The sequence below is a fragment of the Poecilia reticulata genome, chromosome 1 (genome assembly GCF_904066995.2).
Source record: "Poecilia reticulata chromosome 1, P_reticulata-male-v2, whole genome shotgun sequence".
Classification (NCBI taxonomy): Eukaryota; Metazoa; Chordata; class Actinopteri; order Cyprinodontiformes; family Poeciliidae; genus Poecilia; species Poecilia reticulata.
Window position 1 is genome coordinate 3,558,868 of NC_088830.1, and position 69,396 is coordinate 3,628,263.

General features: G+C 39.9%; 2 protein-coding genes and 1 long non-coding RNA gene across 3 annotated transcripts; 2 read left to right on the forward strand and 1 right to left on the reverse strand.

The window, feature by feature from the left end:
• The first annotated feature begins 388 nt into the window (after positions 1-388).
• Positions 389-7,560, forward strand: tlr3 (toll-like receptor 3). The gene is made up of 5 exons (XM_008404081.3): positions 389-817; positions 1,979-2,449; positions 3,513-3,707; positions 3,861-5,716; positions 6,775-7,560. Exons 2-5 carry the CDS (start codon positions 1,991-1,993, stop codon positions 7,004-7,006), a joined length of 2,742 nt encoding a protein of 913 aa, XP_008402303.2. The 5' UTR covers positions 389-817; positions 1,979-1,990; the 3' UTR covers positions 7,007-7,560.
• A 7,919-nt stretch (positions 7,561-15,479) lies between these two features.
• Positions 15,480-27,202, forward strand: cyp4v2a (cytochrome P450, family 4, subfamily V, member 2a). The gene is made up of 11 exons (XM_008404072.3): positions 15,480-19,576; positions 19,657-19,769; positions 20,989-21,074; positions 21,365-21,555; positions 22,790-22,859; positions 22,954-23,080; positions 23,153-23,326; positions 23,403-23,505; positions 24,369-24,503; positions 25,611-25,790; positions 25,891-27,202. The coding sequence occupies exons 1-11, from the start codon at positions 19,384-19,386 to the stop codon at positions 26,061-26,063; spliced, it is 1,545 nt and encodes a 514-aa protein (XP_008402294.1). The 5' UTR covers positions 15,480-19,383; the 3' UTR covers positions 26,064-27,202.
• Positions 27,203-49,555: 22,353 nt separating this feature from the next.
• On the reverse strand, positions 49,556-54,171 carry LOC145553615 (uncharacterized). Its single transcript, XR_014089673.1, has 2 exons — positions 53,576-54,171; positions 49,556-50,162 (listed from the first exon to the last, which is right to left on the reverse strand). It is a non-coding gene; the product is annotated as an uncharacterized LOC145553615 (long non-coding RNA).
• Positions 54,172-69,396: the final 15,225 nt, after the last annotated feature.

Below are 69,396 nucleotides of genomic sequence, written 5' to 3' on the forward strand. Positions count from 1 at the left end.
GACCTAGAAATCTTATTTGTAGTGATCTACAAATAAGATTTAAAAAATAAAATAAAATTAATTTATGAGCTACAGTACTTGTGCTTCTAAGCAGAGATCCCAAAAACTGTAATGAAGTGAGAATATTATGACTACAACATATTTTTGCTCAAGTAAAAGTAAAAAATAAAAGAGTGGAAATATAAAATAATATTCCTTGACTAAAAATGAAAAAAAAAAAAAAAAATATATATATATATATATATATATATATATATATATATATATATATATATATATATATATATATATATATATGTGTGTGTGTGTGTGTGTGTGTGTGTGTGTGTGTGTATGGTGCAGCAGAAACATTATTATTATTATTTTAAAGGTGTTTTAGGTTTATATTAGACTTTAAATTGCAAACCAGAGCAGAAAAAAGTAGATTAGAGTCACGAAATACGGAATGGCCCTTTATGATTCTAGGGCCCATTCGGAATCGGAACCTAAACACTGAGCCTCGTTCAGCCTTCTCTCTCTCAGGACGTCCCACTTTTACCTACCGCAGAACACCGGCTGCACTCTGCAACTAATTCACCAAATACGAGAACATTTAGAACGCAGAACAACCTGCGGGGTCCTGACCAGCCATATCTCAGACTTTATGACACAAAATAGTTAAAACGACATCAGACAAGAATGGAAGTGAAACTGGAATCGGACCTTTTCCATTTCCTTATTTTCAGGCATTACCGCTGCTCACTTCCAGTGTACATTCGTGGAGACGATGTGAGGAAGGAAACAGTCTGAAGTCACAAACCGAGACAAACACAACACGGTAAGGATCTGCAGGCAGCTATTGATGGAACATATGAATCGTTCTGACAATGTGAACAGTTAATGGTTTAAATTTGGTGAAGCCGCTTTTTCCACCACTTAGGTGGAGCCAGAACAATGACTCAAGCGGTGTTTTTAGTTTTGGTGAACAGGAAAGTTCAGCTTTAGACCTATGGGGTTCCATTTGTATCAAAAATAAGTAGAAGTCATATGTGTAGATGTGTCGTTGGTCTATGTTGCATGTAGATGATGCATATGTCTACGTTGCATATGCATTCGCTGCATATCTGTTTGCTGTATATGTAGATGTTGCATATGCGTTCGCTGCATATGTGGTTCATGTCGTTGGTCCTTGTCGTTGGTCCATGTCGTTGGTCCGTGTTGCTATTGCCTGTTCTCTTCGCCATTAAAAAGTCTTGAAGTAGGTGATGTATGATCAAATAGTTTATTAGATATTACAAAAATGTTGGTCTTTCAATATCAGTGGTTTCAATAAAATTGTTTTCAAAATGTTAAGATTTCTACCTCGTATTTTCTTTAGGCATTAGTCAGGGCAGCTAACGAGGTGGCGGGGTCCTGGACCACTGAAGGGGGCGCTATTTCCCATAGATCCGCGGGCTTCCGATTTTGATTTATTTATTTTTTAATCTGCTATATATCTTCATTTCATTTTAAGAATGATTTTCATCCTCAGTATGTTTTTGAACTTCTCTCTCTTATTTTCTTCAGCGCAGCTCACAGTTTTAAACAAATTCTGTAGTTTTCGGGGTACTTCTAAATCTGCTCCTTAGTCACATCTTTTTGGGCCTTTTACTGCCTCTAGTGGCGTGGAGTGGTAACACAACTAATATAATTACAAATGCCACTGTCTTTATGCTACTGACCCATGTAATCATGACAGGTTTTATTTTCCTGATGGCGATTAAAACCAGAAAATCCTTAACGTCTGCAGAACTTCTTCCACAATTAATTAAATAATTATCTGAGTTTGGAAGAGTTTCGTCTTTTTCTGGAGGAAATGTGTTATTTTTGTGCAGCATATATCTATGAACATGCATTGAAATGGCATTTATATAATGTTGCACCATAACTGTACTTTCATGTTCTCAATCACCTTCTGGTCCTTTCTCACATTGCACTCTGCCTTGTTCTGTCTTCCCAGAGTTTCTTTGAAATGCTGCATGCAGCTAGATCTTGCATCCCGACATGGGTCATCCTTGTTTGCACCGTCACTGTGAGTCCATATTATGGCGCTGTCTCCTTACAGAAGGCTACCTGCAGCGTGCAAGACGGCAGAGCAGACTGCAGCCACCTCAGCCTGAGCTCGGTCCCTCAGGATCTTCCCAGCGACATCACGGTCCTGGACATGTCTCACAACAGATTGACAGCGGCTCCCCCAGACTCATTCAAAAGATACACAGGACTTTTGCACCTCAACATCAGCTACAACAGCATCAAAACCCTGGATGAGGGCCTGTGCAGGAACCTCCCTCTGCTGCAGACCCTGAACTTGATGCATAATGAAGTGCATTTACTCCAACAGGAGAATTTCAAATACTGCAGCAAACTAACATGGCTGAATATGGCCAGCAACCGGTTAAAGCTGGAAGGAGAACCCTTCTCCTTGCTTCAGGTACATCAGATTTAGGTTGGAATATTAATAGTTGATGGTAAAAAATAAAATGGGAGGTTAATAGAACTTATGCAGTTAAATACAGATACCTGGAAATAACTCAAATTTACTTCGTCAGTTTATTTCAGTTGAAATAAAGAAAGTCATACACAGACTCATGACAAACAATTATACATTTATAGTGCTTTTTTCAGGTAATTTTGATCATAAAGGGTTAAAGCTGTTGAAAATCGAACCAGCTGAGCTAGAATCTAATCCTCTCTGTTCCACTGACCAAGTATTGAGTGCAGAAACTCTGCATAAATAGCCATACTGACCTGTAAACAGGCATTTCTGTTTAGAATCCCTTTTCATCAGTCGTATGTAATATTCAGATTTCAGAGAAAATTAAGCTTAATACATAACACTGGCAAACAGACAAAAAGTTGTCTGGAGTTTTTCAACTCTTTTAGGGTCATTTTGATGAGTTGAATCCAAAAATCACACTGGTTTTGCTCAATCATGTCAACTTTCTGAACTATGGAGCAACATCAGCATCAAAATGCAGGACTTGTTCTGACATCTGGATCAGTTTGCTGAGAATCTGATCAATGAGTGAAGAGCAGGAGGAGAGATTCCATCAGGACAGAAAAGAGATGGAGAATTTTACACAATGAAGATGAAATGTTCAGTTTACATGTACTTCCCCTTATTGGTGTTTATTATTCAGTGTACAGAAATCCAAGTTTGTGACATTTAATTGATACACTCTGCTAGAAAACTTTTTTTTCTCTCTTAAAACCCATTTTGGATGAGAAATATTAACATAAATGAACTGATAATGTCACAAAAAGGTCATCAATTCAGTCAGGAGATCAGATTTCTTTAAATCAAATTAAAATAAAAACCTGACCTGATTGAGAAAATGGATATCATTTTCTGATTCAGGAGTGGAAATTAATCTTAATTCAGTCTTAGATTTTCTTAAATTCAGGCTAAAATAACCGACATTATAAAAAAACATCAGTTTTTTTTTTTAAGTTTTCATGCTCTATCGTTTCCCTTCTCCTTTGCTGACAAACAGAACCTGAAATATCTTGACGTCTCCATGAACAACCTGAAGTCAGCCAGGCTCGGCTCACAGCCTCAGCTGCCCAGCTTGGAAACCTTGGAACTCAAACACAATAACTTCAACACTCTGAAAAGTGATGATTTTGCCTTCCTGAAGGATTCACCCCTCCATGTCATCAGCCTGATGTTTTCTGTGTCCCTAGAAAAAGTAAGTTGTTTACCCAGAAATGGGAACTGAAATACTGTTGTCAAATTTGGAACTGGTAGTTGTAGTAGCACCTAAATTTCAGTTATCTCTTTTGTTTCCCCATTTCTGTCTCATCATAAATGGTGTGTGTTTTTGTTTGTTTGTTTCTTGCAGTTGGAGCCTGGTTGCTTTAAGCCTGTTCCAGGCCTGCGTATGTTATTCCTCGATGGTAGCAGTAAGGGCTTCATGTTCATATCTGACCTCTGTTCAGAGCTGTCTGAAACGGCAATCAGTGCCATGTTTCTGAGGGACATCGGGCTGAAGAATCTGACAAACAAAACCTTCTCAGGTTTGAAGAAAACAAACCTAAACCTTCTGGATCTGTCTGGCAATAGGATTGGCATAATTGAAGATGGCTCCTTTCAGTGGCTGTCTGAACTTCAGACTCTTAACTTGACTGGCAACAGCATTCAGCACCTGACACAAAAAACTTTTCAAGGCTTAAAAATGTTGAAAAACCTACAGCTGACTAAAGCGCTGGTGAAAAGTCAGAAACCCTCAACCCCTGTTATTGAGGATTTCACGTTTCGACCACTAAGCAACCTTGAGACCCTGGTGTTAAAAAACACCCCATTTGTCAACATCACAGAGAATACCTTCAAAGGTCTGATGAGTCTGAAAGATCTTGACTTGAGCTGGAGCAATTCTATATTCACAAGCAAAAAACTCTCCAGTAAATTCTTCGACTCTCTTGCCGATTCACCCCTCAAGAAGTTGAACCTAGAAGGAAATGCTTTGGTGGGAATTGAACCTGGGACCTTCTCCTGTTTGAAAAGTCTCTCCATTCTTCTTCTTGATCGTAATTATATTCGTCAAACATTCAGCGGCAAAGAATTGGAAGGTCTCGCTCAGTTACAAGAGCTCCGCATAAGCAATAACGTCCAGCAAATTAATCTGACCGCGGAGACATTTGCCAGTGTGACTGATCTTAGAGTGCTGATGCTGGGAAAGAGTCTGCAAGCTGAAACCTTGAACCAGGATTCCTCTCCGTTTCGGCCTTTGTCCAACCTCACTGTATTGGATCTCAGCAACAACAACATTGCGAACATCAGAGAGAATTTGTTAGAGGGGCTTGAGAACCTCCGGGTCCTGAAGCTCCAACATAACAACTTAGTCAGGTTGTGGAAGATGGCAAACCCTGGTGGGCCTGTCCTGTTTCTCAAATACACACTGAGGCTGGTAAGCTTTGAGATGGATTTCAATGGAATGGACGAGATTCCAAGAGAAGCTTTCAGGAATTTGAATCAACTCAGGTACCTTAGCTTTAGCAACAATCTTTTGAACAATTTACGGGACTCGGTGTTAGACGACCTTACGTCCCTTAAGGTTTTACATCTGGAGAAGAATTTTATCACTTCTGTCAGGCCAGAGGTGTTCAGAGCTCCCATGAGCAACCTCAGTGTCCTTGTCATGGGAAAAAACCCGTTCGACTGTACCTGCGAGAGCATCCTTTGGTTTGTCACGTGGTTGAACAAAACTAACGCTAGCGTGCCAGGTCTCAGAGACCAGTACATGTGCAACACCCCGATACTTTACTTCAATCATTCCATCATGGACTTTGACCAACTTTCTTGCAAAGACATGACCCCATTCCAGGCCTTTTATGTGCTAAACAGCACAGCTGTTTTAATGCTGATTCTCACTGCCCTTATTTATCGATTCCACGGCTGGAGGATCCTGTTCTACTGGAACATATTGATCAATCGCACATTAGGATTTAGTGACGCCAAAGTGGAGGAGGGCAGAGAGTTTGAGTATGACGCTTATGTCATACACGCTGATGAAGACACACGCTGGGTGGAGAGACGACTGGTTCCTTTGGAGAATGAAACCTGCAGGTTTTGCTTGGAGGGTCGAGATTCTGTCATCGGCATGTTCCAGGCTGACTCCATCGTGAATAATATGAGAAAATCTAGAAAAATCTTGTTTGTGGTGACCGATCGTCTTCTCAATGATCCCTGGTGTAGACGGTAAGTCAAACACACAACGCTCACTTTTATTTATGTGGCTTTGGAACAACTTCAAATGTTGTTAACTGGCTGCAGATTATAAAGCGTTGCTATTTAAAGTAACTTCATCTTCTAAATTTGAGGTGAAGAAGAATTTAAAGGGACAGTATTATGTAAAATCAACTTTCTGTGCTTTACATCATGTTATAATGTTATTCATAGAGTCTTGCTATGATCTTTTCATGCCTGTTTAAGAAATCTTTTAATCTCTCATGGCAACCAGTCAGCTGTGCAAAATGCCCAGGTTGGACTCTTCATTGGAGCTGCAGTCTCCCAGCTTCTGCCTCACAATGCAGGCCTCCCTAGTTACCCTCACAATCTTCTCCTTCAGACTAGCCAGCAGCAATTAGCAAACACTCAGTGGAACTGCACATCTGCTGAGCTCATTATAGGAGCTGCTTCTCAGTGCAACACTGGTAAAAGTTTGTTAAAGGGTGAATAGAGCCATGTTTTGATGACCTGAAGCAGAGTTTGAGAAAGAGAGAGTTTTTAAAGAGATAAATGTGTTACATATCAAAGTCAAATTTATTTTAAGTCATATTTGATATATACAGTATTTCTAGAACAATTAAAGTTAACATAATTACTTGATTGTGCTATAAAATGGCACTATGTGCCTGCAAAACCCACAATACTGCCCCTTTAAAAAATGTAGTGTAGGGAAGTCATACATGCCAAATGTTTTCTGTAGCAACATTTGATACTGTTGTCTATGTACTTTTTTATTCACCTCATGTAAGCTGACTCCACTATGTTCAGACCAACACTGTGTTGGCTTAATGCCAAATCCTGCAGGACTTCTCTAACGCTCATTAAAACTGGGTTTTTGTCATTGATGTGTGTTTAAGCACAGACTAATTTTAGAAGAACTTTGACACCTACCTCATAGTACTGTTAGAAGAAAATATGTTTGAACCGCTTTCTTGATTTCGTAATGTATCTTTTAAAACACGTCCACTTTCGTGAAAATAATCATTGCACTCTCACCACTTGATTTGTTTTTTCTTGTCCTTATTCAGATTTAAAGCCCACCATGCACTTCAGCAGGTCATCGAAGCCAGCAGAGACTCGGTTGTCCTGATTTTTCTGCAGGATGTGCACGACCACAAGTTGTCTCGCTCACTTTTCCTCCGCAGAGGCATGCTGCGTCAAAGCTGCGTCCTGAACTGGCCTCCGCAGAAGGAGAGGATCCCAGCCTTCAACCAGAAACTTCTCATTGCTCTGGGAATGACTAATCGACTGCAGGAGTGACTGTTTCCTAGGTGTTGACAGGTTTAGATGCGATTATGGTTACGTTTATGCACTATTTTTTTTTTGCTTTTTGCCTAAATATTTGCTTGCACAAGAGCTGTTCAACCAAAGAGTAGAATTTGAGTTGTACTTGAACAGTGAGGTAGAAGTTGACCACATAACAGAATGATGTCACAGAATGTGACATCATTCAAGCGAGGAGCATAATTATGGCAATGCATGGGGGAATGTTAAATGTATCAATATTTACAACTACATTCTTTAAGAGCCACATTAATCCAAATTATGTTTGATTATGTTATCTAAAAATTTTATACATACATAGTGAACTACTGGCAGTTGTTAGCAGCTTTTCCCACATCATTCAGTTTATAACTTTTTGGAGAGAAATTACAGTGGCAGAGAAGTTACTTTTATTATCGACAGGGCAAGAACATTTTGGGATTTTATTTAAGTATTTGGGATCAGTATTGGATAAATGCTTTTAACAAATTGTCTGGATTCTAGCCCACTTGCTCTAGGCCAAGTGCTTGTCTGGTTATGTAAAAGAAAAAGCAATACTTCACTAATCCTATAGGAGAAAATTAGAGCCAGACCTGATAGTAAACAATCAGACTGGATGAAACCTTAGAGTTATGTTAAAGCAAGTAAATCAATCCCATTTTATCCTGGACTACTGAAATCATTGTCTGTTTTTAAATCCCACATTGCAATAATATGTAAAGTTTACTTTATTTCTCTTTCTCTTTGCTTTTCTCAGCTTGCAACCACACAAATGCAGAACTTTGCAATAAAAACAAAATACACACATTGGTAGCTCATCTTCAAAAGAATTTTCTGGTTATTGTTCTGTAACTCCTCCTGACTGGTGGAGTTAGCTGATGCACTTCTGGACCAACCATTTGATGTGTTGAACCAGGGACACATGTAGACGCCGGCCCTCCAGGCCTGGAGTTGTAGACCTCTGGTATAGATAGTAATATTATTTTTTTTATCCATTTATTCATTGTTTTATAATCAAATTTTCTCAGAAACAACATTTTGGGCTATCAAGCCAAAATCATCAAAATGAACTGAAATAAATACTTATAACACTGTGTGTAATAAAGAATTTATTTATTGATTTATTTTTTTTAGTAAGACAATGTAATGTATTGAAATGCACTATACAGCCCAGCATCAGCAGTGTGGTCCTGACATCTTGTGGTTACTGGACATTATTGCAGCATTTACTGGTTTTATAACACAAAGCAGCTGTTATCAACATGACTGATGCCTTATAAGCATGTTTGATTATAAAATATTAGCTTTACCAAGTATCATATATAGGGACATTTTTGGTTAAAAAAGAATATAATTTCTCTGGATAACTTGTTCAACAACATAGCATATCAACAACATATATCCATTATAAGATAATCACTGCTCGCAGTGATATATCACTGAGAAGAGCTTCGGTTCTTTTCGCTGAGACCAAACATGAGATCGATGGGGAGCCGGGGCTGACGACCACATAAGAGGAAGTAGGGAGCATAGTTAGTAGCTTCACTGCGTGTGCATTTGTATGCATGAACCACTTTTGGTAGAGAAGATTTCCAATCTTTTTTCTCGATTTCTGGCAGACTCCTCAGCATAGCAAGCAGTGTCCTGTTGAACCTTTCAACCTGACCGTTACCCTGCGGATGGTATGGCGTTGTTCTTGACCCCTTGTCCCCACTGTACTTCTCTAGTGATGCGAATAATTTGTCTTCAAACTCTTTTCCCTGGTCATGATACAGCTTTGTGGGAAAACCAAACTTCAAAACAAAATCCCCAAATATTTTCTCTGCAGCCGTTTTGGCCATTTTGTTTTTGCAGGGATAAGCCTGGACAAACCGTGTGAAATGGTCCATCACTACAAGGATGTACTCATACCCACCACTGCATTTCTCCAGATGTAAGGAATCAATGGAGACCAACTCAAATGGGTATGCAGTGATGATGTTTGTAAGAGAGGCTCGATCTGATTTATTTGGCCACTTTCGTTTCAAAACGTTTCGTTTTGGCCACTGCATGCACAAGTGACATAGTGCTCGACATCACCTTGCATGTGATGCAAGGTGATCACATGCATCTTGCATGTGATCACCTTGCTAGGCCAATAGAAGCCAATAGGCCAATAGAAGCCAATAGGCCAATAGAAGCGATCTCTGATGAGATGCAACACCCTCTCAACTCCAAGATGACCCATCTCCTCATGAAGCTCCTTAAAAACAAGTGCATGATATTTCTGTGGTAGAAGGAGTTGTGAGCGACTCGCTGTTTTGCGGTGGAGTAATTATCTTCATCCATATATAATCTGTGTTTTTGTCTCATTAGAGCAGCAGCCCTCCTGTTGCCCTTGTGCCAGCCACGTTTTGGCTTTTCCTGTGCACTAACACATCTCAATACTTTGCTAATTACTGAATCATCTTGTTGAGCTTGTCTAAGAGCTGCTCTACTGATGTCCTTTACTGATGTGTTCGCTGCATCACATTCTTCTGTGACCAGACTGTTGACGGTTGCTGGGCATAGCCATGGCTCAGACTCCTGAAACTCTGGGTGTACTATCCGTGTGCAAGTTTGCATGTACTCCTCCATGCTGAGTGACATTCGGGAGAGGCCATCTGCATCTCCATTTACTTTGCCTGGGCGATACTTTATTGAAAACTGGAAATCAGCCAGTTCAGCAACCTAAACTGGTTGCATTCAGTTTAGCTGTGGAGAGCACATATGTAAGAGGGTTATTGTCAGTGTAAACTGTAAATGGTGGTGCATAATAGAGATAATCTCTAAACCTCTCACATATGGTCCACTTCAGACCCAGGAACTTCAGCTTCCCTGAATGAAGGTGATAGTTTTTTTTTTTTTTTCTGGGGGTGTTAGAGTTCTGGATCCATATGCTATGACTGCTAGAATTCCTTGCTGTCTCTGGTAAAGTACAGCACCAAGCCCTTCTTGTGAAGCATCACAATGTAGAATGAACGGCTGTTCAAAGTCTGGATAACTCAATACTGGTGGTTTCACTAGAAAATCTAATAACTGGCAAAGCACTTCTTGATGTTTTGTGGACCATATAATTGGCTGTGATGATGGTAACTGTCCACTGTTCTGATTTTGTTTCCCTACACCTCGCTTTTTGTGTTTTCCTTATCCCTTTTTCTCAGGGCTCGAGGAGAGAAGATCATAAAAAGGCTTAGCTATGCAGGAGACGTTTGCGATGTAACTGCGATAGTAGGAGACAAATCCCAATAATTTCCTCAGTTCTCCCACTGTGGAGGGTTTTCTTTCTCTCAAAGCCTGCACAGGAGCAATATCTGCAGGATCCATTGTGTATCCATTTTTTGTGACCAGCTTTCCAAGAAATCTCACTTGGTTCTTAAAGATGTCACATTTCCTCGGTGTCAGCTTGACTCATGTTCCTGATAACGCTGCAATACACTTTTAAGATGACTCAAGTGGTCTTCAAATGTTTTAGAGTGCACCAAATTATCATCCAGGTAAGGCAAACACACCTCATCACGTAGCCCAGCCAGGTACTCTTCCATGGACTTCTGAAACTCTGCTGGTACTGATGATAATCCAAATGGTATTCTCACCCATTCATACAGACTCCATGGCATGATAAATGCAGTGTGCGGCTGACTTGATTCTTCCAGGAAGCCCTGGTGACAGGCTTTTCCCTGGTCAAGGACAGAAAACCAAGAACTTCCAATCAGGCTGTTGAGCATGTCCTGTATGCGGGGAATGGGATGACGGTCTGGTAGAGACTTCTTATTCAACTCTGTAATCACAGCACAGTCTGAGACTACCATCCCTTTTATGCACACAGACTGTCAGGCTAGAGTAGTTTGACTTAGACTTTGCTATCCAGCCCCTATTTAACAAATCTTCATGATATTCTTTCTCCTCATGCAGTGGTTTTGGAACAGATATATATGTTCTGGTCACTGGTGTGGGATCTTGTAATCGGATTTTGAGCTGCAGTGAGAGGATGGTTCCAACATCATAATCGTCACGAAAGAAGGCTGCACACTCCTCTCGAAGTAGTTGTTTCACCAACTGCTGTTGTGCTGGGGAAAGGTGGCTGATGGGAACTGGTGGATCCCAACAATCTTCACTTTCAGCCCTGCTTAGGTTCTCCTTTTCTCCCCCTTTGCTCTCTGATCCCATTGGAGTTCCCTTTTCACAATTGAAATTTGATGTCTCTATTTCATTTACTTCTGTTGATTCCGTTGGTGCCACATACATTGCTTTTACTGCTTGGACTTGACCTACTTTACTTTTGGAGGGTAAAACAATGTCATGAGCAGTATCAATGTTCACTGGGATTCTGAAGCAGGACCAGGAACTCTGCTGTAGGCAGACTATCCCTTCTTTAACCCTTAATCCTTCTAGTAGCTGTGACTGTGACAGGGGTTCAAACAGGACTCCTTCATGACCTGCGAGTGGACCAACTTGTGTACTGCACTTCACCATCTTCATCTGGCCAGCTGGGATGATGAAGTTTTCTCTTGATGCTTTAACAGTACTTGTGCCCTGTTCCCCATTCATATTTCTCATGACTTTTACAAATGCCTCTGCCTTTTTACTTTCAATAGAAAATGCTGTACTAACAGCTTCTGTAATGATGGGGGGAGGATCTACACCCATTTTTAGTAAGTATTCAATCACATTGTAACCAATCATTGGTTCTTCTCCCACCGCATCCTCTTCAGCAACTAGAACTGGCACCCAGAGCTCTAGCTGTGTTTGACTCACTGATGGTAATTTAAATTTGACCTCAACCCAGCCAATAAAAGGGATTGGTGTCTTGTTTACTGCTCTTCCATCCAATATTCCAGGTCCAATAATTTCAGTGAGACTTCTGATAGTAACATGGGGGAGATTCTGCTTTCTCCACTTTTCTCTCATGAGGCAGACCTGTGATCCAGTATCCTATAGAGCTCTGGTTTCCACTCCATCCAGTGGGCAGATGATGGTACACTTCTTTCCAATCAAGTTGAGCAGTTTGTTTCTTTGTGATGGAGAGAGGAGGTTGATACTAACACTCTCATTCCACTCAAGTGCTGCGTGTCTCATTCCTTCCATATACTTAGGTTCTGAATGGTGTGTGATGTCCATTTTCTGCTTGGTCACTTTCCTTTTTGTCATCTCCTTTTGCTGGTACAGATGTCACACTGCTCACAGACATATCTGCTTCTCCGGGCCTATCTGATGTGTTTTTAACAAATCTACCCGTTTTATTCTTAATCCCGGTGGAAGATGGCTGTTCTTGCTCCAAAATTGCTCCAACTGTTATTTTGAGATCTGACTGTGCTTCTGCTCTAACCTATCTCACTTTCAGATCTTTATTGTTCCTTCTGAACTTCTGTTGCCTTTCACATTCAATGCTGGCTGCTTCGTTAGTCTTAGCTATCACTACATCATCTGTAACTGTCAGATCATCCAGGAAGTTCTTGAGCTGGTATTTAACATTATCATTAATAAGTCCTGTTCCTACTGCTCTCAGAAACTTCTTTTGAATCAGTTTTGGGCCATTATCCCCTTCTGAACCAGGTTCTCTGAATGCAGCGAGCAATCTTTCTTTTAACTCTATTGCTCTAAACAAGAAATTTTGTGGAGACTCATTACTATCCTGTGTAATGTTAATTAGACGACGGTACAGGTCAGTGGAGCTGTCTTCCTTGTAGTGTCCCTTCAGTATTGTACGCAGCTGTGCAATAGTAAGGTCTGTTTTGATCTCTAGCATATAACGGAGGGGTAAACTTTTAATTTTTCCAACTATTAATTGTAATTGTGCAGCATGACTAGATGAACGCACAATTGAACATAAAAGATTTGACGGATTACTAATAATTTCCTCCTCTTACACTGTGTGTCGAACTCAGACACTGTCTTCCACAAACTGTGCGCCTGGTCGGCTCCCGTATGACGTCATAAAGCCGCGACCCCCGCTCCGCCATGATGGGAACACCGTTGTATAAACAGGGCCTTTCTGCTTCCCGTGGTTCAAGAAGTTGGAACACTCCCCCAACTCTTTTCGACTCATCTGCGACAGGAAATCCTGTGTAATAACTCACTTCCACACAGCATGAAGCAGGGCGTTATCACCCTCATACCCAAACCAGGAAGAGACAGCAAGGTTCTAGACAACTACCGTCCAATCACTCTTCTAAACTGTGATTATAAGCTATTGACGTATATCTACACAAACAGACTAAAGTCTGGGATTAAGGGTGTTATTTCTGAAACACAGACAGGTTTTATGTCCAAAAGGTCTATACACAATAACATCAGACTGGTGCAGGATTTACTGGAGTACAGTGACCTGATTGAGGACAAAGGCTTCATCCTTTTCCTAGACTTCTACAAAGCCTTTGACATGTTGGAGCATCAGTTTCTTTTCAAGGTTTTACAAAGGTTTGGATTTGGGTCAAACTTCTGTAGAATAATTGAAAGCTTTTATAACAGTACCTCAAGTTCAGTGGCGCTTCCACACGGTACGTCTCCTCGTTTCACCATTAATAGGGGAGTAAACAGGGATGTAATATTTCCCCCTTCCTCTTCATCTTGGCCGTTGAAGTGTTGAGTATTTTTATTTAAAAAAACTCAAATATACCTAAATTGGAAGTTTTTGATCACCAAATTATAATCAGTCAGCTAGCTGACGACGCCACTATTTTCTTGAAAAATCTAGACCAAACCCTAAAGTCCTTGAGTTAATTAATAACTTTCTCCAAAGCATCAGGATTAACCCTAAACCTGCAGAAGTGTGAACTGATGGCGATTCATGGCTCTGATCTGACAGAAGCTTATAATATTCCCATTAAATCTTCAGTTAAATATCTTGGAATTCTAATAACTAAAGATGCCAAACTCAGTGAAACTATTAACATAGAGAATAAGATACAGAATTGTAAATCTCAGTTAAATAGATGGCTCCAAAGAAATCTGACCCTGTTTGGGAGAACCTGTTTAACCAAGATGGAGTCGCTGTCCCGATGCATAGACCCAGCTTATTCTATGGCCATACCTAACAGATACATTAAAGATATAATCAGCTGAACTTTAATTTCATCTGGAAAATCGTGTTCACTACTTAAAGAAAGCCAATATGGTTAAAGACTTTAAAGATGGAGGTTTACAAGCTATTGACTTTGAATGTTTAAATACAGTCTTAAAGGTAAACTGGCTGAAATCATTTTTAATTGATGGAAATAGTATCTGGTTTTGTCTCCCCAAGGGTTTGTTTAAAAAATGGGATGCATAGATTTTGTTCTTAGATGTGACTTTGGTGTTGACAGACTTCCTGTTAAGTTGTCTGCCTTTCACAAGCAAGTGTTGTTGTGCTGGAAACTCATGTACACGCACAACTTTACTCCTCACCAGACTCCCATCTGGAACAACAGATATGTGCTGCACAGGAATAAGTCTCTGTATTTGGATCACTGGATGGAAAAGGGTATTTGGTCCATAAGACATTTTCTTAATGACAGTGGAGATTGGTTGTCTTATGATGAATTTTGCTTATTACATAATTTGGACTGTTCGCGCTCTCAGTTTTACACAGTATTGAACTCTATTCCCACTGCAGTCAAATTTCTGGTTCAGAATATAACATTCAATCAGCTGACCTTCAGTTACCTGCACTTCAGCTGTTTGGAGTTAACCTTTTGGACAAAAGTAATTCTAACAAAAGGATGCGCCAACATCTAACCAATTTAATATTTCCTGTCCGGTCAAATAAAAACTCCATCTTAAATTTGTTTCCTGATTCAGAGGTTAATAAGTGGAGAACAGCTTACCTTCAATTCCCTCTAAGCCCTAAAGCTAAAGAAGTTCATTTTAAAATTCTCAATAATATTTTTCCATCCAGGGAACTATTACGACAAAGATTCAATTTTGACACCAACAGCTGTACTTTCTGTGATAATGACATTGAAACAACAGATCATCTCTTTTTCTTCTGTGTGCACACTGGGACATTTTGGGGAAACTTTCAGGACTGGATCTCATCAAAACTTTCCTAAATCATCCTTTAAAAAGAGAGGATATAATATTTGGAACCACCCACAGAGACAAAGAACCGACCTCATACTTAACAACCTACTGATCCTTGCAAATTCTTCATCCACTCATGTAAATGGGGAAATAGAAAACCTGACTTTACATGCTTTAAAAACCTTCTAACGGACAGCCACTTCAGAACTTTAAAACGGATGAAAACAAGCATGGACTGCAGCTCTTGGATGCCTATAATGATGTGAATTTATTTGAAACTAGTGCCCCTTTTTTTTTTTTTTTTTTTTTTTTTTGTCATCTTATAATTTTATGTGCCTTAAGTAATTGAGACTTATCGTCTTTATGTATGTACATGCCATGTGACTCTGTACAGCTTGAATTGTTTAATTGGAAGAGGGAAAAAAAAAAAAAAAAAAAAAAAAAAATCTGCGACAGGAACTCATTGCCTGTGAGATGATGAGCGAGGCAGATTGACTGTCAGTCGCCTCCTCAACCGGAGGGCTAGCGATCCTGAGCGCGCTCCTGTCCGAACACCGAAACTAGCTAGCTCCTCACTAGCTAAGAAAAGACTCTTCGGCTCCCCGGTTCGTTAGAAACGTTGTGTTTTTGAGTCTTGACAAAGACTGGAAGAAGGCTCTGGGTTCGGGCTCTAAACTTCCTGCTGCGGTAACGGTCGGGCTTAAGGTGCCTTGGAAGGAGCTACTTTGTCCTCTTTGCAACCTGATTTTGAAGTCGGCTAAGGATGGCTTCACACACTTCCTGAAGAAGCATCAAGCACGGAAGATCAGTTGGTTTTGTATTAAATGTCAGAACTTAAAGAAGAACTTACAAAGCGCCATGCCATGCTGCTAAATGTAGCATAAACAAACGTGCTTGCTCCACAGTAAATAAATCCTTCCAGTGTGTGATCTGTTCTGGTTTCGGGACTAAAAGGTCTCTCCATACATGCTAAAAGACATAAGAGTGCTGACAGGACACTGACGGCTGTGAAACATGAGAACGATCTTACTGAAGACTTTGAGGGCCTTTTCACCCCTCTCCCACAACCTAAAAAGAAGCGGAAAAGGCAGTCCGGTCGAACACTTAAGAATTGATGATCAGAGATTAGGACATCCCTCTGGGGGGCCTTCACCCCCTCAGGTCCTCCCCGGCTCAAGTCAACATGACTTTATCCTTATATGTGAAACAGATGAAGCGTTTTAACAGAATATTCACTCGAAAGCCCTGGAAACCCCGACGGTTCCGAGCAGTAAAAAGAAATATAAGGAGCTGCTATCAAACCATCCAAAGCCTGTATAAAGACAATGCGGCAGCTGCTGCATCACTGCTCTTGGATGGTAAAGGGGCGAGGACTTGCAGCATCCCCAAACGAACTGTTGAAAAAACATACAGTGATCTATGGGAAAAGCAGGACAAATATATAGAGCTGGGTGTGTTTGGTGCCTTGCTGGAAACTGATAATGAACCTTTGTTGATGCCGATTTCCCCTGGTGAAGTGATGGTGGCCCTTAGAGGATCCAGAGGCAGCAGCGCGCCTGGATTGGACGGGATAAGGAAATCCCATCTACTGAGATGGGACAAAGATGGGCGGCTACTGGCCTGCTTATTCAATGCTATCTTATACAACTTTGATTCCATCTCACACAAGCAGATCCAAGAAGTGCTTGTGCTGAGGAAAGTCGATGCTGGCATTTATGATCTGGTCAGTGATGCCTACAAACACACTAACTCCAGTGTGATGACGAATGAAGGGCGGACCCGGACGATCGAACTCAAGGTTGGTGTCAAGCAAGGGGACCCATTATCTCCTTTGTTATTCAACCTCTGCTTGGACCCACTCCTCTCATTCCTTGACCAAAGGGGCTCTGGTTATACCCTTTCCGGTCAGTCCATGACCGCTCTCGCCTGACCGCTCTCGCCTATGCCAACGACCTGGTCCTACTCAGCGGTTCCTGGTCTGGAATGGCAAGGAATCTAAGAATTCTGGAAAAATTCTTGGAGAATACCTGACTGGACATTAAAATCAACAAATGTGGCGGCTCCCTCTTGAAGGCTAACAAACGAAGTGTGACTCTTAACGAGTGTGCAGATTGGAAAATCAACGCTGCTCCCATCCCCATGATCGGTGAGGCTCATTCATACAAGTACTTGGGAGTAGAAGTGGGTCCGAGGAAGGGGATCATGCCCTCTGACCCACTGAAGGAGATAACACCCATACTCCACAAGATTGGCAGAGCCCCCCTCAAACCCACTCAAGAGAGTTAAGATGCTTGTCACCTACGGTGTACCAAGAGTGGTATATGCTGCGGACATGAGCTTGGTCAGTAAGGTGAACCTGAAAAGAGTCGACTCGGAAGTCAGGAATAAGGTGAAGTCCTGGCTTCACCTTAGCCCATCAACAGCGGATGGCCTCTTTTGCAGTGGCAAGGTGGACGGTGGACTGGGACTGCCTAGATTGGAGAAACAGATCCCAATCTGCCAAGTGAAGAGATGGTATACAAAGTATACTTTCTAAATGTTCAAAAGTAAATTCAAACAAAGCTTTATGAAAGAGCATAGTCTGACAATTATTAGCAATAACATTTTCACCTTACTGACATATAACAAGTCAGGTGCATTCAGACGTTTTTATGGACATGACTTTGAAACTCTTACACTTACATGGAAAAATATTTTGTGTTCCAAAATGACAGTTGTAGGCGAAGCAGAAGAAAAGCAGAAAATATAACATACAGTTTGAAGAAAGAAAAAAAATCTGATTACGTTAGATTGAGAGGTTGGCTTATCTGTCCCAAAGGTACTTTGTCCATGCCTGCTCCTTTTATCATTCCTCTTTAATTAGTAATAATTCACCTGAGTGAAGTTATCCCCCATCCTGCCCCCACGTTCTTCAAATCTCAAACGTTTGTGTTTGTGCCGCTTTAAAATCATAGTGACACAAATTAAAATTTTTGCTGTACAAACCAGCACAAATATTTGACATAAATTCTGTTTAATTTTCTAAAAGTGGGGAGACTGGTTGACCTTTTGACCTTTAAACTTTCATTAATATCTTCAAAGCCAAAGCAGCACAAAACAAAAATGTTTGCTGCACAAACGTAGTTGAGTTGGTTGACAGTATTTTTATATGATTTAAAGAAGCTGGGCGTGGCTGGTTGACCTTTTATGACCTCTAGAAACATTTCTCAGTATCTTTAAAATGAGAATAATATTTTTGCCGCACAAACGTTTGACACCAATTTTGTCTGATTTGAAGAAGGTGTGTGTGTGGGGGGGTGCAACTTCATTCAGGTGCCATTTAATCCCAAGTTCTATAATTCTTACTTAGATTTTTTTTATTGTCGTTGCACAAAGACGCAACACAGTGAAACTGCAGTTCCATGATTATTCTGTCTTGTTGCCACTGATATGTTTTCATAGCCATGCCTGTTGCAAAAGTCCAACCGATTATAAGGTTGTGTTTGTTTAACATAATTCCTGGTTAAAGAGGTAATACATGTGAAGAACTATGGGACACAGTGTCTTCAGTCAGAAGTTTTTTTCAGATTTGCTGCGATACAGACTGCTCCAAGACATCTTTCCTGCCAGCAGCCATCACATTCTACAATAACTCTTTGAGGTAAATTTCAATTATGAGTTGCAACATTTAATTTTCCTTTGGGATCAATAAAGTAGTTTTGAATTTGAAAGATTCAATGACAACAATCCTAATTTTTGCATTTTAGAAAGTTCTGTTTTTGTCCTTGTGTGAAATTAAAGCGAGGCTTGTTGAGCTGTGAGTTCGGAGGAATTTTACTCTACACGTAGTCATTTGTATTAGCCATTGACTAAAACAAAAAACCAACATATTCATAAAAGATAAATGACACAGATACCTCTGCTACATATTAACCAGTCAGGTTTGACATTGTGCAAAATGTTGACGTTCCTGCTATTCAGTGAGATAATGAGCCGAACAAAGTTCATGATCTGAGCCAGTCAGCGCTGGTACAATATGAATGATTAACACTTTTATTGCATTATGTCTGCAAATAAAACACACCATATTTAATAACAGTTTTACATCAGTGTAAATCTATCCACTGTTGTGAATAACTACTTTGTTTTAAGGTATTAATGAAAAAACACAAACAAACAAAAAAGCAGGTTACCTGATGGCAAACAAATCTAGCATAATCAACCTTTACCCAGTAAGCAATGAGCAGATTGACCAAAGAGGGAAGGAGCAGTGAGGGCAGTGCCTTTGTCTCTTCCTATTAATATTCAGGACTCATAAGTACAGGCTGGTGCTCATTTCTTAGCATTCAAACAAGTTGGACAGACGGGATAAAAACATGGCGGTTTTACTGGGAAGTTACAGTTTACAATTTCTAGGAGCTAGCATCATCATCGCAGCTCTGACCTACATCACCTACCAGCTACTGAGCGGTTACCTCCATAAATGGTTCGGAATGAAATCCATTCCAGGGACGGGTTTCACGTACCCCTTCATTGGAGACGCACTGATGTTCAAAACCAACGCAGGAGGTAAGAAATGTGCCAGAGGACCTTAATGTGAAGTTAATTTTCCTTCTGAGCAAACCGTTTCTGTCTGCGCCTTGTTTCAGATTTCTTCAGTCAGATTGTTGGTTTTACTCAGGACTTCAAAGATGCACCACTGTTTAAAATCTGGGTTGGACCAATTCCCTTTGTTGTCCTTTTTCATGCTGAAAATGTTGAGGTATGGCAGCAACACAACATACTCACACTTCACAATGAGTAGTTACAATATCATTGAAAGGTTCAAAACTTAAATCATATTAAATCATTTTACACATATAGCAATATGTATCAAGTACTTGCTTCTTTTTATTTTGACTCTTTTCTAAAATAGAAATAGCTAACTTTTGGAAAACGTGTCCCTTGATGTACAAAACATGCACAGTTGCAGATCTTTTTGCAAAACGTTATTGCATCAGTGCAGCATGGAGTGAAGTTATCAGCTTGCTCCAGATTGCTGCATCGCTGGCTCTGGTGTTTTTCATGTTCCTTCCAAACAGCGATGTGGTTTAGATCAGGTAACATAAAATGTCATTCAGTTACAGTGATATCCAGGTAATCACACCAGCTGGTTGTATTTCTCTAAATCTGGGCATGTGCAACGTCCTGCCACAAATGAAATGATCATCACAGTCCAATCAAAGGTGGGTTCATCCCCCTGGCTTGTGAACATATAGCTACCACGGTTTTTCCTTTCACTCAACCTTCCAATAATATGCCTGGACTAACAGCTTATTTAACAGTGAGTCAATTAGTGCCTGTGTTGCTGTTGAATCAGCAGTTTGTCACCACACTTGTTTGGCCATGAAAACACATTTATATCTAAAATTCCTGTTAGAAATGATCTGAGAAACTGATTTTAGTTCACGATAAGCCAAGATCATCACAATGAACAGAAAAAAACAGCTGAAATGAATAACTGTTTGTAAGAAGTTACACAAGTTTCACTATCAGAACTAAATTGCTCCCACAAATGTGCTCTTCAACATTTTCATTTACTGAGCTGCACCAGCAAGTCTCACCATCTGAAAACAAGACAAAATGTTGGATTTGTTTTTAGAATTATTTAGAAACTTAAACAAAGCTGCAATAAAATTATTTACCAAACAATATCAAGCCATTCTCTGATATTTGTAATGAGGTGGAAGCTGCACTGAGATCTAACCATGTGTTTGGGATGCATTTGATGTTTCATCCAGTTTCCCATTGACCTGTAACAGAGTCTCAGTAATGACCTCAATGACCTTCTGTCTAGTTCAAACCTGCTTCTGCAGCCAGGTTTGGAGTCTGCTTTAGGCTGAGCTCTGAGACGGTCTTCACAAAGTTATTTCTAATAACTGGTTGAAATGTTAAAACCTTTGTGATTGACCAATTCTTAACACCTAAACTGTCTTTTGTAGAAGATTCTGGGTAATCCTGTTCACCTCACCAAGGCTTTTGCTTACAAATTTCTCCATCCTTGGCTTGGAACCGGCCTTTTGACCAGGTACAGATGTTACGTTCACACAAGCAAAAAAAAAATCCATTACATAGTCTCTACTATGTAATGGTCCTATGATAAGCCTTATCAGACTTATAGTTTGATAAGGCTGATGTTGCTAAGAAAAACAAAACCACTCTGTCAGTCTGATATGAGATGCACACTGGCATTGCTAAAACACAACAGCTAATGTTATAAATTTCACTTTTAACATTAAATTCAATTCTTTTGACCAAAGAATTGTCAAAATTGTTCAGAGTTGTGGCATAGATGGAAAAAAGCGTCTTTTTTTTCAGCACTGGGCAAAAGTGGCGACAGAGAAGAAAGATTCTGACTCCGACCTTCCACTTCTCCATCCTCACCGACTTTCTGCAAGTGATGAATGAACAGGCGGAGATCCTGGTGGAGAAGTTGGAGAAAAAGGCGGGGAAAGGTTCTTTCAACTGCTTCAGTGACGTCACCCTCTGTGCGCTGGACATCATCTGCGGTGAGTAGATTCTGCATTTTTACAACAAAAAGACAATATTCTGACAGAGTCTCATAATAAGGTCAAAATCAAATAATGTGAATGCAAGAAAAAAAGTAATAAAAAGAAAAGAAAAAAAACAATGAGAAATAGAGCAGAGATTTATTTAAAACTAAAGACTAAAAATTGAAGACAAGTAGTTCAGCAGAAAGAGCTTTGCTGTGTTTATCATTTGTTGCAAGAGAACAAGCCTGGTTTCTTTTGGTCTCTGATGTTCTGGTTTAATATATAACGGCAGATGTTTTCCCAGAGCTAACAGAAACACTGCCCATGTAGTTCATACTGCTGCCACTCAAACAGCATCAGTTTTTCTACAGCATAATGACACATTACATGTACAGTTAATGAAATAATCTGCTCAAATGGCTGTAATAAGAATTTAAAAAACATCATATTCTCAAAGACTGGTGGTGTTTGTGACACGCTACATGTCTCATGTTTACTTCTATCCTCCAGAGCATGTCTGCATTGAATATGCAATGGAAAGAGGATATGAAAGGGGCGGTATTATGTATTTTCCAGGCACAAAGTGCCATTTTATAGCACGGTCAAGTTGGCCTCAGTTGTTATAACAATGTTGTAAATATCAAATGCGACTTAATGAAATTGGGCCTCAGTCACTTTAAAAACTCCAGCTCTTTCTGAACAGTAGGGAAAACAATTGCCGTCTTTCTCAAACATGACTAAAATTAAATTAATAAATCATGATATTATTGTAGCTAGAGCTCACTTATGCTTTGAGGAATATTAATAAAACAAAATCCCAAAGTAAATGTATTTCAGAAAGATTTCTTGCTTTCCATGGTTTCCTTTCCCAGAGAAGTTTTGCTTATTTCAGTAAGATAACACAAAGTAAATGTAACCACAGCTCATTCTGCACATTCGTCTGAGTGACTGTTGAATTACTTTGTTCCAACTCTCTGTATTATTTAAACTTTCAGTTTCCTGTACACTTGAATTTTGGTCTTTGTAGTATTTTCAAGTAAATTTAATTTGAATTGTTTTGCAGAAGATGTTTTCCTTTTTTATGACACGTTTTACTTTGGTTTTGAAAGTATAGATGAGCAACTTAATATACATTCATTTCTTATTAAATAATAGACTGAAAATGTGTGTGTCTGCAGGTGTGTGTGTTTGTGCCATAATGTAGGGACAAATATCTTGATATGAAAAAATTTCTTTGCTCTCTGTTCAGAAACTGCGATGGGAAGGAAAATTTATGCACAGAGTGATTCAGAGTCAGAGTATGTCAAGTGTGTATACAGGTATGCTCTTTAGCTTCCTCACAGGCAAACGTGAAACGTCAAATCTTTGAAATAGTATCTGGTCATAAAGCACATCAATCTGTGCTGGCTTCAGGATGAGTGACATCGTCAGCCACAGACAGAGGACGCCCTGGTTTTGGCCCGACTTCATCTACTACTTCTTCGGTGAGGGGAAGAACCACGACAAGACGCTGAAGATCCTCCATTCCTTCACCTATAAGGTGAGTTACTGAGCCAGGGCCGAGCAGACAGCTCAACAGCTTAACGTCGTTCTTAACAATGTCTGTGTGCAGGTGATAAAGGAAAGGTCTGAAAACTTGTCCTACATTGAATCAGACAGCGACTCTGACCACGGCAAGAAGAAGCGACAGGCTTTCCTGGATATGCTCCTGAAAACCACGGATGAAGATGGCAACAAGCTGAGCCATCAGGACATCCAAGAAGAAGTGGACACTTTCATGTTTGAGGTTGGTGGTGAGACCAGTAGGTTATTTTAAAAAAGAAAAATATATCGCAACTGTAATCGCATGTTTTCTTTTCCAGGGTCATGACACCACAGCTGCCTCCATGAACTGGGCCCTCCACCTGCTGGGAACCCATCCAGAGGTTCAACGGAAAGTTCAACAAGAGCTGCATGAAGTGTTTGGTAACATTAACACGGCCCGCCGTTCTCTTCTTCACTTATTAACTTGGTTAATATTCCAGCCTAAAGGATTTTGAATCATCTTGTTCTCTTGTAAATTTAACAACCATGACCATCTTTTGTTAACATATAACTCCCCTCTTCAAAAACTATTGTCTCTGCAGTGTGGAATAATGTCCAACGCTTCCATGCAGTTCTCTGCAGTTTGAGCAAGAAGGCCTTTGAGCTGCTGTAAATGCTGATTTTGTAGCAGCTGAAGGAACTAAAGATGCCCCGAAGTGCAGGAGTATTAATGAAGCCATAATTAAATCCTGTACTGAAAAGCTCAATTTCCTTTTTATACCCAGAGCAACGTCCTTATCCAGCATACAGAGCCTCGCACCAGGACCTGCTTCACTTTGTCTCATTTTGTTATGTCACAGCTCCCGACTGAAATGCATTTTAATGGGATTTTATGAGAAATAGCAACATAACATAAAACATATTATAAAGTGAAAGAAAAAAGGATCCATCCATCCATCCATCCATCCATCCATCCATCCATCCATCCATCCATCCATCCATCCATCCATCCATCCATCCATCCATCCATCCATCCATCCATCCATCCATCCATCCATCCATCCGTCACCAGTTCATCACAAGCCAACACAGAGACAACCACAGAACATTCTGGCCTGTGTTTGGTGGAAAATTAGTACAATTCTGAACACACTATCCACACCTTGAGTCACGGTGGTGGCAGCTTCATGCTGTGGAGATGGTTTTCTTCAGCAGGGACATGAAACCTGTTCAGAGTTTCAGAGCTGACGGGAAGAGACATGGAGGTTTTACACCTGCATTTGTTTCTTGGTTGCTATGTGAAGGTACGTCGGGCCGACCCATCAACATGGAGGACCTGAAGAAGCTCAGGTACCTGGAGTGTGTGATCAAGGAGGCTCTGCGGCTGTTTCCCTCGGTGCCTTTCTTCGCTCGAAGCCTCTGTGACGACTGCAATCTGAGTGAGTCACACACGACAAGAACACCTCGGATTGACATATCCATACTGTGGTAGTTGTTCAACAACAATTACATTGTCAAGGAAAGCCGTGCATGCATCAGGATGGGTGTTTCTGTTTGATTGTTTTGTACATGTATTATTGTTCTCATGGGCTCCAGGTCAGGTCACCCTTCATCACTTTACATCACCACTTGGCACTTGTGGCTTACAAAAAGCCACAAGTAATCAGAATTAAGTTAAAATTTTACTTATAATTTGATCCACTTGTACATTGTTTTTTAAGGATATTATACAGTATAGCATTATATTTCCAGTGATACTGGCTTTCAGTTGATGTCTGCAAATATGGAAATTTGCATGATCTAACTGGTTTCACAAGGCCACAATTCCCTAAAGAAGACTGGATAATTTAAAGAAAATTTCTTCATAGAATCTTTTGTCAAAATGTGTAAAAAGTGGTTGTTAAGAAACGTTGCCTGCCAATTCCTGCCACATCATTTCTCATGTGCTTCCCGATTAAAACAAATGGAGAAACAGAAGCACTTTAGTTTAGTTCTTCATCTAAGCACATGGCAAATGTTTACAGTAGGGTGCACCGATTTATCGGTCAGCCAATTTTTCAGTACCAGTTTCCTTTATTTTGGGAGATGAGCTATCCATCAATACTTATATATTTTTTGTCTGAAATGTCATTAAACATTTTGACAGGCAGACTGGCCCACCAGGTCATGTCTGCACATTTGCAGTTAACAATAGTCACCCCACTTTTGCTATATTTAGTGACATTTCAGACAAAAAAAAATTGGTGTTGGTCAAAATTGGAATCGGTAGGCCCGGCTTTTTAGAGAACGGTAATTGACAGTCAGCCAGAAAACTGCAGTCAGTGCACCCCTAGTTTACTGTCACTGAAATGAAAAGTCATGACTTGCTTAAAAAGATTTTTCTAGAGGGAATTTTCAGAGTTCCAGCTTCTGTGCAAGTAAAGCTTGACAGAAGCTGGCAAATTTTACTTCAACCTGGAATAGTCTGTAGTTTAATTATTGTTTGATCTTACACATGTAGTAATTAGTAAAAAAAAACTGAAATTGGTTTTTACTTCCGCTGTCAGATGGTTTCAAGGTTCCCAAAGGAGCGAATGCGATCATCATCACCTACACTCTTCATCGTGATCCGCGGTTCTTCCCAGAACCGGAGGAGTTCCGGCCAGAGCGGTTTTTTCCAGAGAATTCAGCTGGAAGGCCTCCGTACGCATACGTCCCGTTCTCCGCCGGACTCCGCAACTGCATAGGTGAGAAAAGGACATTCTGGGTTTTTGTCTTTTCACACACAGGCTTTTTTTTAGCGTGCCATGTCTCATGCTGCTATTCGTGTGGTGTTCTGATGTTCAGGCCAACGTTTTGCGCTGATGGAGGAGAAGGTGGTCCTGGCGTCCATTCTCCGTAACTTCAATGTGGAGGCCTGTCAGAAACGTGACGAGCTTCGTCCGGTAGGGGAGCTCATCCTGCGGCCAGAGAACGGCATTTGGATCAAACTGGAGAAGAGGGAACCGCTTACTTCATAACTCAGATTCTTGTCATAAATTCATTCATTTATTCATGATGTTAATTTTGTAACTTTTGTAAATTGAAAGTTATTGAAACTGATTTGTAATCTAAATGAATACAAATTTTTTTTTTAACGTTTCTAGGGTATTTTATTCTTCTTCTATCGCCTTTGTAGAATGAAAAACTTAAAGGGGCGGTATTATGTAAAATCTACTTTTTTGAGCTTTTAAATCATGTTACAATGTTATTCGCTCATCAAAAACATACCTGGAGTGTTGGCTTGCTTAATCTCCCATGGCAACCACTCACCAGTGCACAGCTCCTGGGTTTACCTAGCGCCGCCCTGGAGACGCAGCTCCCCCTCAGAACTGTAGTTTCTAAGCTACCGAGCTTCCATGTCACAGAACACCCCTCCCCTGGAACTCCCGCACTCAGCTCCTTCAGACTAGCCAACAGCAATTAGCAATGAGGCAAACTGCTGAGCTCATTATAAGAGCTACTTCTCAGTGAAACGTTGGTACAAATGTTGTTAAAGGGTTAATAGAGGAGCCATGTTGTGATGGCCTCCTAAAGGCAGAGTTTCAGGAAGAGCAGGAGTTTTTAAAGAAACAGTGGCCCAATTTCAAGGAGTTATATTAGGAAGTAAAAATTCTTTTCAGCCATATTTTATAGATATAGTATTTCTAGAATAACTGAAGGTAACAGTTATTTAATTTAACTAAAATGGGATTATGTACCTGGCAATCACATAAACCTGCCCCTTTAAGATCATATATTGGTCTTAAAGAGTGTATTTGTATTTTCATTGCATCTTGAGGGTGTAGCTGTGAATACCTGTAACAATTCTTGTTATTAAATGTGGAACTGGCCTTTCTAGTGATCGTCTAAAATTCATGAAATCAAGAAATGTGACGTTAGCATGTTACTGGAGCACAAAGTCTAAGTCTAAAGGTTCAGGCCATGCTGGGGTTTCTAGCTCCAAAGGATTCCACTCTTAAAGGATGTTTTATTCTGAAGTTGTGATGTTTTATCTTTGTAGTTTACTCTTTTGTTTCTACACTTTGTCTTGTGTCATCATCACATGATGCAATATCTCTGTACATATTTTAAACCACAGTAACAGAAAAGGCGAATAATAAAATTGCCAAAATATGAATTCTTTAAGTCCTTTTCAATGCTATTTTTAAAATGCGCGTATTTCAGAAACTACTCGCAATGACACAAACAGTTACTGTTTGTGTCATTGGAAGGAGGTTTTCTTTTTCCCTATCTGTGCAAAGCAAACAAATAAAAAAATCAAAACCTGCATCATTATAAAAACATTTCATGGCTTTAGTTGCAGCATCAGACTAACAGGGGCTGCATGAACACTGTTCCTGTTGTTTCTTGGGGTCCAATCCCAGCCTGAGGGGATTCTGCATAAAGTTTTCATGTGTTCATGTGTGACTTTGTGTTTCCCTGGACTGGTGACCTGTCCATGTTGGACCCCACCTCCCACACAGTGACTTCTGATGCTGGGGAATACACAATAAGATCACCAAATAAAAAAGGTGCCAAGACTTTCTTAAGAAATTGCTTTAAAAAAAAAAAAAAAAGATTTGACTGTTTATAAAAGCAAGACAAAACAAAGACAAGCCATAATCATAAGGCAAAATAAAAATGACAATTTCTGACCAAAGCTTGACTATCAAAAGGAACAGAGGCCAGTGTGGGACTGATTTTAACGAGGTCACTTTAACAGATTGATGAAGCCATTGTAGCTACATCCCACATGAAAACATGATTTTTTTATGTACTATAACTTAACTGCTATAACTTAGTTGATCTTAGTGGGAGTATAATTGAGTTTTTTTTCTAAAATATTAACATTATATTGTGGTGTTATGCCACTATAAAATGCTGCATATGAAAGTGGAGCAACCTTTGAACTAAGATCCTGTCACAGAGCTGAAGATAATTTCACTGATTTTGGAATAAACCGAAAAGTAAAGTTTGAGCTTTTATTTTGTTCAAATAACCACCAGATGGCATTAGTGGGTTCAAAGGAGGAAACAGTTACTATGTGGAAAAGTTTTGGGCTTTACTCTAATTGCAATTGTGTGTAAAACTGTGACAATCGTGGAAGAACCCAAATAGAAAAAAGCTGTTTATGCTTCAAAAAGTAAAAATTACAAACCTTAATCATTGTTAGGGACACAAGCTAGTTTTTAAAAGAGTCAAAATAATAACCTAACGTCTAAAACTTTGTGAAGGTTTTAAAATGTATATTATTTACTATTGATTTCCTAATCAACATTTAAGCGTAAAAAGCAAACTTTGTGAAATTCTTGTTAGCAATGATCCAAAGTCTGTCAGGTTTGTGGGTTTAGAGGACGAACCAGACAGGATACAGGCAGACATATGAAAATGAAGTTATTAGTGAACTGAAATACATACATGATGCAGGAAGACACAGAGTAAGCAGGGTGACAGGAGCAGAACAGCATTTAATGTAGTGGATGATCCAGCGACAAACAATTATTCATTTCTATGCTGAGGCAGAGTCTCCTTCTTCACTCAGTTTACTAGAACTACCTGGTCTAGAGTTACACATGCACAATATTCTTCCTATTTTTTGAAGATTTAGCTGAACTTCTGGGGACAATCAGGGTGTTAGAGATTTTTTTGTGTCCATCCCCTGACCTATACTTTTCAATAATCGTTTCTCTTTTCGTTTGCTTGGAGTGTTTTTAGTCTTCATACTGTCATGGAAATCAGGAATACTGGATCTTCCAGACTCAGGTGTCTAAATACCACCATCACTTGAGACACACTCACTACACTCAGGTATTCTCCTTTCTGCTCATTGTGCAACTACTGACACCATCTGACCTCTATTGAATTAGGTCAGTAACTTTAAAGGGGCTAAATTTATATGAGATCACTTATTTTATGTTAAATGTTTTTATTTAAATGTCCTTGTGTAGATTTTTTTCTTTTTTTTCCCTTTTGGTATTTTTTGTTTGCCATAAAGTCAGGCATTGTTGATCCTGATAAAATAAATAATAAGGTAAATCACCCAAGGAGAGTTAGGGAATACGTTGTATAGCCGCAGTAGATTTCTTTCTTTCTTTAAAAAAATACCCAGCCAATATGCATGCCAAGCTTTTTGTGTAATTTCTTACAGTTATGAAGTAAATTATCCTCTACTTCTTTGTGTTGGTCTATAGCTTAAATTACAGTAAAACCCAATCAGGTTTGTAGTGGTAATGTGACAAAATGTGGAAAAGCTCAGGGGTTTATGAATATTTTTGAAAGACACACCAGTAATCTTACTCTCCTCAGAAACTTTTCCAGGTCATGACACTTAAACCTGAGTGAGACAATTACTGTAGTGAGAATTTCTAACTTTGTTATCAAGTGTTTCATGGTCAGTTCTTGAACTACATTCTAGGTGAAAAGGGACAAACATGTCAGCTCTGAGCTGTCAGCAAAACAGAGTTCACCAAGACGCCAGGGCTCCTAACACTGTCAGCATGAGAACTTTAACTCTCAAACAAGTCCATGTTTGGCCTCCAGCTATCAACACTGCATAGGACGTCCAAAAATGATTTTAGCAAATTAGTTTCAATTCAGATCGATTCACCTCAGTTTATTTATACCGTGACAATTCATAGCAAATGTGGCTCTGCGGCCCTTTAACAGACAAACTGATCATAATCAGACATGTACGATCAAATCAGGAAAACTTTCTGAAGCAACATTGAGGTTTATCATAAGAAACTGAATCACAATGAGGTCAGATGGCCCTACTGTGAGGAAGGGTAATCATAGCATGACACACTTACAAATGACCCCATTCATTATGTCACAGGATGATTTAAAGGGCGTGTCTGCAAGGGTCATTGCCTAACACCGAAATGACTTGACTGATGATGAATTGTGGGATATTTTCCATTGCTATTATTTGAATTATTGAACACATTTCTAATCAATGACCAGAGACAAGTGAGGTGCTTCATCTCTGAATTAAGCAGGAAGAGCTCATTCCTCTGAGGATCTCTAAAGAAAGGTTCATATCTCTTTAGTGAATGGCGCGTGCCAGTTTTAAATTGTTTCTAAATGTTTATCCAGATCCTAAGCAAACTTATTAAAGAAATTAGGGTATGACAACTTGACATTAACCAATTAACCATTACTGATATAAATTTGTTCTAAAAGTATTACTGATTGAACATTAAAAATTAGGTAACTTTTTGTTATTAAAGGTAAAGTTTAAACAGTAAGGATTTCTTGGTTAATGTAAAGTTGTCATAACAAAGACATTTTGAATAATGTCAACTTTGTATTAAAAGTGTCATAATTTACCGAATGACGCTTTATGACAACAGTCATAAATATTTATGAAGGCTTATTCATGTTCATGACAGATGTTATGTCATGTTTATGAAAGTGCCATGACAGTCTTATTCACCCCCCCTTCAAATAAAGTGTTACCGAAATGAGTTATAAATCAAAGTTTGTAGTAGCAACGTCAGATATAAAGGTTTGTACAAATTTACCAATAGTGTTTATATAAATGACATTCATTGCAATAATGACAAGATTGCAACATGAAAAATACTGTGAAGTTACTGGAATAGAAATACAGTACTCACAATCCAAGGTAAATTTAAAAATGATCACTATGTCTATGAGCATTAAAAGGCAGACGAAAATATTGACAATAAGTGAGAATAAAATCTGTGTGACATCAGAGATTATACACACTAATTTGTATATTGCCAAAATATGTGTAAAAAATCTGACAGACTGGCGACCTGTCCAGGGTGACCCCGCCTCTCGCCCGGAACGTTAGCTGGAGATAGGAACCAGCAACCCTCCTGACCCACTGAGGGACAAGGGTGTAGGATGGATGGATGGATGGATGGATGGATGGATGGATGGATGGATGGATGGATGGATGGATGGATGGATGGATGGATGGATGGATGGATGGATGGATGGATGGATGGATGGATGGATGGATGGATTTTACAGAAGAGCTGTGGGTTCAACGCATTAGAATAACACATTTTGAGCAAGAATGTCCAAACTGTTTACACTATTCAGAATTTAGATAATGAAATTTACAACTTGCAGTCAGTGCAGATCACCTTAACATACTGTTAGTTTATTAACGGATTAGCACCACAATACATTAAAGATCTGCTGTTGTTGTATCAATCTTCCAGAAATGTTGCTAATTTAAAATAAAATATTTCAATTTAGATATATTGAAATATAGATATAAATGTTTTGCATCAGTAATGGCTTAACCAATTTTTGTCCAAGAGTTTTGGAGTTTTCTGAGCTGCTGTTACTGAAGGCATTCTGACTTTAATTTGCTGCATAAATACCAACAAACTCCTTACATGTTATGCCAAGAAATACAAGTGAAGAATGAGAAAAGCAGTAAAAACACATGTTCATGCATACTGCTGGACACATGACAACTCTGCAATAAGGATTAGCAGCATGAAAAGCCTTTGGTCCGTCTTTAATATGAGTACATTTGAAGTGAGACACCAGTGTGGCCTCTGGAGCTCTTGAATTAAATAGAATGAAGCCCTTTTGAAAAGAAATATGGTGATTGATTTTCTCATTTTCTTTGAAATTGAAATTGAGCTTGCTGTATTAAAAGACATATAACTTTCTGCTCAAAGGACACAGCAAGGTCTTCTAATTTAGGAATTAGGAGGGATAACTTTCAGAAATGAGAATCATTTACCTCCACTCTAACTTTTCAAATGTAGATTAACTGCAGATGAAACTGACGACCTGAGAGTGGCAGTAGAGCATCTCCAGCTGAACATGGGATCAGCAGAGACGAGCTGCCTGGTTGCTGACTGCATGGACTGCATGTTTCTAGTTCATGTATGTCAAAAACAGCAGGGGAGGAGAAAACAACAAAAACAGCAGAATGCCTCTTGCACTTTTCCATTTCAACTTGTTCATGCAATGAGGCTTTTTTTAGGTGTTAAGACTGAAACCAGCGAATGACAGACAGCACATAAAACAGCCTTTAAAAAGTGGTAGTGAACTTTTAATTGTTGGAAGTGCAAAGGTTTTGCTGAGTAAAGTCAGAACAATATCTTTTCTTGCCTCTTAAGAGCTGCAGACTGGTGACAGAAACACAACATAACTCAGAAGAAACTTTACTGAATCAGCAGCAAAAAACAATCAGTTTTTACTGAAAACTAGTAGCAAAAGTAGTGAATAAAAAAAGAGATCAAACATTTCATCACTCCTGCGATGAAATGGTGACCTGTCCAGTGTGACTTTACCTCTGGAGAGGTCTGTTGACCTCTGGAGATAGGCAGCAGCACCCCTCATTTCCCCACTGGACAAGTATGTAGGATGGATGGATGGATGGATGGATGGATGGATGGATGGATGGATGGATGGATGGATGGATGGATGGATGGATGGATGGATGGATGGATGGATGGATTTTTGAACTCTTCCTGTTTTCATGGTTACAACAGGAGTTTAGGGCTCCAGAAACCCAAACCTCCTCACTTTAGCCTCACATGTCAGATAAACTGCAGACTAGATGTGAGCGTGTTTGCATGACAGTTGGTGAAATGTCCAACCTCTCCCAGGATGACCGCCGTACACAGAGCCTGTTACCCTGGAAGGATTTAGCAGGTACAGTCAATGGATGAGTGGGTGGGGGCTTTGCTCTGATCTCTGAATGTTCTAGCAGCAGCTCAGAAATGTAAAAAAAAAAATAATAATAATAATAAAGATGAGTGTAAATGGAAACAATGGATAAACTTTTGCAATAGTTTATACATGTTTCAAGGGAATTTGGAGACATGGAACCTGAATGGACCATCCACATGATTTTGTAGATTTGGTCAAATCTTAGTGATTTTGTGGGGGTGCTGCAGTAGTGTGGGGTTCAGGGTGGTGTTTTGTGGCAGCCAGGTCCTTCTCCAATGTCAGATGACACCAGGGCTTTACCTCGACAATGATCTTGTTTGTGGCATTCTTGGACAGAATCTCAAGGTGGTAAGAGGAGCAAATCTGATAGTGAACTTAAGTCTCACCATTTTGCAGATGATGTGGTTCTGTTGTTGTCTTCAGGCCTTGGTTCATGACTAGAAAACATTTGATTGCTCCCTTTGAGAACAGGAGAGTTCTCTGCCTCAAGTAAAAGAGTTTAAGGATTATTTTGTCTCACTCATGATTGATTGTTGGAGAAAAGTCACTGTTTCTCTGTGTAAAAAAAAAAAGTCAGCTGAGGTAGTTCAGGCTTTTCTTTGGAGGTTTACCAGAAATATCCCACTGACAGCAGACCCCAGGATAGACCCTCGTAGGGGGGGCATTCATTCCAGCCCTGTTTAGTCAGCTTCAATCAAACTTCAGTTTATTTGATCAGAAATCAAAGAGACTCATGTTTTCTGTGGCAGGAATGACATCGAGCCTCAAACAGTCCTATCTAACCATTGTGGTTCACTAAACAGAGAGCATCTGCATTCTGATCTATGAAACTCAGTTCTTCATTTTCAAAAAAACTTTTTTACAACAAGAAATGTAAACAAAATAAAAATGAAACTAAACTTTTCTATATTCTGTAGCTCTTAAAGTTGCTCAGGAAGTACCTTAACATGACCACACACACACAAAAACTTTACCAAGACAACATTATTGTATTGAAATGATGAATTCATGTTGTATCTCTTATTTAATCCTCATTTGCAGAAAGAACTGAAAATGAGTAGAATTGAGACCTTTACTTTTTCCCGCAGCAGAAATAGTGCATAGTTGTGACAGCAAAATGGTCTAATAAATATAATAGGTTGTATACAAGAAACAGAGCCGAAGATGAAGACCAAAAAGTTTGTGTTTTTTTTTCTAAAATCCATGCAAAAACCTTGTTTTATGATTCCTTAAGATCAATAAGGTACAGTAAAGTACTGAAGCCGCAGTTGCCTCAGGACACAAGTAGAAGGTGTAGTGAAGACGGTGCAGTATTTATATCTACATCTTGTAGACCTTGCTGGCCCGCAGAGCAGAGACTGCTGTTGAGGAGGATAGGATGTGACAGTATCACTAGTTCTGACCGAGCACCATGCTGGAGCTTCATGACACGCTGCTATCTCTATTGGTTGCTTCTATTCACTCTCCCACACACGTGTGCAGGCACAAACACACACCACTGCTAAACACTGCTGCAGCACTCAGACTTAAACCACCCACTCTTTTCTAAACCCTCTCTCCTCTCCGTCAGCCTCCGTCCTATTTTCACATTAAATTAATGCCTCCACCCCTCAAGAAACCCAACTCAAAATCACAACCATGCTGTCCAGCGAGGATCAAGGCAGGGAGACGAGGATGGAGAGAATACACAGAGGGAAGAGGGGGCAATGAGGAAAAGATGGAAGGAAACCTGATAAAACGCTGGTAAAACTACGGCAACTGAAATTGGATTGAAGGAGAAATTAAAAATGCGAATCAACTAGGAGCAACATTTCCACAAAAACGGATCATAAACTAAAAGTTACAACAAACTCCGTGCCTAGTTTCTCTCAGTTCCCATAGTAACCGGCAAGATTGCTAGCATCCGACTTTGAGGTCAACTGTCTTGCATTGCTTAAGGCCCTATCGCTATGCAGTCTTCACTTTCTTTGAAGTGCATGAAAACCTAATCTCACAGCCAAATTGTTTGAAATGTAGGTCATGGCTCCAATTTATTAGAGTCAGGTAAGACTTAAAAATCCAACTGCAGCTCAATATATCAGTCGCTAGCTGCTTTTGTACTTTGACTCTGTAGTACTCCCAGGTTCATTTTTCATTAACCAAAAAGAGAGAGCAACAATTAGGTGAGAGCAGCTGTGAGGTCCTAAAGAAAGGCCGATGTCAACTGAATATCTGCTTCATTGTTTTCTTTTGAAAGCTCGTCTACCTGATACAGCAGGAACATGCTGTTTGATTAAACATAGTTCCAATGGGCTTATACGTGTTGTGCAGCAGTATATTTGCCCTGGCCTAAGGTAATTATTAATAAAATTAGAAATTAGTAGTTTAAAATTAAAAAGTATGCTTTTACTGCAAAACAAATATTTGTTGTTTTTATTTCCTCATATATGACCTGCAAAAGGTTTCAAATTCTGAAGACTGGATTAAAAAAAAAAGCATATCATGATAGGATAGGTTAAAGCAAAGAGCTCTCTAAAGATTTCTGTATCCTTATTCTTGCAGAACATACTAATGGCATTAGTGCCAGACATATTTTTAAACATCTGAATGTTTTATTAAGTACCATTGGGGCCGTAGACTGGAAGTTAAAAGAACACGATCAGCAAAATTTGTACACACACAGGAGTAAAACGGAAAAAAAAACAAAAAAACTTTTTAAAGAGCCAAAGACTACTCAGTGCAAGATTCAGAAAAAAACAAAAAACAAAAAAAACCAACATGGAATTAGAAGAGTAAGAACTCCCATTCACGTCTACTGTACGAGACTTCATTGCTAAAGAAGACTATATTCTTCCAACATTGGAAGAATATAGTCCTGCCCGATGACATCAAAATTAAACTGTTTGATGTAATTACACAAATTCACCTCTCTGTAGAAGAGACATGGAGCCGCAAAGGATCACAGAAATACAAATCCAACAGGAACACTTAGAGATGGGAATAGTATGGCCTCTTTCTCAGAAGGAAGGATGATTGAAGAATTTTAATGAGATATTCTTGATAAGAATCTAAAGATGAAATAAAGAAGAATCTTTCATTAAGTCAGTCACCCCAAATATGGAAACGAGAGATCTGAATTAGTTTTAAAGAAAACAAATGAAGATGCTAGTCAATCACCTCACATAAATCCAATTAAAAATCTACAGACAGAACTAAATATCACTTTACAGAGTCCAGAGTAACTTTGGTGAAATTAGTTGTACTCAGCCCAGCTCAGTGATCCAGTTCGGTTTAGTTATCCGTTTTTCTCTTGTTCATATAATTCATGTCAGCATTGTCATGGAGTGAGCAATGGTCAGCGGATGAGATGACTTTTACACCAGCAGTGAAAAATGTGTCAAAGTTACACCTGAGTAATTATGTAAACAATCATGTTCAATACTCAGTGATTACAGCTCCGAACTCCATTTATCCACATATTGTTCTTCATGTCATCGTATGTGTCCAGTACTTGGGCTCCTCTCATCATCATGGTGCGAGTATAGTTGCCGAGACAAACATGCCTCACTTGATCTGGTAAAGTCTAAAACCAACAATAATTTCTTTCCACTTTGTTTCTAAAGAAAACAACTTCTATATTTCCTTCTATATTTATTTTGGAGAGACTAAATATTCTCCAGGCTCAATCCTGTTCCGGGTTGCAGAGGGGTTGGTGCCCGTCTCCAGGAGCCAATAAGCACACTATGGGTACATTAGGGAAAGGTCGCCAGTCTATCACAGTGCCAGCACACAGACATGCAGGACAGACACCAATATACACTCTTACACCTAAAGACTTCTGAGGTAGAAAAAATATTTAGAATGAGGTCCCAGATGCCTGTAGAGGAATAAAAATACATTTCTGAAATGGCAATTTAAAAGAACAGAAATCTGTGAAAAATCAGCTGTGAGCCAGTATTTTAGATAAATACTGCAGTAACAAGATGGAAATAAATATTAGTTAATGTTGGTCTAGTTTTATAACCCGATACCAATATGTAAAAAAGTGCTGAAATATCATTACAACAGGGATTAAATGTACTATCAGTAAATATAAATTAAATACATTTACCAGTTATATCATTGTGATTCTATGAAATTAATCAGTGATTCATCTATTTAGTGCATCACTAAACTGAATTAAATCAGCAGTTTAATCTTGCTTGACGAGGCTCTGCTCTGAAGACATTTTCCTTTCCAGCTGGCATCTGATCCTTGTTTGAACCGGCACCACCTGCCTTGATTCTTAAAAGAAAAAGTGCATAACATGGTGAGGTGAAGGAGTGGAGGGACACCTGATCAGTGCTGTGGCTCTGTTTATGATTATATAATGTACAGATGCACAGAAGACAGCTGCCAAATACAAAAAATGCAGACAACAAATAAGTTTTCCGCCATCACTTTGGCGCCCCCTCTAGCGCAGCACCCAATGCTGCACTGCACACCCACTTTTTGCTCCACTGCTTCTCTTCCGTTCAACATGTGCAGTTTCCCGCTTCGTGTTGTTTCCCACAGACTTTTCTGGCTCATTTGTTTTACTATGAGTCTGATAAAAATTCATAAAATGGACAGTAGGTTTGCTAACAATGGAGTGTCTCCATTGTTGCCTTGTGTTTGTGTTACATTCAGATCACATCACATTACTCTTTGGGTTCCATCTTGCTGTGACAGACTCATGCACTCTGAGGTATTACTCAACTGTGATGGAAAATTACACAAACCATGTTGAGCCGGGCTGAGTAGATGCTACTCAGAAGGGTAAAATGTATCATGGCACAAGCATGTTATTGGGTAGGTGGTCATAATAATTTGCCTAACTGTAGAAAACAAAGTACACCATGATAATAAAACTTCCCACTTTAAGTTACATCTCTGTTTTAGTCCATGGTTTTTCTCCTTTTCTCTAATAACTAGCGTTTCTCAGAGAAAAATATTGAGAAGAAGTTACCGTGTGTCACAACCTTAACTGAATACCTGCCAGTCAAACACACTATTACAGTCAGTTTATGTGCCAAAAAGACCAAGTACAAATGGTGACCTTTGTCCTTCTTCACAAAGCCATTACGGAGATGAGAACCAGGCATGAAGGGTGAAAGAGGAGTGTTTTAAACTCCTTTCAATGCCTGCACTTATCACGATGTGGCTTTTTCACGGGAAGGACTGACTTCTTCAGAAGACCCTTGGGTACCCCACTTACCGCAAAATGTAGAAAAATGAGATGAACTGCATATCGAACAGATGGCCCAGCATCAAAAATGGCCCTGAATTACAATTTCGAGTGATTATCATTTCGAGGGCAGAGGAGTGTGTTAAGAGAAGCGTAGTAGTGTAATAATCTGCTGCCCATGACATACAAATGAGGGCCAAGGCTAATGCTTTACCAAGGTTAAAGACTGAGGGAATAGCACATCCAGCTCAATATGGTCTGAAGACTCAAAACACACCAGGGGAAATCTCGGCTTGCCTTTTGGTCAGCACATCCCTGTTTAAATCAACTTCATTCAGAAGACTGGTGAACTGAAATGGTCTTCAAGACCCTGCCTATAGTTGGTTAGATGTATATATTTTTTTTAATATCAAATATATTTTTTTACTAAAACAAAAATAATTAAAGTTACATTTTTCTATTCCACAGTTTCTATTTGAGCATTTTAGAGTATTTATTTCTAGAAGGAAGGCAAGCCAATCACAATGTCTTGTGTTGAATCACAATCAAGATCCTTTAATCTTAACCCTTGTACGTGCGAGGACTGAGGCAAATGATACAAGTGATACGGGTGTGGGGATGGTTGGACCCCATTTGTAAACACCAGGGTTAAGGAAATTCTGTATCTCCTTTAAAACACCTTAATGTATTTGATGCTTCATTTTTACATGCATAATTTCTTCTTCCAGTATTGGTAATCTCTGTGAACCCAGTTGACCAGAACGATGATTTATAGTTTTCTACTATGCATTGAAAATGTATCTGTCCTCCAAAGAAATTTGTTTCTGTCTAGACTTTTGTCATAATTTAATATCTCAGATCATCAAAACAAAAAAACTTTCATATTCAACTAAAGTCCCTTGAGTAAATTAACTCACATTTCTCAAATTAAGATTTAATGTATTTGTCATGAAATGGGGATGGTGAGGAGAAAAGCCATAGACCCAGGCTGAAGTGAAGGTAATGATGATTTAATGACAACAAGCTCAATAATCCAGACAACACAGGTGAGCAGAGGCAACGACTCACACTGGTAGCAACAGGACTCAACTTAAAGACAACTGACAAAATAGACAAGAACCCAACCAGGAAACACAGACACAGGTGGGATTAAATACACAAAGGAGTAATCAAGGAAACAGAACACAGCTGGGATCAATCAAGGAGGAGACGGGACGACACAGAGACTCAACTGAACACAGAAACCTAGTTAGTGCTACACCTGAATAAACATACCAGAACCTGTCTGACAAAATGAAGTAGGCTAACAATTCAAAATGCATCATCCTCCATCTGAAGAATGCTAAAAATACTGCACAATGCTTTGGTGATGTTAACAGCTGTTCAAAAGTGCCTTATAAATAAATTGACATTAACATTGTTAAAGGGACAGTATTACATAATTTTTTTTTTTAAAGCTTTACATCATATGGTAATGTTATTCCCTCATCAAAAACATACCATTCTTTCATCCATGTTCCAAATAAATCCTTTAATCTTTTCCACTGTGAAAAATGACTGGGTGATCCCAGCGGCACCCTCGAGGTGCAACTCCTCCTCAGAGCTGCGGTTTCCAAGCTTCCAAGTTTCCACCTTACAGATAATCCCCCCCTGTGACTTCCTCACTCAGCTCCTTCAGACTAGCCAGCAGCAATTAGTAAACACCTGGTGGAACTGAGCATCTCCTGAGTTCATAATAGCGACAGGTACATTTGGAGTCTGTGGGAGGAGTCTCCCCCACAGACTCCTCTCCCCTGACTCCAGTCACCTCTCCCTTGTGGACCTTCATCCTGTCCACAGTAAGACCCGTTACTCAGTTAGTCTCACCTCTTTTCGCTCTGTTCCAGACCGTCTCCTCGACCAGAAACCTACAGTTGCAACTCTGATTATTGATGTGATTCAGTGTTTTAATGGAATAAATTCTAAAGTGACTTGATATCCAGTGGAAACATTTTACAGACATCCTTTCATGGTCAGATGCAACTGATGAGTGTTTTTAAGAGTAACTAAAAACAGAAAAACTATTTGGGGAAAAAGTCTTCCAATATGACCTAGTGGTGGAGATTGATAAGAAAAAAGATGTGCTTTGTAGTAATAACAGTAATGCACGTTATTGTTGATCTAAAGAGGACCATTTCACTAATCCACCCTCCTGTGTGAAATAAGTGCACTTTCATATCTCTAAGTAACACACTTCATAGATTTGTGCACGTTTTCCAATGTCAGTTTGCAAAGCTGAAAGGAAAGCCCTAATAGATGTCAATCCATCTATACAGAGAGAGATGTTTGTATCTTTTTCTTGATGTATAAATATCTGGTTTCAACTGTGCCTTTTTTTTTTTTTAAGGTGGCCATGTTTCATGTTTTGCGATTTCTGTGGTCAAAATCTGGGGACAGTTCAAGTGTTCTGCTTTTCATGTGGGAAAAATGTGCAGTTCCTGGCACCAGATGAAGACACCAGTAAAGTCTTGAAGTTCTCTTGGTTCAAGAAGCCACTTTCTTGAGATACAAATGCCAGCTAGTTATCAGTAAATATGCTATTCTAATTCTGATTCTGATTTTTGAATATTTTTTCAAGAACACCTTACTGCACATTACTTTTGAGCAGAGTACATTATTTATATGCTACTTTTAATAACTCCACAGTACTTGCCTTTACTGTACAGCATTTTCTCTGTTTTTACATATTTTATCTTCTATCTTTATGTGAACCTAACTGTTTTGATTGTGTGTCACATTACCACTGTAGCATCTGAATTTCTCCATTGTTGGACAGTAAAAGAATTTCTATTCTGCTCTAATTTGTCTAACTGGGTCGGTGCTGGACTCGCTGTCAGAAGAGGATCTGATTAAGACGTGCTTTCACGACAGCTACAGTCATGCAGAAGTTTTAGATTTCTTGCCATCAGTTCTCAAGGTTCAAATGAGCCTTTGCTCTTTAAAGAGCAAATTAAAAAAGTTATCAATTTTATGGAAACCAATGATGTCATTCTATAATGTTTTTGTCTTTTCTGCTGAAATTTTCCTTAATTTATAATTTTGGTTTGTTGTTAGTCCCAGTTCTGGATGATCTGATGAATGATCTGAAGCAGAGACACGTCTTCAGTGGCAGTCATGAGCAGACATGTCTACTGCGGTTTGTGTTCATGGATAAGCTGCAATGTGACATTGATGAATGCAAGGAAAGATGGAATACAAATAATATCAGTCCTGCTAAACAATCTCACTGTGGATCTGGTAAATCAGACGTCATGTCTACCTAACAAGTTTTTTTTGTTGCTTTTCTCATTTATTTAATTAACATCTGGTTAATTTGTTGCCTGTTCGGCAGCTTTCAAAAATAATTTGTCAAAACGAAAACAAATCAGCCATGAGTTAGTAGTACATCACTTTTTATTGTAACAGTTTCTGATGACATAAAAACTTTCATTTCTAAGTAATAAGCATTACAACAGCTTTCAACAATAGTCATAGCAGTTGGTAGTAACAGCTGAATGAAGGGATATAAATATATAAGTAAACTATTTTTCCTGTGCATATTTTACTCCTCGGTTTGGCAGAACAGACTGTGGGTTCCCAGACTCCCAGCCTCTGTCGTTGTGTCCTTGGTCAAGACATTTCTCCCACCTTTCCTGCTGGTGTTGGTCAGAAGGGCCAATGGCTTGATATAACAGCTGTGGCTACAATCCATTAGCTTATCATCATCAGTGTGGGACGTGTGCATTAATGGAAGTTACTAATTTTATGTAAAGCATCTTTGAGTGTCCTAATAAACCTCTATCCACCTTATTTCTGGGAGGCCTACTGGGGAAACAGTTATGGGTCTTACTTCCGGCGCCCACCAGAAGTAGCTGTATTTCACTGTAATTTGTAGGGCTTTTGGCTAATCTAGATTCATGATAGAAGTTATATCTCTCTTTTCGGTTATTGTACAAAGTTTAGTAAAACTTGTTCACGGACACGCCGTCCGCTCTCAGAGAGCTGCTGAGTACAGAGGATCGTAATTGTGGGTTTAATCATGGGGAGCGACAGGAACACGGCATTACGTTTTGTAATGTGACTTAGCAGCTCAATGTCAAATATTGGCATGAGTATCAAAACCAACCATGACAGGAGTTCTCTGACATACTGTTCTTTCACAAAGGCCAATGTGAAAGAACAGTGCGTCTTGTATATAATGAACTTGCGCTAATTTCAGAGTTGGTACAAAAATTTGCTTTCAAATTACCGAATTTCTTTAGCAATTATTCTCTATCAAATGTATTATGACCATGACCAAGTTCCATCCCTGTGTTGTACTGCCTTTACAGCAACGAGAAGATCTTTTTAAACAACCTTTAGTTCTGTCACCGGGCCTCTGCTGGTCTGGGATGGATTTCAGAAAGCCTTTTTAGAGCAAAGATGATCTGAGGTTAAGTTTTATATGCTTCGGAAAACAGAGGTCGGGTCATATTGTTTCCGCCACCAGTTTTCCCAGTAGGCTAAAAGAGCTGGGGAATGCAATTATCTCATAAATGTCACACATGCCACTGGGATTTATAATACACACAGCAAGGAGTAGCTGGAGAGAGCACTGATTTCTTTTAAGAAGTAATAAGGAGGGAGGATTAGTGCATGACGTTGTGTCTGATGGGCTTTTAGTGATTGAGAGAGGAGAACTCTTATCCTCGGACTCAGCTGTCGTTAATTCCTCTCTCCTTTTGCAGTCATGATATGTGTGATAATTCCATGTTAATTTGTAGATTAATTTAGTTCTCTCTGAGCTGCAGTGGAATTAAAACGTGATGAATAAGAATCATTTTCATTCATAAATATTCTTAGATCTGTTTAAGAAAAGTAATAAAAAAAAAAATCACTTATAATTGTTTTGAGATCGCCTATATAATTAAGAAAAAAAGACAAAAGACAAAAAAAACCCAAAACATTCTTCTAAAGGTCATAGCACTTCCATGCAAAATCATGAAGCTCAAAATGTTGAATTTTGGCTATAATGACCAAATTATAAGTTAAAGCCAGCAGAGCAGACATCCTCAAATAACTTGAAATTTTCAGGTGACAAAACAAGTTCATTTATACATTTTGAAATTCTGAAAGAGCTGAACTGATGTGTAAACTGTGGACTCAAAAAAATACATAAAAAAGAAAACAATTCTAATTATACACCATGAAGTTTACACACACTCATCAGAGACTTAGTCTCTGCTTTTAGGGCTGAAGGCACCAACACAGAAAAAAGGATGGTACTGCCACCACCAACACTTGCTAGGCTTGTGAGTTTAAGTTTTATTCTGTATTTATTTACAAACTGTATATCAGTCTATTTTCCATTTATGTTGCTTTTGTACATCCATTTTTGGGACGTAGAAGTTGTCTGCTCACTATGGTTAAATATTCCCATGCTGTCTGTATTTGAAATGAAAGGATGTCAGACTTATTTAGTGCTTTTCAGCAGTGGCGGAGCTAGACTTTTAAAGTTGGGGGGGCCAAAGGGGGGCCAGGACTATGTCTGGGGGGGCAAAAATTAAAATGTGTATATATACACATATATACACACACACACACACATATATATATATATATATATATATATATATATATATATATATATATATATATATATATATATATATATATATATATATATATATATAAACTAACCAAACTGAACCAAATATTCAGTTTGGTTATTTAAAAAAATAACCAAACTGAATATTTGGTTATTTTTTAAGCCCCTCTGTCATTTGACATGTTATAATTAACACTTTGACTGGCGCACATGGAGACATGATAGACTTTTATGCAAAGAGTTCATCGCAGAGGAAACTAAAATCAATCAAATAAAAGATCCTTTCTGAATATCGTCTCATGGACAATGAACTAAATACTGCTTTCGGACCGGGAGCTGACAGCGTGTTGAAGAGTTAAAGACACCTTGGTTAGGAAGCTCTGTTTGGACAGGTAATTTGACAGGTAACAATATTTCGGGTCGGACCAGAATTATTTGCCTGATGGAGGCTCAGGCTTCTAATGAGTTTACATTTAATGAGTTTGCAGCACACAGAGAAAAGCTAAAGAGAATGTGATCTACTTATTGTAGTTTAAGTAGAGGAATAACAGCTGACTGTTGAAAGAGGAAAGAAATTAAAGTGCAGATCCGTTAGGCAGAAACAAGCGCAGAGCGCTGGGCGATAAATGCGCATAAATGCTCCACAGTTACGCTCCAATTAATCACACATGAGACGACAAACGCAAAATATACAATATATAGTTACACTGCTTACGTTAATGTTTTAAAAACAAAACCACTAAAAACTTAACTGAGTTAATATGTCAGATTCCCTCCTCACCTCGTCTTGATAAGAACAGAGAGCAGTTCGCTGGTTTCTGTCCAGAATGTGATCAAGCGCAGCTGACCACTTGGTGCGCAGACAGTTGGTCCACTGTGCGCAGACAGTTCTCTGTGCCACCATTGTGGCACAGAGAACATCGTGGAGCTCATTATTAATCATTATAGGAACAATATCTGTCAGAGAATCAGCTCTGATCTGGACGCTTTAACGGACCAGAGACTTTGGAGCGCCTAGCGCAGCTGATCCGCTTCTGGAGGAAGTGATGCGGGATCAGGAAACAATCAGAGTTCTGCCGTCTTCTAATCACGTCATTTCGTGAAATGTTACCTGATTTCAAAACGTTCTCGCAGAGAAATAATAAATGTTTCGTTTGATGACTACAAATTGGAAATAAAATGATTTTTTTCTTTGACGGACAACGAAAAAACTCCAGCGCCACCTCTGATCCAAACTAGAACATTGTTGACCCCTCTTCGGTTTTTTCTCTTTTTTGCGGAGGATCAATAAATAACTTATTGATGTTTTACCATCACCACCAGGTATGAAGGGCTTTAGCCTTTGAGTTGCAACCACAGCGCAGCACAACTGAAACATCCAGGAGAAGAATATCAGCTTGTTGTTATGAGTACAAAGGAGGCTGGTATCGCGCCTGATCTAAATCTATTTATTTATGTCACATGGACTTATATAAAGTTTTATACATTTTCTTTTCATATATTTATTATTGTTTTTCTTCTTTAGATATTAGGTTGACTATGATTCCAAATAATGTGCAGGAATAACCTGGTGCTGTTACGTCAATCATCTGGGGGGGGGCTACTAGAGGGGCCAATCAGATGACAGGGGGGGCACTGGCACCCCTGGCCCCCCCTCTGGCTCCGCCACTGCTTTTCAGAACACTCAAAGATGCTTTACAGTCTCCTCCAAATATTTTAGTGGATTCATAATTATCTGCGTTTTTAAAATCAAACGAGGAAGTTGTGTGTTTCAGTTTGTTTTCCATCCATAGATGTTCCTCCAGTTAACCTAATTGTGAATCCTGTTGTTAAAAATACATCTCCAAAATAATTTCTTTCTCAATATTCTGACTTTTGCGAAATAGGATTTTGCATTGTCCAACTGACCAACACAAGAAAGTTCATGTGTCTTTTTAACACAGTACACATGAACTGCTGGTTTCTGATTTTAACTCAGAAACTAAAATCTGTGCAGGTTTCTGAAGATGCTCAATAAGGTTTGGTGGGTTTTTGTGGCAAAACCATCTCATGATGTGATGTGATGTGATGTGATGTGATGTGATGTGTCATCTTAAACATGCAGACCTTACATCATAAACACACACACAGCATTTGATAAAGAGAACTGGGGAAAATAATCTCCTTTTTCAGTAGATTGCTTTGAAAGAAAATTTGACATCCCTTTTACATGAAGATTACAGCACACTTATGTTCAATAATGAGAGTGAATGCAGCTTTATGACACAATGCTAAAATGATAGAAGCTTTACAGACTTTCACTTGTAGGTGAGGGAGCAGCGTACCAACACATGACCTTTGTTGGGTCATGAAGCGATGCAGGCACTTCTGTGACGCTGCACGACTGAGTTGAGCTCTATGGAAAAACAGCCATCAGAGTGATGAGGAAGTGTCATTCTGGCATTATAGTATCCTCATATTCTTAGCCGCCACCTTTTTCTATCAGCTGACGACTCCCTCTACCATTTGACAAAGTGCTGAAACATCCGTTTGATGCTGAGCTTGCATTTCACACTATCAATAGATGTTAATGCGGTTTGGTTTTCTCATATTTCACTTCTAAAATGTACGACAATAAAATCGTTGATGCACGGACATAAAAATCCTGGGATTTATTCACATCTGATATGTAACCAATGGGTTGACACTTGATCCCAACACACAGAGACGGCTTTATCTACTTGACCAATTACAACCGAGACCTGATCACCCTCTTGAAATCTGGTTGGATACCTTTTCTTGTGTACAGTTATGAATACTGTAGTAGGCTGAAAGTGTTTATAATCTTTTTGTAATTTATAAATTGTATTTTGCAGCTATGTTGCTTTACTCAATGAATAACTTTGGAATAACAATAGTTATTTCCAAAATACTTTATTAATTCTACTGCCTGGAAAACAATTTTCTTTTTTTTTTTACTTTTCCCTCTTTTCCAGTCCTTTGATATTTCAGTCATGTTTGGTTCTAAAAGGAGTTAATTGTGATGCCCTGCAGCAAATCGTATACTGTCAGAGTGTAGATCTGGATTCTAACTGAACAATACACGCTGAGGCAATGTCTCACCAAGGCAATTTATCCTCCAGGATAAATGTTTTTCATCATTTCTACTGGAAGCAAATTAGGACAAACTAAATAAATCATATCGCTTTTTTTCTTGGATTAACTTGAATTCATGTTGCTATAACTTTCCACTGAGTAAAGCAGCAACAGGAAACTTTTGCTCCTGATGATTTCAGGGTTACTAATAACAGCTTGGCAAGGAGCATTTTTTTTTTATTTAATTATTTTTTTATTTTTTTAGATCTCACTCAGTTGCACATTCCCTGGGTCAAAGTTCACTACTTCTGTAGTATTATGTTATATCGTTGTCCTCGATGTATAGTATATTACCCTTACTTTTGTTTTTTATACATCTTTAATACATTTTTAGTTTTGTGTGACCTTACACACCTCAATGTACGGAAGAGGATTAGGGCCACTGGGAAAAAAAAAAACAAAACAGTTTTGACTTTAAAGTCAGAATTCTGAGAAAAAAGTCAGAATTCTGACTTTAATCTCAGAATTCTGAGAAAAAAGTCAGAAGAAAAAAGTCAGAATTCTGAGTTTAAAGTCAGAATTCTGAGAAAAAAGTCAGAATTCTGACTTTAATCTCAGAATTCTGAGAAAAAAGTCAAAGTCAGAATTCTGAGTTTAAAGTCAGAATTCTGAGAAAAAAGTCAGAATTCTGACTTTAATCTCAGAATTCTGAGAAAAAAGTCAGAATTCTGAGTTTAAAGTCAGAATTCTGAGTTTAAAGTCAGAATTCTGAGAAAAAAAGTCAGAATTCTGACTTTAAACTCAGAATTATGACTTTAAACTCAGAATTCTGAGAAAAAAGTCAGAATTCTGAGATTAAAGTCAGAATTCTGACTTTTTTCTCAGAATTCTGACTTTAAACTCAGAATTCTGACTTTAATCTCAGAAGTCAGAATTCTGAGTTTAAAGTCAGAATTCTGACTTTAATCTCAAAATTCTGAACTCAGAATTCTGAGATTAAAGTCAGAACTGTTTTTTTTTCCAGTGGCCCTAATCCTCTTCCGTATCAATGTGACTGTGAGACAATAAATTATATTTCTATTCTTTTCTAATTAAGTTCATGAAAATGTAAATAATTTTAAACACATAACTTTAATTCATATGTATCTGGTATTGCTATCGACTCTGAAACGTTCCTTGCATGCAGCACATTATGATTATGATGATGTGAAGGTGAGCAGCTTTTTACAAAAAATATTGTCTTAAGATAATACTTGGGAAATTTGTGTTTTCTTGATAATGACATTAGAATGTTAGATTTTATGATACTGATATATCAATAACAAATAAGGAGATAATTGACCAACAGTCAGAGCCAGCATGTTAATGTCTCATGGTTGTAATTAAGTTATTCTTTAAGCAAATAGTTTCAGAAAAAAAATACAACTTTGCATTTCCTGATTTGCATCATCCACATTTAGACCTTTATCGAACTGAACTTCCTTTAAATGAGCTCCATCTCATCTGAATAAGTCTCGACTTATCTGGCAAAAAAATACAAATAAAAAACACCAGGAAGTTTTGCACTGTGCAGAGAGCTCAGAACTTGCTATTCATTTAGGAGAAACAGAAAATCAGTGATGGAGCGCAGAATGGGCTTTCTACTGATAAGAATGACAGATGGAAAAGCTAAATTCATTGAACTATGAGATCTATGAATATTTCATCAGCAACACCTAAGAAATGATTTGTTTTTATGACTTCAGGAACCGGCGTCTAAAGTCAGTCCCAAAGGGCATGCTGCTTGTTTTAGTTCTTTTAATTGTTCAACACATTGGAATGACTTGATGGTTCATTAGCAGAAAGATAACTATTTATCTTTTTTAAGGGAATCTTAACCCTGAGAACAGTATGACCACTATTTATTTTGTGTTTTTTAAATGCTAACTTTTTAAACCTTTGTGTAGGATTCAGAATTACATGGGTTTTTTTTCACACATCTAGCTGATTTAATCGTGGTCCTTTCACATGTCTGTGACTCTTACATGAACCAAACCAACATCTTGTTACACACAGATGACATTCAGTCATCAAAATATGATTATTATTAGTTCATGTTGTTGTTTTAGAAACTTTTTAATCAATTAAAACTTTGAAGTAAACTTGTATTTTCACTGATTACAAGCTTTGGATGTGGAGCAACTTTAGCCTGAAGATAGTTACAGGCTCTTCTCAAAAAATTAGCATATTGTGATAAAGTTTATTATTTTCCATAATGTAATGATAAAAATTAAACTGTCATATATTTTAGATTCATTGCACACCAACTGAAATATTTCAGGTCTTTTATTGTTTTAATACTGATGATTTTGGCATACAGCTCATGAAAACCCAAAATCCCTGTCTCAAAAAATTAGCATATTTCATCTGACAATAAAAGAAATGTGTTTTAATACCAAAAAAGTCAACCTTCAAATAATTATGTTCAGTTATGCACTCAATACTTGGTCAGGAATCCTTTTGCAGCCTTCAATGCAACATGGCATGGAGGCCATCAGCCTGTGGCTCTGCTGAGGTGTTATGAAGGTCCAGGATGCTTCGATGGCCTTAAGCTCATCCAGAGTTTTGAGTCTTGCGTCTCTCAACTTTCTCTTCACAATATCCCACAGATTCTCTATGGGGTTCAGGTCAGGAGAGTTGGCAGGCCGATTGAGCACAGTAACACCATGGTCAGTAATACCAGTGGTTTTGGCACTGTGAGCAGGTGCCAGGTTGTGCTGAAAAATTAAATCTTCATCTCCATAAAGCTTTTTACCAGATGGAAGCATGAAGTGCTCCAAAACCTCCTGATAGCTTCTGCATTGACCCTGTCCTTGATGAAACACAGTGGACCAACACCAGCAGCTGACATGGCTCCTCAGACCATCACTGACTGTGGGTACTTGACACTGGACTTCTGGCCTTTTGGCATTTCCTTCTCTCCAGTCTTCCTCCAGACTCTGGCACCTTGATTTCCGAATGACATGCAAAATTTGCTTTCATCCAAAAAAAGTACTTTGGACCACTGAGTAACAGTCCAGTGCTGCTTCTCTGTAGCTCAGGTCAGACGCTTCTGCCACTGTTACTGGTTCGAAAGTGTCTTGACCTGGGGAATGCAGCACCTGTAGCCCATTTCCTGCACACACCTGTGCACGGTGGCTCTGGATGTTACTACTCCAGACTCAGTCCACTGCTTCCCCCAAGGTCTAGAATCGGTCCTTCTCCACCATCTTCCTCAGGGTCCGGTCACCTCTTCTTGTTGTGCAGCGTTTTCTGCCACACTTTTTCCTTCCCACTGAGGTGCCTTGATACAACACTCTGCTAACAGCCTATTGGTTCAGAAATGTCTTTCTGTGTCTCACCCTCTTGCTTGAGGGTGTTAGTGATGGCCTTCTGGACAGCAGACAGGTCAGAAGTCTGACCCATGATTGCGGTTTTGAGTAATGAACCAGGCTGGGAGTTTTTAAAAGCCTCAGGAATCTTTTGCAGGTGTTTAGAGTTACTTTGTTGATTCAGATGATCAGGTTAACTGCTCGTTCAGAGAACCTTTTCATCCATCCATCCATCCATCCATCCATCCATCCATCCATCCATCCATCCATCCATTTTCTTCCGCTTATCCGGGGTCGGGTCGCGGGGGCAGCAGCTTCAGAAGGGAGGCCCAGACTTCCCTCTCCCCAGCCACTTCTTCCAGCTCCTCCGGGGGAATCCCAAGGCGTTCCCAGGCCAGCCGAGAGACGTAATCCCTCCAGCGTGTCCTGGGTCTTCCCCGAGGCCTCCTCCCGGTGGGACGTGCCCGGAACACCTCACCAGGGAGGCGTCCAGGAGGCATCCTTACCAGATGCCCGAGCCACCTCAACTGGCTCCTCTCAACGTGGAGGAGCACTCTCTACTCTGAGTCCCTCCCGGATGACCGAGCTTCTCACCCTATCTCTAAGGGAGAGCCCAGCCACCCTGCGGAGGAAACTCATTTCGGCCGCTTGTACCCGTGATCTCGTTCTTTCGGTCATGACCCAAAGCTCATGACCATAGATGAGGGTGGGAACGTAGATCGACCGGTAAATCGAGAGCTTCGCTTTTTGGCTCAGCTCTCTCTTCACCACAACGGACCGGTACAGCGCCCGCTTCACAGTAGACGCTGCCCCAATCCGCCTGTCGATCTCCCGTTCCCTTCTTCCCTCATTCGTGAACAAGATCCCCAGATACTTAAACTCCTCCACTTTAGGCAGGACGACCCCCCTGACCCGGAGAAGGCACTCTACCCTTTTCCGGCTCAAGACCATGGCCTCGGATTTGGAGGCACTGAGCCTCATCCCGGCCGCTTCACACTCGGCTGCGAACCGCTCCAGTGAGAGCTGCAGATCACGTTCCGATGAAGCCAACAGGACCACATCATCCGCAAAAAGCAGAGATGCGATCCTAAGGCCACCAAAACGGATCCCCTCAACACCTCGGCTGCGCCTAGAAATTCTGTCCATAAAAGTAATGAACAGAATCGGTGACAAAGGGCAGCCTTGGCGGAGTCCAACTCTCACCGGAAACGAGGCCGACTTACTGCCGGCAATGCGGACCAGACTCTGACACCGGTCATACAGGGACCTGACAGCCCGTATCAAAGGGCCCGGTACCCCATACTCCCGGAGTACCCCCCACAGGGCCCCCCGAGGGACACGGTCAAACGCCTTCTCCAAGTCCACAAAACACATGTAGACTGGTTGGGCGAACTCCCATGCACCCTCCAGGACCCCGCTGAGGGTGTAGAGCTGGTCCAGTGTTCCACGACCAGGACGAAAACCACACTGCTCTTCCTGAATCCGAGGTTCGACTATCCGACGGACCCTCCTCTCCAGGACCCCTGAATAGACCTTACCAGGGAGGCTTAAGAGTGTGATCCCCCTGTAATTGGAGCACACCCTCCGGTCCCCCTTTTTAAACAGGGGGACCACCACCCCAGTCTGCCAGTCCAGGGGAACTGCCCCCGATGTCCATGCGATATTGCAGAGTCGCGTTAGCCAACACAACCCCGCAACATCCAGAGCCTTAAGGAACTCCGGGCGGATCTCATCCACCCCCGGGGCCCTGCCACCGAGGAGCTTTTTGACCACCTCGGCGACCTCGTCCCCAGAGATTGGAGAGCCCAGCCCAGAGTCCCCATGCTCAGCTTCCTCAACAGAAGGCATGTTGGTGGGATTGAGGAGGTCTTCGAAGTATTCCGCCCACCGGCCCACAACGTCCCGAGTTGAGGTCAGCAGCGCACCATCCCCACTATAAACAGTGTTGGTGCTGCACTGCTTCCCCCTCCTGAGACGCCGGATGGTGGACCAGAATCGCCTCGAAGCCGTACGGAAGTCTGTCTCCATGGCCTCTCCAAACTCCTCCCACGCCCGAGTTTTTGCCTCAGCGACAACCCGAGCCGCATGCCGTTTCGCCCGCCGGTACCTATCAGCTGCTTCTGGAGTCCCACAGGCCAAAAAGGCCCGGTAGGACTCCTTCTTCAGCTTGACAGCATCCCTCACCGAAGGTGTCCACCAACGGGTTCGAGGGTTGCCGCCGCGACAGGCACCAACGACCTTGCGGCCGCAGCTCCGATAGGCCGCCTCGGCAATGGAGGTACGGAACATGGTCCACTCAGACTCAATGTCCCCCACCTCCCCCGGAACGTGTTCGAAGTTCTGCCGGAGATGAGAGTTGAAGCTCCGTCTCACAGGGGACTCCGCCAGACGTTCCCAGCAGACCCACACTACACGTTTGGGCCTGCCAGGTCTGACCGGCTTCCTCCCCCACCACCGGAGCCAACTCGTCACCAGGTAGTGGTCAGTGGACAGCTCCGCACCTCTCTTCACCCGAGTGTCCAAGACATACGGCCGCAAATCCGATGAGACGATGACAAAGTCAATCATCGAACTGCGGCCTAGGGCATCCTGGTGCCAAGTGCACATATGGACGCCCTTATGCCTGAACATGGTGTTCGTGATGGACAATCCGTGACGAGCACAGAAGTCCAACAACAGAACACCGCTTGGGTTCAGATCGGGGGGGCCGTTCCTCCCAACCACGCCTCTCCAGGTCTCACTGTCATTGCCCACGTGAGCGTTGAAGTCTCCCAGTAGAACAAGGGAGTCCCCAGGAGGGGCACTCTCCAGTACCCCCTCTAAGGACTCCAAGAAGGGTGGGTAATCTGAACTGCCGTTCGGCCCGTAAGCACAAACAACAGTCAGAACCCATACCCCACCCGTAGGCGGAGGGAGGCCACCCTCTCGTTCACCGGGGTGAACCCCAACGTACAGGCGCCCAAATGGGGGGCAACAAGTATGCCCACTCCAGCCCGGCGCCTCTCACCGTGGGCAACTCCAGAGTGGAAGTACGTCCAGCCCCTCTCAAGGAGACTGGTTCCAGAACCAGAGCCATGCGTCGAGGTGAGGCCGACTATTTCTAGCCGGAACCTCTCAGCCTCGCACACTAGCTCCGGCTCCTTCCCCACCAGAGAGGTGACGTTCCACGTCCCGAGAGCCAGCTTCTGCAGCCGAGGATCAGACCGCCAGGGTCCCCTCCCTTGGCCGCCGCCCATAGCACAATGCACCCGACCCCTTTGGCCCCTCGGACAGGTGGTGAGCCCATCGGAAGGGGGACCCACGTCTCCTCTTCGGGCTGAGCCCGGCCGGGCTCCGTGGGTAAAAGCCCGGCCACCAGGCGCTCGCCATCGTGCCCCACCTCCAGGCCTGGCTCCAGAGTGGGGCCCCGGTGACCCGCGTCCGGGCGAGGGAAAACGCAGTCCAAAGTTCGTATTCATCATAGGGGTCTTCGGGCTGCACTTTGTCTGGTTCCTCACCTAGGACCTGTCTGCCTTGGGTGACCCTACCAGGGGCATAAAGCCCCAGACAGCATAGCTCCTAGGATCATTGGGACACTCAAACCCCTCCACCACGATAAGGTGGCAGCCCAAGGAGAGGCAGCATAACCTTTTCATGATATGCTAATTTTTTGAGACAGGGATTTTGGGTTTTCATGAGCTGAATGCCAAAATCATCAGCATTAAAACAACAAAAGACCTGAAATATTTCAGTTGGTGTGCAATGAATCTAAAATATATGACAGTTAAATTTTTATCATTACATTATGGAAAATAATGAAAATAATGTCTTTTTGAGAAGGACCTGTATATCCTTTTCTTGTTGTTGTTGTTTTTAACTTAAAAAGTGCTCTCAGATCAGTGCAGCTGTGTTTTTTGTTTGAATGCTCGGTCTCCTCAAACCCCCAGTGGGTCGTGGCAGATGGACATTCACGCTGGGCCAGGTTCTTGTTCTGCCTCTGCTGCTCCCATCAGTCGGCCCGACCGGCTCTGCAACAGACCAACCAGTGTTAAGGAAGAATTTTTATATTACTGGTAAATTTAGCAAAACTCTGGCTCTGATACTTCCTTTTGATCCCGGGTTTTCTCGCGTGGCCACGTGCGGGGACAAAAACACAACAATGCGTGTTGACGTCACAGAATTACAGGATTTAATCCAATCAGAAGAAAATATAAGATAGTACAGGAAACTAAAGAAAGACAGATACAAACAGTGTTACCTGAGACAAGAAGACAAAGAAATATCAAGGACGTCCTTGGAGAAAGAGCTGGTGCAGAAGTAAAATAAATCAGCTTTTTTCTGAATTGTTTCCCTTGTGCACAAACTTTTATACCTGTAGGTGTGTTTACCTCTTTAATGTATTCAAATAAGGCGTATCTCTACTTGACCAATTGGAAGGCATCTCTGGCCCTTTTAAATTTTAGAAAAAGTCCCGCAGTTTGGTCGCAAGATCAAACACCTTTTGTTAAATAAGGTAGAAGCAGACTCTCCGAATTCATGGTGGTTTATGGCTTTTCACAGATCAGTGTGAAAAGCTAGAACTTCCTACTGATTGTTTCCCAACAGACAAAGAGCAGATCAGAAGATCTTGGCAAACAATCTGCTTTAACTACAGTAAAATATATCAATAGGTCAGAATATGTTATAAATTTTAAAACTATAATTATGGTATTTCAATCAAGTCATGATAAATTCTAAAACTAACTTATTTTAAATTTATTTTCTTAACACTATCCGGCCTCCTGTGGCTCTACAGCCATCTGGGCAAAGAGAAACAGATGCAGGAACCTCACAGGTAGCTGTGAAATTCTGGTTTCTCTTCTGCTCTGCCAGGAACAAACCTTTAATACTGTATTTTAATTCAATGAAAAGTTCTCCAAAAACCCACTTTGTTCTTCTGCACTCAGCATCTCCAAAGTTTAGTCCTGATATCAAACCAAAAGCAATAGATAATAAACAGAAAATAATGAAGTACAATTCCTGTTTCTAATTAGGAATTAGAAACAAATAAGAATTAAGACATTCATTCACCATAAACCTAAATATTTTCTAATACTAAACAAAACATTTTCATGTGATTCTAATATAGTCAGAAATAATACAATTTCAAATACATTCATCATTAACTAAATTAATTCTAAAACTAGATAATAGAATTTTTAGTCAAAACATGTTATTAATAACTAAGAAAAATGTCTTACAAATTAAATGTTAGTGATTTAAAACATTTTATGTTATATTCAGTTTTTGCACCATGTCAGATGTTAGTTCTGGAAGACTTCTCATCCTGGTTACGTGAACCGACCAAAGTTCCCTTTCTCAGAGTAATTCAAGTGATAATGTCCTCCACCTTCCTGCATATGTTAATTTATGACCTCCTGTCTTTAATGATAAGACCCCAGGGGTCTGAGCTGAAGCTCTCCTGCAGATCCTATAGTTCTTCGGGTTTTAAATCACTAACACAAACCTGTTCAAACTTAAGAAATTCGTTCTAAAAAGGTTTAAACTGTGTTAAACACTCAAAATAATAATTTTTCTCAACACCAGCCTCACACACACCATCAGGAAGTCAATCCCCACTGACTAGTTTCCCTTAGATAATACTTTGAACTGCCTTTTTCTTATTTGTAAAGTTTTTTTTAATTATTTGCATTGATATGATCCATTGATGCATGAGTTTAGTTTTTTGTGTGTTGGTTTTCTGATCATCTATTTGTTATTATTGTCCATAGGGTCTTGCCTTTTCAGTTAATTCCTTGTGTCGAGTTTCTCAGTTAAATCTCATGTTCTCTTACTGTTAAGTTTGATAAATAATATGTAATATGTATTTTTCTCTATAAATACATATTAAGGAAGAAAAAAAAACATCTGACTTTTCTTTCAGACTCTGAATAATCTTAGAATTTTGACTTATTACAATGATGCCTAAAATGTCAGACATCATTGATTCTGTTGCTCCTATTAAGGTGAAGGTCGTGTCATAAGTGGGTCGAGCAAATTGCTGCTCAAACACAAGTCAGTTCAGAGGGATTTTCCACTCTCCATATCAAATCAGATTCAAAACCTTCATCTTTTGTAGCTTTAAACCAAACCAGATCTTGTAGAGTTTTATACTGAATCACCTTAATATCAGAACTTTTACTTCAAATTGTTCTGCAAAACAATGCTACGCATGAAGCATATCCAGACCGTGGATTGTTTTTGAATAGACAGCCTTTAGGGAACATAATGTCAAACTTGATGGAGTGTAAAAACAAAGATCTAATTTTAACACTCCAAATGTTTTTTCCCCTAATTTTCAGAAACCTGGATTGCTCTGGTAACTGTAGTGAAGGTAATGGCTTCAAATAGCTCACAAAGCCAGACCCAGGTCATCAAAGTCACTTGTCACCATCATTTTAACACTCGTCCGTTGAACACGTGAGCCAGCAGCTTTGCAATACTCTGACTCCTGAACTGTTTCAAGTCTTTACCCAGGAGGCAGCTCTTTTATTCTGTCACATTGCATTATAAATTAATCCTCAGCTGTCTGACCCACAATTTTCTTCAAGCTGTGTCAATGTGCACACTCATTTTTGACTGCTGTCATTTTTTATGAGAGGCCATTATTAGCCCATATGGACTTTTCATGGCTAAAGAAACTGGGAATATATATATATATATATATATATATATATATATATATATATATATATATATATATATAGGTGTGTGTGTCAATCAAATGAGCTAACGTTTTCAGTCTGGTTGCTTTAGCGCGTCCATTCCTCTGTTGCTTGGCTTTTTCCTCCTCACCTAAAAATGAATGACAATTTGTTCTTGTTCAGCCATTTTGTTTAAGTGTTCTCTCTGTCAGTCTGCAGAGCATTCATTAGGATTAGTGCAAACATGAAACATTTGATAAACTCAACTGTTGCCATGTCTTTACCAAAAACACCTTATTTGAGTTCAACAGGACTTCTGCTATCTGTCTTGCAACCTTTAACTCAAAGGTACTTGGTGTTCATTTCCTTGGAATTACTTGTAACCTGACTTTATAGACATGTTGATCTTTTTAAAGGGGAGGGAGGAGTGAAGATGTGTTTAGTCAGCTGCAGGCACATAGGGCCTTTTGACAGCATGGTCAAATAACTATATGTCAACTTCAGTTGGTATGAAAGTGCTGTATATATATCAAAAAGATCCTAAGAGAAATCTCAGTTCATGTAGGTTTATTACACCTTGATTTTTAGGTCTGCTTAAAACAAAAAGTCCTCCAGCTGCAGCTGATCCAGATCACTGCTGCTGGAGTTCTGACTAAAACCAGGACGATAGAGCTCATCACTCAGTACTAAAGTCCTTCCACTGAGAGAATAGACTTTAAAATACTGTTAGTTTATAAATCACTTATTGGTTTAGCACTGCAATATATTAAAGATCTGCTGTTGTTGTATCAACCTTCCAGAACCTCTCAGGCCTGACTCTCTCTTGGAAAGCTCTAGACAATAATTTTCCTTTCAAATAGTTTTTTATAGCTCTGACTTCATTTCAAGCCCCTTAATAATAATAACATAACCATCTGCTTTTATGGTAAGTTTTATTTTATTCTGAAAACCATATTTCTTCATAGCAATTTTTTTATTGTCATAATCGGACCATTGTTTAAGCATATGTCACTTTAGATGCAAAGACTTGAACACTGCTGTTTAATGTCAATGATCACTGAAGCAGGACATACAAGGAATTTCCCTGATGTCTTTATTGCTTTTGAATTTATTAGTTTTGATTCAAAGAAGTTTAGTGCTGCTTCACTAACAAATAACCACCTACAGGTAAAATGTGGCTCTGCTATGTTCATTTATTTTTTGTCCCTCTGAGCCTCTGCTGAGCCTCTGCCTGGCTGCTCTGAGCGCAGCGCTCCAACAGGAGGAGAGGTGGGCAGGAGGGGGAGAGCAAGCGACACGTGAACATCATCCCTCTGTCTCTGTTCTCTCCTTCCTCCACAAGTCTTGATGCCATTTCAAGGTTATGTCTAAACCCAGGTGTCTGCCAAACCTGAGATTGAGGCATAATCGAACGAACCACTGGAGCCACAGCAGGGGACCGGAGAAAGGAGCGTGCAGGAGGTTCCTTTTTTGTATTGCTTCAGTATATTAATGTGGGTTATACATTTTAATTTTAAATATGTTATTTCACAAGGTATTTTTGGGGAGGATTTGTCTCCCCTCTGTCACTTGGTTCCCTCAGTTTGTGAGGTATAACCCATGCAAAACAGGCACCACTGATTAAGAATAACGGACATAAATGCATAGATTTAACCCAACTGTGTAATCTATGAATTCATCTTTTTTTAATTGATATACTGAAATTTATACATTTTTCAAATCCAACTGGATGACAACTGCATTTAATTGGTGTATAATACGCTAACTAAATGCGACACTGTTATAATTCTGGATGAATGCAGATGCATATATTTTATTTTTTTTATTTAATTTAATAGGTAAGCCCCCATACTGGGAGATTTCTTGTTAAAGATAATGGAGAAGAAAATCATCAGATTTTATTTCCTGCAAAGTTAAAAATAAGTTGGTTAAATTCGCATTTCGTTCATTGATTTGAATACCAGTGTTATGAAACACATGCACCTCATGTTTGAAGAGGCTTTTAGGGGAAAACCCCTGTTGCAAATCCTTAAAATAATTCAAATGCACATATTCTTTGAAGTAGAACAATGTCACTTCCCTCAGGAGGCCTGATTTAGCATGAAAACACTGGAAAAGGAAGAGGTTCCCACGCCTCATCCTCTCACTCGCTAATCCTCATCACATGGCTGGAGGTAGCAGGAGTGTATTCTTTTTAGCACGTAAAGGTGAGAATGTGTGAACAAGAGGAATTTGGTCCTCAGGAACCCAACCTAGATTCTTATTACTCAAGCGAGTGAGGAGGAGAGTTTATTGATGTCTCTTCATTAAATTTAATCTCGAGCCTTTACAGAGCTTAAGCGTAAATAAATAAAGCATTTCTTCAAAAGTGCGCTGAAGATAAAAATTGCTGCATGCAGTTGTTAGGCCTCCATTCTTGCTAAAGCAGACTGATTGAACTGCATCTCCCAGGTTTCATTACTGGACAAGCCTTTTGCTAAAGTTACTGAGGTGATAAAGGTATCAGACGTTCTCGGCCCGTCGTCAGGGGAAACCGACCCAAATATGAGACACAGATTCATGAGTAGTTTTATTTTTCTTCTGACCTGCTGGGTGGAAAAGAAAACATTTAAAACTGTTTGTGCACTGATTCACCACTTCACTGCATCTGTAGCACAGATTTTCACAAACTTCTATATCTGAGATGCCATAGACCTGTAAGTATATTATTACACCGAGGATAAAACTGGTTAGGGTGCTATGAGCAGTACTGTACATTCAGGACTTAAGGTTGTCTTGTAACGTCCTAGGCTAAGGGGTTTATAAAAAAGAAAATCAAAATCCTCCCTGTATTTCAGCCTGGCTGATGGAGCATGACTGAGGCTCTGAGGACTGTTCCTACACATGCATGCAGTAGTTTCTCATGTGAACCTTGATTTTCAAGCACACAGAAGGGGTTGGTAAAGAGATATAGATCTGGGAAAACTCTTATGGATTTTTGTAACTGTGCACCAGTCCATTAATGTGCTGGGCCACAGGGATTTGTCACAACGAATCCAGGAGCCAGCACACCACAACCCGGACCTGTTAATTGGGTGCACACAGATGAAACCGGTATTGATCTTTTTAAAGTCAGTTAGGAATTGTTGGGGAAACAAGTGTAGTCTCATTGTGTCTCGCCTTTTTACCGACTGAAATATCGCAGCCCAGTGAGGAAAATGTCCAAAGTGTGGATGTCCTCCTGCCGGATTCCTTCTTACTCTGAAGGATTTTAGACTTTTGAGCATTCTTTTTTTTTCCCTCAAACCATATCTGCCTCATCAAAACTGAACATACTGACGGCTAATTCACCTTAGCCACCGAGAAATAGTTGATGGTACTTTCTCTACATTTTCTGCTCAGTCCCTCAGACATGGCTCTTATTTTCAGTCCTCTGTTTAACAGTGGGATGTGTCTTCTGATGTGCTTCCACTCTGCTATGCTGAACTTTTATCCCCCTGCATCTAATTACCCTTAACCCTTTAGCTCCCCTGGGCTGTTTACTCTCCATTTATACTGTGGACTGGAGATACATGGTATTTATGTAAATTACTCAAGTCACTAATTTAAGGATTTAAGTTAATGTGGTGGGATGGTGTTCCACCCTCCCCCACTCTGTGCACCGGGCACCGTTGATTGGTGGGCGGGGTGAATGCCTTTATAGTTGGGCGGTCCGCTGCAGGGTGCGTGCGTCTTTGTCTCTCCCACTGTTGCTACGCTCGGCGGCTACATGTCGGCTTGTGGGTTTGGTCGACTCGTCTGCGATCGTAAGTGGCAGTTTTGCTATCCGTGGCTGAGATCATGGTTGGTTTTTGGGTGCTACACCTGTCGCGCGTTTCTGCAGTGTTGCTCTGATGGCGTTGCCGGTGTTACGTCAATCCGCGTTTCCCCGTCAGATACGGTTCCCCCTGCGTCTTCTTGCCACTCCGCCACACCCACGCGGCAAAATACGCGCGTGCTCGTGATGAGCACTAAGAAAGCACGCGCGTAGGGAACTACGGACACCGTGAAAGCTCAAACATGTTTCGGCAAAGTTGTCACTTTCTTCACGTTTTAGCGGTAAACAAATAGTAATAATACTAATAACAATAATAAAATAATAGTAATGATAAATACATATATGTCAAATATATATTATTATAAATGTATATATATTTAATTTATATATATATATAAGAGGGCAATGCATTTTAATGCTGATTTTTACCCATCAGATACCGTTCCCCTTGTTTTACAGTGGGGGAACCCACTGATGGCCATATTTCGCCCATCAGATACCGTTCCCCCACTGTAAAACAAGGGGAACGGTATCTGATTGGTAATATCGAGCATTAAAATACATTGCCCTGTTTTTATTTCATTAATATATATATGTATATATAACTAAACATATATATACATTTATAATATATATGTGACATATGTATTTATATCACTATTATTTATTATTACTATTATTATTGTTGTTGTTGTTATTGTTATTATTATTAGTTTCCCGCTAAAACGTGAAGAAAGTGACAACTTTGCCGAAACATATTGTTTGAGCTTTCACGGTGTCCGTAGTTCCCTAAGCGTGTGCTTTCTCAGTGCTCAGGACGAGCACGCGCGTATTTTCCCGCGTGGGCGTGGTGGAGCGGCAAGAAGACGCAGGGGAAACCGTATCTGATGGGGAAACGCGGATTGACGTAACACAGACTGCAGCTGGGGGTTGCTGTGACGTGCGGCTTCCGTCTGGTCCTCACCTGCTGACCCGCTTCCTCCCGGGTTATGCTGTGTTTCCACCCCTGGGTAAGCTACCTGCTATTTAGCTTTTGATTTATTTTATCTGGATCCACCGTTAATGGGTTTTCTGTTTCAGGCAACTGATTGTGTTTGGAGCTGCAGCGCTTTGGACGCCTTGCTGTCTTGTCTTGCCGTTGTTTGTTTTGGCCGCTCTCAACTAAACCTGCTGCGGTTTGGGCCGGCTGTGTGGGCGGGGCGTTACTCCTCTGGCCCCATAGAAGGGTATTTGGAAGTGGATGACAACGATTTGTTCCATTGTTTTTCTTTTAGTTTAGTTTTGTGATTGAAGTTATTAATGTGTTCTTTTTTTGTTTGTTTTGATTTACTAATTTCTTTTGCATTGCATGTTTTGTTTTATTTCTTTTGGAATAATCGATCTTGCCTGTCCTTTTTCCTTATGTTCCAGGGACCGAGTAGTAGGCCTGAAGCCTCGTTTTTAAAAAGAAGAATTGTTTAATAAAATATTGTGCACTGATGAGTCTGTGTTTGGGTGCATCTTGTCACTTTTGAAAAGATCTCCACCTGCTGGTCACATTAACATCAGTGTTCTTACTGATGAATGCAGGGTTAGAGATTGGCCTGTAACTTTTAAGATTGTTTTGCTTTGATCATTGCTGTTAAAGCAAAAAAACATCAGAGCGAGTTTGCCTTTTGAATCAGATCAGACATCTTGACAAACAAAATGTTTTCTAAGAAACTGAGGCAGTGGGAGGAGCTTCGTCTTGTTAGTAACAATCACATTTATTTGTTTGTGCATCCCTGAAGAATTTAGATCATAAAGCTTTCAGATTTACAAAAGGCTGCCAACACTTTTAAATCCAGGATAACAGTCAGGGATTGAAAGCAAAAAAGAATAAACTGTCATTATGGTGTTTTCATGTAGCATAAAATGGTATAACAAGATGGCTTAATAAGGAGATGAATGCAAAACTTGCAGGCAGACATGATGGGAAGAATGACCATACAGTAGTGGGATACAATGGTCAGAGAAACGGGAAGGGAAGAGCGTGACAGCAAGTGAAGAGCTTAAAGTGTGGCTACACATCAAAGAAGCTCTTAAAATGTCTGCAATGCAATCCAGAACACAACTTTTTGGGTCCTTCTAGTTGCCTTTATCAGCGAATAAAAGAGCAAGACATCCTGAGAACGGGAATCAAACCGAGGACAACCTCACTGAGGACTGCAGCCTCTGAACCTGGTGGCCATGCTCCACCAACTGAACCTCCAGTCAGTCAACCCAGTTTATTTGTTTAGCACATTTCAGCAACAAGGCAGTTCAAAGTCTTTTTTTAGGCAAACCCGTGAAGACACCATTGCAGTAGTCAATGCAACTAAAGATAAAACCATAGATGAGTTTCTCTAGATCTTGCTGGGACTTTAGTCCAGTGCATGAAAAAGGGTTCTTACAACACGGCTTTTCTTCTGACTTTACTTAAAATATGCAAAAAAAAAAATAGCTATCCACTTAGCTACAACTTGCACTGAAACAGTATTTTTAGTACATCTCATAATGCAGCTTTAACTGGTGGGTAAAAGGTTGAATTTTAAAGGTTCTGATTGGTCAGATTTTCAGATAAAGCTGAAAATCATCTGATTCTTGTCAATGGCCATTTTCTCATTCAATCTCCAAGTGATGGCAGAGAAGACTCGCCATTTTTAATCATTTTGTTTTATTTATTTTCTAGTGGTATTTCTATTTTATCCATCTGAACCATCGTCTTTTCATCCATTAGTGATTTCTTTAAATGTTCATTTTATTTTTCATTTGTGACATTAAATGGAGCTGCTGTAACGGAAATAATATAATAAAGCATTCTGTTTCTACTAACTTAAAGCCACCAACTCGGGTAGCTGCCGTGTCAAAACAGTGTGTGTGTGTGTGTGAGGAAGTGCTAGCATCACAGAGCATGCTGCTCTAACTAATGACTGTCATTCAGCTGCTTCACCAACAGAGCTCTGCTGTTTGCAAGCACATACAGCTGAGCTGCCTCTGTTTAGTCTGTTTGAATTACCAAATACGAACAGCTGCGGTTTAATGAGGACAACCTTTTCTTTGCACAAGTTAGACACAATCACTGTGAGAAAAAAAATAACAAAAAAAACTTGTCGTTCTCTCTGTCTGCTGAAAGCACCAGCCCAATTTGGTGCAAGTTAAAGCTGTCAAACAGCTTCCCACTCAAGCCTTCTAAGGTGACTTTTAAACAAATTCCTTCACAAAGCTTTGTGAAAACATCACAACTTTCAAAATCCTCAAGTATTTCTTAGTTTCAAACAGTTTTGATCACTTTTTTTTCTGACATGATTTTCCTCTTTGTTGTGCTTTCATATGAATCTGATAAAAAAAAAACATCAGTATAAAAGGTTCAGTGAATGTAACTATAAGGTAAAGTAAGGTAAAGTACAGCAAAACTACTTCAGCAAAGTAAGACTTTCTATCAGTGGCTGCCAAGGCAGTTGTTTGATTTAACTCTCAATTTTCTTTGGCTTAAGATTGATTTTTTTCTCCAGTGCTGTCATTCAATTACTGCGTCTTGTTTACCTTTGAAAAGTTATTTCAACAAAAAGCAAAAGCTCAAACAAAGAACAGCTTTAGGATAATGCCCCTAAGCTCCTCATTCTGCTTTATCACTTAGAAACAAGCTGAGGAAGGAAGAGGGAGGAAAAGGGAGAAAGTAGAAACTGGGACAAAGACTGAAGAGGGAAAAGATCAAGACAGACACGCCGCCTTAAAGAAACAAAAATCTTGCCACAACCAGGCTTGTATGTTTTTTTCTTTTTGAGTCAATCTGCCAGTACCGACACGACAGCAGGGAAAAGGGGAAAACCTCTTCCAGATGTGACCTATTGATCGAGCTTTAACGCACGTCGCTGGGCGGAGCTTAGACCACCAGCCTGGACAGAACAGGAGAACGAGACAAGGGAGAGAGTGAGGGAGGTCTGCCAGTGACAGGGACTGAGGCACTGGGGACGACTAGACAGATGAGTCAGAAGCCCTGATGGCTGCAGAGAAGGAAAATTTATGTTTTTTTTATATATATAATCAGGAAACACAACATTTACAGGATGTAACAATAGAGACAAACACATGAAACAGAGAGCTCTACTGTATGGAACTACTTGGTTTGCCTCTGTGTCAGTCGAATAGTAAATCTTTGTTCAACCTGTTTCAGTTACAACCAAAGCTTTTTAGTTGTGACAGGGATTTGCATTTCTAAGCTCATTTTTCAAATATCCAATATTCCTCAAATGCTTGCATCTGATGTCGTGTCCCAGCTTCTGTGTTTCTGTGACTGTGTTTACAGTCGGGCTGGTATCACTTCACATTTCCCATTTGTGTCCAGAAAATGCAAACGTATTTGTTTGCATTCCAGGAGTTAAATTTAACACAAAAAGGAAGAGGGATGGTTGTTTTAGCGTATTGGTGAGGGACCCTTTGGCTGTGCAAGACTGGCTGTTATACAAGCAACACATTACAAGAATTATTGTCAGTTCATAACTGTTGCACCAAGAATGTTTGGGTTATTCAGCAAAACAGATAACCCAAGCACAGCAGCATGTTTATGCCTGAATAGTAAAACAAAGAAAAAAAACAAAATGAAGGCACTAGGGTGGCCTAGTCAAAGTCCAGATTTGACTGAGATCACTTATTCCCTGTTTTAGCACTTGATGGCAATTATTGTCCCAAAGGTTGGCACATCCAGTTGACTTCAGTGTGCAACTACATTTTCCCATAGGACTTTCCCCCTAAACAAAATCATCACCTGTAGCCTTCATTTTGTGTTTGCTCAGGTGATTATTGTTTGGCATTACAATTTGCTTGATCTGAATCACAAAAAAAAGAAAAAGTCATAAAGCCATAAGGGTGCAAGTGCTTCTTTAAAACCCTGTATCTTAACTTCCCCCAAAAAAAACAAAAAATGAAGGTTATTGTTTTACAGACTTTCTTCAGCCACAGAACACATGAGAGAAACCTCTTTGATGTCAGAAAATAATATTTCACATGTTCTTTTCTATTCAAAAAGGTATATGTAGGATTTGTCAAATACTATGTAAATATCAAAGAGCAAGATGGTATTGCGTGAACACATGTCTCTGACCGAATAGAAAACCATGGCATTGACTTCAAAGTCCCACACAGAAGAGCAAAAAAAACAAGAAAAAAACAAAGCCAAGTTTCTATCTGTTCCGCGTTTTGCATTGGCCCCTTATTTTTGCCACCCACTCACGCACACACACACACACATGCCCCCCCCCACACACACACGCAATCATTAAACAGGGCATCCCGTCAGAAGTAGATCCATACCAAGTCCTCTGCCAGATCCCTGGCACCATGAGATATGTTGTATATTTATTCAAATACATTAGCAGTTTCATTGGTTGAACTAAATCTGAAAAAAAGAGAAAAGTATTCATTTGTTTAACTATGTTCAGTTTTATTTCAGAGAATAAACGGCAAAAAAAAGAGAGAGAGAGAGAGAAACGATTGCTTTGAGGAATGAATGCTTTTGGTCAGTTACTTGGAGAAGTCTTACATTGGACGCCCGCACACTTTGGCACATGAGATGCAGTTGCATATTTTCACTAAAACACTGAGTAAAATCAAACCTTTAACTTGAGGACACAAAGGGAAAAACACAAACAATAAGAAATTAATTTTTTTCTTAATTAGTGGTGTGGTTGGTACCTAGGCCTGGATGGTGGAGTCAATTAGCTCCACCATTTGTCTTAAGTCATTACTTATGAAATATTCTTAGCATAATGTATAATAATGTCTCACCTGCTCATCTTTTATAGGTACTCCTGAGCAATTGGCACCTATCAGATGTGATCACTTGGCTCAGCTACTGGGTCCAGCATCCGGGCTGTCAGTCCACTGGATGTTTTCAGAAAAGTCTTGAGGATCATCAAAATGATGAGCCTTAATGTTCTTTTTTCTCAGCAGTAGTTTTAGTTCCTTTCTTAGATACTTGACCTCTGACCTTAACTTAGAGAAGTGAGGCCTGCAGTTCTTTGGATGTTGCTGTTGGGTCTTTTGTGATTTATTGGATGAGTTGTTGCTGTGTTCTTGAGGTAATTTTGATCAACCAGCCTCTTGTGGTGTTTCCTAATAAACAATGGCGTGATGATGATGGGATGAAGTATGTGGGGTATTTTCTGAACCATTTCTACATGAACCCGACCCATTTTAGGCATTTTCTGAGTGGTGGAGTGAATTTGGTAGAACATTTCGTATTGAATAAGCTGAATATCAGAATTTTTAAATTACACAAAAACAAAACATTTTCATCCCAAGCTATTATTACTGCCAGGTACCACACCTACCATGAATACCTTTCCGATGGACAACTGCTTCTCTCCTCCTTCAGCAAGTGGTTAAATTGGCACTGGTAGCCGATTGCAACCTTGATGATCAAAAACTTCAAAGTTTCAAAAAGTAAGGTCTCCATCTCTGCCCGCAGGAAAGAGGCAGGCAGAAGAAACTGGGTTAGAAAAGCATGTTGTTCTCTCCGATGCAGCATGTCCACAACAGAGACCGAAGGGACATCAATCTCCTCTTTATATCAGCTTCTATGACATGTAGAGTTTCCTTCTGAAACTCCTCCTCTTCCTACAGGAACAAGAAGCGGGTTATTGCAATGCATTGTGGGACTATTAGCCCTTACATGGTCGGTGGTCCTACAATGCAATTTTTAGTAGACCTGTACTTTGTGAAGTAGATTCTATGATTTTTTTCCATGAACATTTTGAAACTTTAATATTTCATTGATATTATGTGATCACAAAAATAATGGATCCATGTACGCTTCTCAATGACGGTAGAGGCTGACACTCATGTAGGACTGTTACTGACACACCTACAGGTGCAGTTTAATGCCCAGCTCTATCACCCTATGTAGGGCTGTCCAGCTTTTGAAAGCAGCTAGCATGCTCTTATAGTAGCCCGTGTCACCTTGATTCTCAGTGGTTTGCTGACTCATAACATCTACGACTTTGGGACGGATAAATGGTCATTACGACTGTCATCGCATGAAGTGCATCATGAACAATGGATTGAGGTGAGGATTCAGGGGCAATAATAAGAATGAATGTCACACACCACTGGCTCGGACAGAAAGGATGAGCTGCTGTCATGTGAGACGCCTCTGAGTCAAGCTGACATAATACTAAACCTCGAGGGCTGAGACTTAAGCTGTGACATTAATTCTACCACATGTTTATATTTTAATAACTTAGTAATTTTATCCACTGTGGCTTAAAAGTGGCACATAAGACACAGTATAAGCAGAGCTTGGCTTAGTACCTGGGCCAAGGACACTGAGGATTGTCTACAGGCATCTGAGATGTGGGGCAAAAATGACGTCTCATCATCATTTTGTAACAAAAACACAAAAAGATCAGTCCCTAAATTATAATGATGTGATAGTTAAAGCCTTTGTAATGCCACCCATGATCAGATAAAACTACAGATGGGACAATCTAGGTTTCTTAGGTCCCAATTTCTGATCCCAATTTCTGAATTAAAAAATCAGAGATATCTAATAGTAATAATTTCTAATGGTTCTACTTCACCAACCACAAAGGTACTGATATTAATTGGTGGTGGTATTGGATTAAAGTTTTTAACAAGTTTTGATAAATTAATTTCATTTTTTGTATTTCAGGTTTGAATTGCTTCACTGATAGGCTAACTCCTTTTAGCACAACTTGAACACAACAGCAGTGTTTTCCCATTACATGTCATAATGTCATTCCCTCATCAAAATCATACCTGGAGAGTTGTCTTGATTCTTTCATGCGTGTTTGAGAAACTCTTGTATCTCCTATAGCAACCATTCAGCGGGAATGGGAATGACTGATTTCATGTAAAGCGCCTTTGAATGTGCTACATAAGTCTTATTTCATTTCATTACCAAAATAAAACATTGTAAATGTGAAGCAGTTATACAATATCGATTTTGGAAAATGGCAACTTAGGATACAAATGAACTTTACTCAAATGATCCCACTTTGGGGAGGGAGGGTGGAGTCTGGACAATGTGCAGCTGGTTCCACCAGAACTCTCACAGCATGATAAAAAATGTGTTATTCTAATGCGTTGAACCCACAGCTCTTCTGTAAAATCCATCCATCCATCCATTTTCTTACGCCCTTATCCCTAGAGGGGTCAGGAGGGTTGCTGGTGCTGATCTCCAGCAAACATTTCGGACGAGAGGTGGGGTCACTCTGGACAAGTCGCCAATCTCTCACAGTTCTGTAAAATCGCCAACTACAATTTACCCAAAACACAGCAAACATGATTAGAGGTTTCAAATTGGTAAATGTAAATATGATTAATTGAAGAGCATATTAAAACATATACTGGCATAGTATTCCAATGAATGGAAAATTAACATTCAGAATCGAGCTGCAGAATGACTCAAGGCACTGAGGTTTGTTGATTTGACCTCAGTTTGTAGACATCTTTCAGAATCATTACAGTAAGGAGCATTTTTTTTCTCCTTACTTTCCAGTGCCAAAAAAATAAATTGGAACAATCAAAAACTACAACTCTGATGGAAATTTTCTGTGTATTTATTTTGGTTAATTTAATTTGGTAAATTTTAGTCCTGGTGTTGTCATGTCTTGCTCTTGATTGTTTCCAGCTTTCTCTTATTGCCCGATTATCCCATGTGTATTTAATCTCACCTGCGTCAGGCTGTACTGGACAGCATGATAGATGGACATGATGTCCAGTATATGTGGCTTTTTATACCAGGAAACCATTACTTTAAAATCCTTTTTTGGCCAAAGATTCCATTTTCTTTGACAAACCTACAAAACAAGCATGTTTTCACTTTTGTCAGACATTCAATCTCAAAGCTGTCATAACCTTTTGAAAACATTTCTTTTCCACCAATCCCTAGTTGTAAAACAGTAAATCTAAACATTGTGTTTTCCTGTTAATAAAGAAAAGCGCTCCCTTAATAATCTGAAATAACGACA

Excerpts from the sequence above, each read along its gene's own strand:
- tlr3 (XM_008404081.3), top strand. The coding sequence starts at position 1,991 with ATGCTGCATGCAGCTAGATCTTGCATCCCGACATGGGTCATCCTTGTT. Across the intron at positions 2,450-3,512 it reads AACCCTTCTCCTTGCTTCAG|AACCTGAAATATCTTGACGT; the intron begins GTACATCAGATT and ends GCTGACAAACAG. Across the intron at positions 3,708-3,860 it reads TTTCTGTGTCCCTAGAAAAA|TTGGAGCCTGGTTGCTTTAA; the intron begins GTAAGTTGTTTA and ends TGTTTCTTGCAG.
- cyp4v2a (XM_008404072.3), top strand. The coding sequence starts at position 19,384 with ATGGCGGTTTTACTGGGAAGTTACAGTTTACAATTTCTAGGAGCTAGC. Across the intron at positions 19,577-19,656 it reads GTTCAAAACCAACGCAGGAG|ATTTCTTCAGTCAGATTGTT; the intron begins GTAAGAAATGTG and ends GCCTTGTTTCAG. Across the intron at positions 19,770-20,988 it reads TTCATGCTGAAAATGTTGAG|AAGATTCTGGGTAATCCTGT; the intron begins GTATGGCAGCAA and ends TGTCTTTTGTAG.